General features: G+C 38.3%; 4 protein-coding genes across 4 annotated transcripts; 3 read left to right on the top strand and 1 right to left on the bottom strand.

Annotated features, from left to right (window-relative positions):
* Nucleotides 1-17,946: 17,946 nt before the first annotated feature.
* Nucleotides 17,947-20,498, top strand: mnx2a (motor neuron and pancreas homeobox 2a; the record flags this gene model as incomplete). Its single annotated transcript, XM_081368537.1, has 3 exons — nucleotides 17,947-18,370; nucleotides 19,091-19,251; nucleotides 20,148-20,498. 3 exons carry the CDS (start codon nucleotides 17,947-17,949, stop codon nucleotides 20,496-20,498), a joined length of 936 nt encoding a protein of 311 aa, XP_081224663.1.
* A 2,207-nt stretch (nucleotides 20,499-22,705) lies between these two features.
* On the top strand, nucleotides 22,706-53,726 carry cfap65 (cilia and flagella associated protein 65; the record flags this gene model as incomplete). The annotated part of the gene is made up of 32 exons (XM_081368531.1): nucleotides 22,706-22,780; nucleotides 23,331-23,500; nucleotides 24,956-25,058; nucleotides 25,307-25,473; nucleotides 25,615-25,814; nucleotides 27,261-27,385; nucleotides 27,478-27,700; nucleotides 27,788-28,056; nucleotides 28,329-28,526; nucleotides 28,788-29,177; nucleotides 30,046-30,183; nucleotides 30,744-30,983; nucleotides 31,283-31,507; nucleotides 31,588-31,734; nucleotides 32,382-32,547; nucleotides 33,213-33,341; nucleotides 33,571-33,784; nucleotides 33,881-34,009; nucleotides 34,095-34,271; nucleotides 34,359-34,425; nucleotides 34,509-34,619; nucleotides 35,311-35,502; nucleotides 35,704-35,853; nucleotides 49,137-49,280; nucleotides 49,427-49,543; nucleotides 50,229-50,366; nucleotides 50,463-50,507; nucleotides 50,624-50,847; nucleotides 50,960-51,082; nucleotides 51,986-52,276; nucleotides 53,158-53,292; nucleotides 53,532-53,726. The coding sequence occupies 32 exons, from the start codon at nucleotides 22,706-22,708 to the stop codon at nucleotides 53,662-53,664; spliced, it is 5,355 nt and encodes a 1,784-aa protein (XP_081224657.1). The 3' UTR covers nucleotides 53,665-53,726.
* Nucleotides 36,481-43,598, bottom strand: LOC308692483 (uncharacterized protein). The gene is made up of 2 exons (XM_081368532.1): nucleotides 43,512-43,598; nucleotides 36,481-37,581 (listed from the first exon to the last, which is right to left on the bottom strand). The coding sequence occupies exon 2, from the start codon at nucleotides 37,501-37,503 to the stop codon at nucleotides 36,844-36,846; it is 660 nt and encodes a 219-aa protein (XP_081224658.1). The 5' UTR covers nucleotides 37,504-37,581; nucleotides 43,512-43,598; the 3' UTR covers nucleotides 36,481-36,843.
* A 400-nt stretch (nucleotides 53,727-54,126) lies between the features above and the next one.
* LOC308692153 (melanoregulin) lies at nucleotides 54,127-58,879 on the top strand. Its single transcript, XM_081367916.1, has 5 exons — nucleotides 54,127-54,276; nucleotides 56,436-56,607; nucleotides 57,380-57,470; nucleotides 58,367-58,530; nucleotides 58,685-58,879. The coding sequence occupies exons 1-5, from the start codon at nucleotides 54,209-54,211 to the stop codon at nucleotides 58,754-58,756; spliced, it is 567 nt and encodes a 188-aa protein (XP_081224042.1). The 5' UTR covers nucleotides 54,127-54,208; the 3' UTR covers nucleotides 58,757-58,879.
* The last annotated feature ends 13,210 nt before the right edge of the window (nucleotides 58,880-72,089 follow it).

Here is a 72,089-nt window from a genome sequence, read left to right as displayed (position 1 = left end):
AAGTCTAAACTGAAAGTGCATGACTGCCAGCAGCCCCACATTTATTATGTAAAAAAAAAAGTGTATTAAAACATTTAAACCATAATTATATGGATCTTGGGTTGATGATGAATAAATTTAGCAATATGCACATTCCAATACACAGAAATTAGGATATAGTCTGCTGGGACAAAGCTAAAACAAATGCTAAATAATGTAAAGTTAAAAAGTGGAAACCAGAATTAGTGATTGAAAAATTCATGTCGACTTGTTAAACAAAAAGATTTATGGCATTTCACTTTTATTTGTATAGTAAATATCCTATTATTTGCGAACACACAATCTCGTTTCCAGGTTCGCATTCTGATAGCATGTGAATCAGCTGCATAGCCTACTGTAATATGCAGCTGATGAAATTAGGCAAAGGATCCACTAAGCAGTGGCCAACAGGTCTCAGAACATCACAAAGAAATATGTTGGCCAATAGATTTACAACCATCAAGGTCAGCAAGCTCAAAGTGACGTCGTACCTCTTTCCATGTCTAAATTAATCACTAGAGTGACCTTAACTCTGTAGCTCACACACACACATAGGAATGAATTACACTTTGATTAAGGTTAGCCACAGTTACGTCCTCGTCAACAACCCTGGGCCTCATGCTTACAGTGTATTTGATTGTCTTTCATGCATTACCCTTCCACTTTCTGTTTTTGGTGGCATAAGAGAATATGAAAGGCTGTTTTTGATGGAAAATTTAGAGTAGGATAAACGTCTCTTATTTACAATTCGACGAAGCATGCTGTATGATTAAGAAATTATATTTCTTATGTAATCTAATTAAGAATATTTCCCGTGCTGGATTTAGATGGAGCCCCTGGGAGCAACTAAAACACAAATGGTGTGAAACTGGCAATGGCATTCAGCTGTTAGCTGATTACATTGATTCCATTTATTTGTGACTGTTTTCCAGTCACTTCACTCCTGAAGGTGAGCATTTCATCTCCATATAAACGCTTTGAGCTCGGAGCCCTTCTGTAGACTCTGAATCTCGCCGAGCAGATTGGAAAACGCAAAGCGTTTTGGGATAATCAATACGGACATGGATCAATGCAGATAATTATTGATTTAATTCATTTACACACTCAACTTTCTCCTCATTCACTTATGCAATTCGAAAATGAAACTGCCAACATAGCATATTTACTAAGGTAGCCTTATGGTTTGCACATATCATCATATTTGAGAGTTGAAATTGGGAAATTGTAATAGCATTTCACTGCACTGGTATGTGGGCAGTGATCTTAATCTAAAAACAGCCTAAAAAGACACTAGCTAAGTTTCCATACACGTGTCAATCGAATTATCTGAAGTTCGGCAAAAAAAAAAAAAAAAAAAAAAAAAAACTCATGCGAATAAAGCTGGTGAAAGTGTGTTTCCATCCAACGGCTTTAAAGCGAATAAAAACCTGTGCGTAATGACGTCACATGCTGTTTTGCGATCAAATTGGTATATCGAATTGATTTGAGACATTTTAAGGTGTTTCCATTCATTTTCGCACTGAATCGCACAACATTCAAGACAACATTTGCGAACAAAGTTTTGCTAAACAAAATGGATCGCGGCAAATTAACGTTTCCATCAGCGTTTATCGCATAAGCCGTAGCATATCAATCAAGATGAAAATCCGATGAGACCGAACGTATTTCATTTGAGTCGATATTCATGAAATTCAATCGAATTTTACTGTTTCCATAAGGCATTTTTCATTCGATATCACTTAATTCGGATAAAAACGTGTGGATGGAAACAAGTCCCGTTCACACCAATAACGATAACTATAATGATACCATATTAGTGTCCACACCATCGGAGATACCGTTCTGTTTATTCTAAATGCGTACAGTGCAGTTTTGTCGTTGTATGCTTAAGTGCTTGAGCTCTTTTAAAGGAGAACTCCGGTCAATTTTAACATTGAGCTCATTTTTTTGTAAATTTGGAGTGCTGTCAGTAAAGAGAACAATGACAAAAATCGGTGTTGCCTCCACCATGTTATGCTCTTTTTAAAATTTGCACCCTGTTGACTTCAATGGGGCAAGTTTTAAACCAGCTTTTAGCCTCTTAACATCCTTGATGTGTCATTACAAGTGCACAGGTCATGTGAGTGATTCCTTCAGAGTCATCACGCGGTGAATCTGACTGCAGTAGATGTGAAAGATATTAATAAAAATGATGTTATTTCAGCCAGCGCTCATACCTGTATTTACATCCTGTTTTCGGTCGAAGTCCATAGTAATCGATTGTCGAGTTCACGCGCGTGATCGTAACTAAACCTATGCGTGTGAACTCGACAATCGATTACAATGGACTTCGACCGAAAACAGGAAATAAATACAGGTATGTGCGCTGGCTGAATTATCATTTTTATTCATATCTTTCACATCTACTGCAGTCAGATTCACTCGTGTTCACTCAGAAGGAATCACTCACATTGGCTGTGCACTTATAAAGACACATCAAGGATGTTTAGAGGCTAAAAGCAGGTTTAAAACTTGCCCCATTGAAGTCAACAGGGTGCAAATTTTAAAAACAGGATAACACGGTGTAGGCAACACCGATTTTTGACGTTGTTCTCTGTATTGACAGCACTCCAAATTTACAAAAAAAATAGCTCAATGTTAAAATTGACCAGAGTTCTCCTTTAAGCAGGATAGATTTTGATTGGCTGTCGATGTTTTTATAGTTAATCAGCTAAAAAAAAAAAAAAGTTCTGAAAGTGATTCCAACAATATTGTTTCTCTGTGCTGTTATCGTTACAGTTGTGGTGTAAACTCCTGCTATTCTTCTATAATTTTCAGAGCTTAATATTTATCATTATAGTTGTTGTCCTTGACGTGAACGGGCCTTTAATGTGGAATTCAGATTTGATTCAGTTTTGGCCTGATTTTTCATTTTGAACTTCTTAACCATATCTTAAATAGTCAAAGCTATAACATGCCAGCTGTCATCATGTTGTTTTTAGTTATGCAAGTTTTCAAAGGATAGAGAGCCAAACTCCTTTTAGACTGTTAATCATTACTAGTAGCTGCTTACAAAAAAACGTCCAGTCTTCTCAGCAAAACTTCTCCGACCTTTGACTAAAACATTCTGTAGAGGTTCTCTCAAAACTACAAACGAAATGTTCTTGCAGTAATGCTAATGTTAATTTTAAAGATAAATGTCCTCAAAACATCAGCATGAAAATGCTATTAATACATTGTTAGAGTAACATTCTTTAAATGTTGGTATGAGCAGTTTGACCATTCTTAATTTAAATTTACATTCATGAGTTAATGAATTATCATGTTATTTAATAATTTTACCCACTTATTTTATTGTTCTGAAACCATATTTTAGCACTATAGCTCACTTAGCCTCATTTCTGACAGGATGTTTGCGTAACAAGAAAATGAATGTTCATTTAGCCAGGGAAAATGTTCTTAAAACATTACAAAATGGTAGTTTTGTCTTATTGGCTACATGAGGTATAATCTCAATCTGGGTTGTTAGGCCCAAGACATCTGTTCTTGGTGTGAGTTTTTGTGTGTGTGATTTTAGGCTTATGGTTTTGACCGTTTATACGGTCTCTCAAAGTTCTAATCATGGTTTATTACGAATGGATTTACAGAATTTGTAACAGGGTTTAATCCTGTGACAGTTAAAGCACGCTGGTAATTTATCAGCCATGTCTTAGCGTGAGGTTTGATAGGGTCTAATTGGTGGATTAGGGCCTTGTTAAAACAGATTAAGACTGATGGGATTGAGTGGCTGTGAGAGAGATGAGACAAAACGGGAGACACAGCACGAGTTAGGGGTGTCGCTGGGAATTAGTTGATTAAAGGAGCCTCTACAGTGGCAGGCCCAGGAGGAGGCGTAGGATCGTGATTTATTCCTGCTAGTGGGTGGTGGTGTAACATTTGTGTATTCTTCCACACTGTTGTCAGAGCGAGAGTGAAAAGTCTTCATCGATTTGTACCCATTATCATGTCAATAGACTAAGAGGGGTTGGGCAAAAACGCACATGCACACACACACACACACACACACACACACACACACACACACACACACACACACACACACACACACACGCGCGCACACACTTCTGTTCCCTCCTTCTGTGTGAGTTTTTGAAATAATTCAGTGGAATTCTTTCCCTGGCACACATTCTCTCTCTCACTCGCTGTCACACACACACACACACATACACACCCTCCAGAGTCCTTTTACCGTAAACCTGATTCATTTTCCTGAAACAGTGACATAGACAAGCCTTCATGTTGATTAAATGGATGGGCAGTGTTGAAACACCAGGATATTGCTACACTGTTGCATATTTTATCAGAAAATGTGTAATATTGATATGTAACCGTGTGAGCATGCATCTAAATACACCAAATGCTTTGCAAATGTTTCTACACTTAATCTATTGTTAGTTCTCACACTCAAGGTTACAAATAAAAGCTGAGTTTGGCCTAGCTGGAACCATTGAGAATTAATTTGCTCATTTCAAGGATTTAAAAGAACATTTCCAGAGTAGCCCATGATAACCCTTCTCAAAAAAAAGAAAAAGAAGTATACTTCAAGTTCATTTTATGAAGTTCAAATATATTTTATGTAGTAAGTATACTTTATTTAGTAAGTATACTGATACTAATACTTTATGTAGCAAGTATACTTTATGTAGTAAGTATACTAATATCAATGTACTAGTAGTAAACTTGTAGTGTACTATTTAAATACTGCTTGGGACTAAATTGGCTCACTTTTAATGATATGTTTAAGTGTCCTATAAGTATAACAGTAGTAAAATTTAGTTCACAACGACGTTTCTCATTTGTACTGCATCTGTACTACAAGTGAACTTATAAGTATACTAGTGGTTTGCTATTTTAATACTTGTAATACTTTTTTATTTTATGAAAGTACACTTTGAAGTGTACTCTAGTTAGTAGTTTTATACTGTGAATATTAACTGTACTTTAACTCTTTCTATTTTAAGAACATTTTATTCTAGCTTCATGCATCCTTTTTATCAACACTGGAATGTGGGTAAGTTTCATAAAACATTACACTTGCGTAAGCAATCTTTATTCACTTGTTTGTTTCTGCTTCTTCTTCACCTGTGTTTGAATCCGGAGATTCTTTCAGAAGATGTGTAATAGCGCCCCCTACCGTATAACAGTAAAAAACATGGATTGCTGGAAAATTCTAGCCTAGAAATCTAGACGCATCCTAGCGGCAGCAAAATTTATTTTGCAGCCAGTGTGGTCTAGCAACTCTTCGTTGACTTTCGAGCTGGAAAAACCAAACTCAGGTCAGGCCAATCACATCGTGTATAGAGTAGGAGGGGCGGGCTTAACATAATGACGACAGAGTTGCGACAGTTCCCTGCTACTTGAAAACAAAGAATGGCGGCTGCTGCTGGCGAATCGGCTTTGGCCGCGACTCTGGAGGACTTGGAGTTAAGCTTTTCTTTGAGAAAAGGGCAAAGAACGGCACTTAAGTCATTTTAAAAAAAGCAAGATGTGTTCGGAGTTTTGCCGACTGGATACGACAAAAGTTTAATATACCAACTAGCCTTCTTCGTTTCTCTGATTGGTTGTAGCGCTATCCTATTGCGTGCAGAGGGATTTTGAGAGACAACCGTTTATCCCGCCCCTCAGATTGAGCCCTGCCAATGGTGAGTTGCCAGACCTAACATCTTGATGTAGGTCTGGCTTGCCAGGCTAGGAAAATTCTGTCAATGGCGGGAAAGAGTAAAGTAGATATTAGTAACAAATCTGTTTTCTTTATAAAGCAATATTTTCAAACTATATATATTTATAAAACATTATGTAAAACTATGTGAAAAAGTATTTAATAGGCTACTCAATCAAAAGAGTAAACACGACTACAAGCCAAGTATATTAGAATACTTCATCATACTTTTAAATATAAATATTTATTTATATTTATATTTATACTTATAGCAATTTTAAGTTTATTTCTGAGAATTACATAAAAAGTAGACTGAAAAAATACTTTCTTATTTTTAGTTAACAAGAAGCATACCACCCGTCGAAATTCTTTTTCGTAAGGGTAAGTTTAGTCAAAGAAACAGAAATAGACATTTCTAGATATGCAGAACCGGAAAAGAAAATTTAAAAAGCACCTGAATCCTGAATCAAAGTGCATTGTAGTCCAATTCTGAACTTAATCTCCTGCTCTCTATTATTGACACTTCATATAATAAAAGACAGATTATATATTCTATAACGTTAGCTATGCTGAGAGCCTTTAATACCTCATACGTACTTAAAGTTCTCTGTGATTTGTTTTCATTGACCTGTAAACAATACCAGGTGTTAAAATGTCAACCATTTCCAAAGACAAATGACAATCTGTCCTTTGATGGTTATTAATCGAGGACTTCTGTTCCCATTGAAGAGTCACACTGCAGTATGGCTCTTTACCAATGCAAACAGCAGAAACAAACAAACTCAGAGACACAGGTACGCAAGATTAAATTTGTGGGTGAGGCCATGATTTAATAGAGCATTCATTGTAATTTTATTCTTTATTCAAGAGGCCATTTTAGATGATCTAACTGCTGCTGAATAAACTTGAGTGAATGAATAGAAATTAATCCCCCATTCAAGTTTGCTTTGTCTGTAAGGAAGAAAGAAAAAAACAGTTGATGCTGTGCTTTTATATATAAACTATTATATATACTGTACTATATACTATTATATTCTATTATATTATATTGCATTATTAGACTGAATTAATGCCAAATTATTTTCCTGTTGCACAACTAGTATGGCTAACAATGCCAAGGTCACAGGGTTTGATTCTCACACCAATAAAATGTGTACTTGAAATGTAATGCAAGTCGCTTTGGAGCATCTGTCTCCAAAGTATCTTTAAATCCATGTCTGGCTATTGCAGTTGCATGCGAGTTCCAATTAAATAGTTTTTTTGCATTGTACATTCTTTATGCAAAATGTTTTGTATTAGTAAAAGGCATTAAACTAGGCATTCATCAGTGCTTGCAAAGGACATATTAATCACAGAATAGGGACAGCAGGACATTTAACTAATGCATGACCAGATGTACCATTTAGCAGTGCTGCAGTGTTTTAATTAGTCCAATTGCAGCAAGTGTCCAACCCTTCAACCACACCACCGCATTTAAGGGTTAAGCAGCCTGATAAATGGCTTCTTTCACTGAATACAAGCTTTTGGCTGAGCTGGGGCTCATTTTGTCTGAGTCCCCCCCCCACCACCCATCTCCTCCTCCCTCTTGTCTCTGTGGGGTCAGTCAGTGAGACGATAATTGAGAGATTCCCAAACAGTAATCTTTTATCTGCCTGATTGACCTCAAGTCCTATTCAGTAGAAAGCAACTAAGTGACATCTGTTGACTCTGCTTGAAAAGGACATCGCAGGCTGCATTTGTTTAAGTGGCTGTACACCCTTTGTGATCGCAGTGTCCGCTGCTTTTATTAACACGATGAGCTGTTAAACACTCTAGCTTGTTTTCGGAGGTGACATTAGCTTTTCTTGACGCCAAGTGGACAATTCACAGGAAAACGAATTCAGCTATAGTCACACATTGCACAAAGAAATCTTCTTATTTATCAGGAACTTATGAAAAAACACCAAGATATATTAGTTGTTCATAAGGATTGTGCATGTAATAATGCCAATGTCTAATAATGCCTCTTATTTGGAGAAAAACAGGTGGTGGAAACATGTAGTTTTCCCAGTTAAAGAGGCCCAAAATGAAAATTCTGTCATCATTTACTCACCCTCAAGTTGTTCCAAACCTTTATGGATTCTTAAGCTGAGCACAAAACTAAAGAAGATATTTTGAAGAATATGAGTATGAGGAAAAATACAATGGAAGTCAATGGGGTCCATCAACTGTTAGTTACCGACATACATATCCTCTTGTGTTCAGCAGAAGAAAGAAGTTCATACAGGTTTGGAACAACTTGAGGGCGAGTAAATGATGACAGAATTTTCATTTTTGGGTGAACTATCATTTTAACTTGCAATACATGCACTAAAATAGCGTGTGCTTTTAAAACAGATTCTGCATAAATGTATTTTTTTAATCTTATTAAGGTTGATCTAAGAGTGAATGACAAAATGAAAATGGTTGGAATAGTGTGCTTTAGCATAATGGTCTTATTTTAGAATGCATGTATGCAATGTATGACCTTCCTAGATTTGACTCCAAACATGTTGCGACCGTTCATCAATAAATCATCCGTCTTAATCAAAGTAGAACCCTCCTCCATCACTAAAGCAGTGCAGCGAGTCCAATTCCACTACACAATGCGGCATAATGGAACTATTTATTTCCATAATGCCGCATTGTCACTGTGATGTTGTGCCCTCGGGACGATGACGGAGAGGCGGAAGGATCGAGGAGAGGTGACGAAGTGCTAGAACAGAAAGGGTGGGGGGTTTCTAATTAGCGGATGAAATTTCATGTTGGGCTCCATAGGAGATAAATTAGCTTTTGACAGCTCCTCCCTTTCAGCTTGTCAGAACCTCTGACAGAACGGCCAGTTAACGGATTGCTAATTCCTCTTTTAGGCCTCCCTGGTCCGGACTGCTGGTCCAAGACCATTTCCTAAATGGGCTGAAGCCATATGTAGAGCTGGCAACATGCCACTTTACACAGATGCAGCAATGCAAACCCCATCTCATGCATAAAACGGAACTGTTTTGGTGGTGATTTCATATGAATTCATTCTACTTGATGTAAAAAATCTAAGCATGAAGGTCCACCCTTAAACCTAACCATCAGAGAGGAGTAAGCAGGTCATATGGAAACATAAAAAATGAGATCGTACAAATTCATACGTATTAGTAGCCTGGCTAACGTCAGACCTTGTCTCATTGAGACGTGGTCTGGGAACCACATGTTCGTTTTCTCGTATTTGAGGCGTGGTTTACGAATGCCCAGAGCCGTTTATTGGGCGCTACGAATGTCTATCAAATGCACCTGTACGTAGCTCATAGCCAATCGTTTCAATTATACCAGATGACGTATGTAGAGCGACAGAAATTCGACGAGGAAGAAGACGATGGGTCAGAGATTTATGTTTCAAAATAAACTTGCGTTTTAAACTACTTAGAACACTAAGGCTGCATCGAAAGGTAGCTACACGTCTGCTGCCATGTTGGATCCATAGATATAAACAAACTGCTTCGGTGTGTCGCATAGACGCCGTCATCGTCTTGCTGCTCCCTCCCGCTCTGTGATTGGTTCCCTCTCTGAGGCGAAAATCTGGTCCATGGAATCCAGGCTGCCTAGCAGCGTGAATAAAATCACGCTGCGCGCAAGGCAGCATGGGGAAACCCAGGCTAACGTATTAGCCACCAAGTTACCAAATTGTAAAATTTTCCACGAGTTACACCTAAAGTAAACAATGACTGCACATTGTCAAAACTCGGTATAGACCTTATGTAGCCCCTCCCCTTTTCAGCGCTGCGCTCGTTGTGTTCTGTCTTCCGGTTAGTATTTCCACATCATGAAAGTAAGTTCTTACGGATTTATGAACGAATCGCTCGTTTTAAAACCTTCCTGCTCTACTGACATTAGTTATTACATCCACTTCAGACATTACAGTTGCTAATGATAACTTTCATTAACTCTACAATAAGGAAATCCATATCATCAGCTAATTACTCTGACAACGATGCCATAGAAATATACAAAACTACCGCAAAAACGGAAGTTCGAAGACAAATCTCGATATGGCTGAGCGCTTGTTTCACTGGTGCATAAGGTCTATATAAACCTTCTTCATATATTTCCATCCAAAGTAGCGAATTTAACTTATGCGCAAAATTGTAATATCGCATAAAACTTTTGCGAATTTCTAAGCCGTTTCTTTGGTTCATCTAAGAACCTTTAACATCCATGGAACCTTTTCATTGCTCAAAAGGTTCTTTATAGTGAATTCCACAGGATGAATTTATAGTGAACAAAGGTTCTTCAGATTATTAAATGGTTCTTAACACTACACTTTCTCTCGGGGGTACAGGCTTGTACAGTTCAGCTTATTGCCCACTAAATTATTTTGAGTAGTGATAATGTCAATCTTATTATTATGAAACGTATTATATTGTTATTACATTATTTGACGATTTATTTAAGACAGTCGACATGGAAAAAATAAACCTGTAAATAAGCAGAAAGTTTTGGAGTTCGATTTTTGTAGAATGTACATTTCTTTTGTCTAAAATTCTATATTTTCACATCACTATTCATAAACCCGAATTTGAGATCATTTGAATTTCTTTGTAAAAAAGATCAGATGTTCTTGCTTCCATTGAAACACAATATGTTCATCGGAATATAATTTCATTCTGAAATATACATTTTTCAATTAAACTTTTCACTATTGTTAAGGGGAAAATATTCAATTTGAAAAATGCAGCATTTTCACTAGTGTTCCCAAGACCCAAGTTTCAGTAATGTTCAAGATACTAAATTATTCACAAGTGAGATTTCTTTCTGGATGAGAACATGCTTTTTAGGACCCTTTCTGTGCCCCCTAGACTTGATCCCCTTATAGATCATCACACATTTAAATACACCTCGCAGCCTATGCAGTCACTCTGCAAATTGGCATAGATTTGCAAAGCAAATATGAAATTTTAACGACAACCTTCCAGACAAACACAGAGATTTAATGTGCGCATGTCATTATCTAAGAGAATATTTAATGAATTCCTGATGGAAATCCGATGCTGTAATTTATGAATGACAGGTTTATGATATAAAAGCACAGACATAATCAGTACATAAAGGGATCGCAGGCTGTACACAGATATTTGTTTCACGATGGCTATTCAAATATTGGCTATTCATGGGATATTCAAATGGCTAATGGTGTGTAGCTATACATTTCGATTGGGGTTAAAAGCTAAAGGTTATCGTTTTTTTATTTGTAGTGTTTTTGCTTTTCTGCTTTCTACTTAAGATATGCAAATCTCATTCTTTTCTTTTTAAGAAAGCATTACTTAGTGTGTGAACTATGGGAAGGGTGCACAATTCAGAAAAGTGAGGCGGTTTTGAATTATGGCTGCATGTGGTCCCTTCATTCCTGCCACAGTGAGGACTGTCTGATTAAAAAACATATAGTCTATTGGTGGGTGGGGATGCTTATCCTACAGCAGGATTAGGTGCAACCATTGGGACGAGCAGGGCTAATTGAACTGTCATATTTAATTTGCTCACCTCTGACAGCCACACACACATTCAACCCTGGATGAAACTGTGAGCTGACTAGGATGGTCCTGGAAGATAAACACAGAGCCTGATTAGATGTAGTAGTTATCCATCATACCTGTCCTGTTATATATCTCCAGACTGACCAAACACACACATACCCGTACACAAAGGCCACGGCAATTCAGCCCTGGCTTATGTGCATGTTGTTTGATTTTTGCTTTGCTAATTAAATTTCACCCTGACATATAAAAATACGGCTATACTTTGGAAGTTATTACATTGTGGTTCAGGAATCTGGAATGATATCCCATAAATTATTGTGGCTCAGGAGCAGAAATGACCCCAAAGAAATGTACTGATTAAACTGTTTTAATATTTTATATGTCTGGAAAGAGATTGCATTGCATGCATTTAGTTTATTTATTTACTTTTTTTTTTTTTTTTTGATGTTTCATTAAAATAAAATAAAAATCCACCTATTTTAACTTATAAACTTAAGTTTAGTTGCTGCCTTAAATTTATAAGTATAATCAAATTGGCTGTGCAAGTCATTTCAACTATAGGGCTCATTTACATGACACTGTTTTGCATTTTGGCTGTTCATTTACATGACAATAGCGTTTCAGGGGGCTGAAAACGCAAACTTTTGAAAAAGGGTCTCACAGTAAAATCGGTAGGTTATTGTCTCCGTGTTATCTACAAATACGCAAATTTGTGTAACCAGTGACAGGCGTATTACATGTTGAGTCTATAGGCGTGTAGTGTTTCTTTACAAATTCACAGCGCCAACTACTGGCCTGGCATGAATATTACATTGTGTTAAGTCATTTTTGTGGATCCGTGTTGAACGGGGTCATTTTGACAATGTTGTCGTCTGTACACAAAAAAACGAATGAAAAACTTTTCCATTTTTAGTACATCATTGTCTTGTAAATGTGCCCTTAAACTGACTTGAATCTTGTATAACTTTTAAAAAAAACTTGAAATTGCTTAAAATATTTCGATGAGTTAAAGAAATGTAAAAACATACACTATATTGCCAAAAGTTGTGGGATATCTGCCTTTACATGCACATGAACTTTAATGACATCCAATTCTTAATCCGTAGGGTTTAATATGGAGTCGGCCCACCTTTTGCAGCTACAGTATAACAGCTTCAACTCTTCTGGGAAGGCTTTCCACCAGGTTTAGGAGTGTGTTTATGGGACATTCTTCTAGAAGCACATTTCTGAGGTCAGGCACTGATGTTGGACAAGAAGGCCTGGCTCGCAGTCTCCGCTCTAATTCATCCCAAAGGTGTTCTATCGGGGTTGAGGTCAGGACTCTTTGCAGGCCAGTCAAGTTCTTCCACACCAAACACGCTCATCCATGTCTTAATGGACCTTGCTTTTTGCAATGATGCGTAGTCATGTTGGGACAGGAAGGGGCCATCCCCAAACTGTTCCCACAAACTTGGGAGCATGAAATTGTCCAAAATGTCTTGGTATGCTGAAGTATTAAGAGTTCCTTTCACTGGAACTAAGGGGCCAAGAGCAACCCCTGAAAAACAACCCCACACCATAATCCCTCCTCCACCAAACTTTACACTTGGCACAATGCAGTCAGACAAGTACCGTTCCCCTGGCAACTGCCAAACCCAGACTTGTCCATCGGATTGCCAGATAGAGAAGTGGGATTCGTCACTCCAGAGAATGTGCTTTACATCACTGCATATGACGCTTTGCATTGCATTTGGTGATTTAAGGCTTGGATGCAGCAGCTGCTCGGCCATGGAAACTCATTCCATGAAGCTCTCTACGCACCGTTCTTGAGCTAATCTGAAGGCCACATGAAGTTTGGAGGTCTGTAGCTATTGACTCTGCAGAAAGTTGGCGACTTCTGCGCACTGTTGCCTCAGCATGCGCTGACCCCGCTCTGTGGTTTTACGTGGCCTACCACTTTGTAGCTGAGTTGCTGTTGTTCCCAATTGCTTCCACTTTGTTATAATACCACTAACAGTTGACCGTGGAATATTTAGTAGTGAGGAAATTTCATGAATGGACTTATTGCACAGGTGGCAACCTATCACGGTACCACGCTTGAATTCACTGAGCTCCTGAGAGCGACCCATTCTTTCACAATTGTTTGTAGAAACTGTCTGCATGCGCTTGATTTTATACAACTGTGGCCATGGAAGTGATTGGAACACTTGAATTCAATGATTTGGAGGGGTGTCCCAATACTTTTGGCAATATAGTGTAGTTTGCCATGTTTTACTGATCTTGTAATTTTTTTAGAGTGCAATGATTGGTATAGCATTCTATTTATTTATTTATATGAAATGTATAATGCCATTATTGGTATTGCACATTTATTTATTTATATGAAATGTATAATGTCATGTTTGGTATTGCTCTTTTATTTATTCATTTATTTTATAATGTCATTGATATTGCACTTTATACATTTCATTAAAATAAATAAATAAATAGAGTGCAATACCAATTATGACATTATACATTTCATTAAAATAAATGATAAATTATAAATAAATAATTTCATTATTGGTATGCATTTAATTTTTTTTACTATAATATGTAATGCCATAACTGGTATTGCACATTTGTTTGTTTATTTATTTATTTACTTTACTATGGCATATTTTTTATGAAATGTCTCAATTGGTAACAGAGAATTATATGTATTTGTGTTTTTTTTTTTATCTCAGGAAAAGAACCACCCACGATGCACCACCAGCTCCTGATGTTGCCACCATTTCTTCCGGAGCAACAGATGTTTGTAGCAGCTCTGCGGGACTAATTATCCATCCCAGTCATCCTCTCTGTGTAGTATGTGCACGTGTGTGTTGAACTTTCTGTTATGCTTTAACTCAACAACGGTAGGATTTACCAGTAATTATCCAGAAACACACCCCTCTTGCTTCAGCCATTGTCTTGATGTCTCTGCAACATAGCTGTCATTAATCAAACGATTCAACGCAGGCCTGAACTGGTTAACCTGCACCGCCCAGCCCTGGTTACTGAGGAAGTTTTCAATTCCCTCTGGTCAATCACAAGGACACAAGAGTGCAACAATGGGATGGTTCTGAATGGAAATTAAAATAAGCTGCAACAATTCAGTGGAATCCAGCATGCAATTTTAACATTTGGTAGGTCTGGACAAAGACTTAAATTCGCTGAGTAGGAAGGCTGGAATTGGAAATTAGACAGCACATTAGCTTTAAAGCTGTCACTGAAACCTACACAAGCATAGCACATTGCTATTTTTTTACATCTGACCTAGAGCAAGAGGTCAGACAGTTACGAAAGGGGCAGCCCATGTTGCATTTGTGTATGAATAGCTGTCTATTCAGTGACTCTTTTACAGTCTCTTGAATACAAGTGTTGGCTCCCTTCTGGACAGCCAGAATGCTGAGTGCTTGCACTTTTGGCAGGCTTGTTAGGCATCTGTGGTCTCCTTTTTTAGAAAGAGGACATTTATTTGTAGATCTGTCTTGAAAAAAAGTGTTACCATTTTACTCACTCTTTAAATTTCACAGTATACAAATGTATTAAAATCAAATCATTTTATTTGTTAAAAAAAATAAAAATAAAATAAATCTGTATTTGTATAGTTATTCAGTCCTCACATTTATAAAGCGCTTTTCAGCAATAACCACTTTGGGTCCTTTGTGCTATGAAACATTTCATTCATTTAGATGTGTTTCTGGCCCATTCACTCAGCTGTATGCTTCAGGTTGCTCGGGTAAGCCAATTTTATAGCACAGTTTCTGAATTGTTGGGGATCAGGGCAGAAACCTGCTCAATATTATGCTTTTTGAAAACTCCAGATGAGTTTTCCCATGGAAAAAAAAAGTTGCCTCAAATTTGTAAGTACAATCAACTTGGATTTTTAAGTCATTTCAACTTAAATTACATTAAACACTTAACAATTTGTGTACTTGTGTAACTTGTTAAAAAAAAGTTGAAAATTGCTTAACTTATTTTGATTTGATTTTTTGAGTTAAAGCAAAGTAAAAACATATGTTGTCATAACTTATTGATCATAATAATTTGTACAGTGTGGTTCTGGCTTCTTTTGTGTCTTTTATTTTGTTCTTTGCATTTTTAGGGACCACTAGGCACCTAATTTACTACATTAATGTAGTTATTGATAATATTGTGTACCTTTATTTGTAACAAATTATTTTCAATTGTATTCAAACTGTTCTAATTGATCTTCTTTTAAATAAACTTTAGTTTCATTTTCACAGCTGTCCTACCCCAACCCCAAAGATATAGGCCACTTAATGTGGTACTTATTGTATTTTATTGTTTGCAGGGGTTATGTGTAGAGGTCTGTGCTCCCTTTCCTTTTTAACACAATGTTGCATTTTAAAAAGTTGTATTAATTGAATAATATTTATAGCCTACTGATTAATAATATTAGTATTTGATAACTAATTTGTAAATAAAGGAATCATTATTTGAAACATTTTATTATGACATTTCATTTATTTTCATTTTATTTATATTGATATTGGAGAGAGTAGATTTCAGTCTGGAAAAAAAAATGAAACAATGTTAAAATCGTCATCTAATTATTTTAATTTCCGATTGAATGAAAAGTAAGCCACTGACAGCAAGAATATATTAATTGCAGTGCCTAAAAGTGGGGATTCACACAATTGCAACTTAATACTGAATTACCATCACAGGTTACCTCAAAATATATGCCGGAATGATAAAAATATATCCAGAAATGAAAGAAAATAAAGGCAGATCTTTTTATTATCTGTTCTGCTGTGTAAACTCTACCACTGTTAATGATTGACAGGTAGAAGCCTAATAATTGACCTTTATCTTCCTAATGAACTGAGATTAATTATAACCTCAAGGTCTTGTCTGGGAACTCACTGACAGTGCTGAGAGCATGACCAGACTTCCCATGAGAAAAACGATTCGCAGAAAAACAAATAGGCCTAACTGAGAATTAAATTGTTTAGACGACTTAAAACAGCAGTCTCCAGGTGTGAAAGCCATGACTTCGAGCTAGGCTACTGAATAATATTGGCATCTTTCTCGTTTTTGAATCAATGTTTTTTTTTCTTTCTAATATATAAACGTACTCCACTTTCTAACTTGTTGGCACGCTACCATAGTGTCAGATCGTTATTCTCTCCAAACGTCTCCCAGTTGTGTCGACATTCGTTAGGCTACTGGAAAAACAAGCAGCAAATAACCGGCAGATAATGTCAGAACATCACAACTGCAGCATGTGCGTTTGCGTTTCATGCTTGTCGATTTATTTGTGCATTAGTAGCCTATATGTTTGCACCCGATAAGAAGAAATAGGGGTGAGCGGGTGGTCATGCAAACACGCCGCATTAGCCTACTAGTGTGTGTGTGAGAAAAGTAAGGCGGCATCGCACCTGCGAGCGCGCTAAGTGGAAAAGGTCAACATGTCCGCCATTGTCCCTTTGTCAAGGTTAGAGTGAGTTAGCAATGTATTTGAAGGAAAAACCTGAAACTTAATTTCAGTAAGAGAGCAATTTATGTTGAATTCCTCCTCTGTGCACTATGCAGTCCTCTTCAGTGCACTAAATAAGCTACTTTAGTTAGTCAAGTAGCCTTGTAAAATTTGAATTGCCAATCTGAATGTGACATAACAAGAGCATATAGCCAGATAAACGACTGGCTATTCAGAACCAATATATTTCAGATTACAAGATTTTTGCACGTCATTTGACATTCATCTCTTTATAATTTGCATTTTAAAAAAAACACTTTAGGTTTCGATTCTATTCTTTCAAATATTTTTTTTTAAATGGTTATAGGCCTTTCGTTGCAATTTTAATTAATAATTGGACTCTATTATTAATTATATTCAATAAGGCTTACTTGCACCTAACATATAAATCTTAAACATTTTGTTCCACTAAGAATTAGGCTACTGATGAGGAAATCACGTTTAATAAAAATAAATATTGTCATAACATACCGTGTAAACCCAATCTTTATACAGTGAAATAAGAAACCAGTCGAAATCATATCGATAATGTGAATGAATAAACTATATGTGAGATATTTTGATTGCTATAGGCTATTTGTAAAAATCCCTTTTCTGTACACATTTGCCTAATCGCTTATTGTTGTTTTTTACGTTGCTGTTTTATTAATATTGCCCATTACATAGGCCTAGCCTATTGCAAATAATTCGGTAGACACAAATTATTTTTATAAGACCAATTGTTGTGAACAAAATGTTTGTGTGGCTATAGGCTATATAATATTTCATATTTTTATCAATCGACCGATAATCGTAAGATATGTGAATTTTATGGCTTGATGTTGAAATAAATTCCTGTGTAGTGAATTAATTAGAATGTATGGGAAGATTCTCAACTATAAGGGCATCCAAATGAACCAATCAGAGGGTGTTTAGGAGGAGCGTGCTAGAGCGCGAGACAGTCAAAAACTGATGCCTGCTCGCGCTCCAGGGCATAGCGTTGCGTCACGAGTACAGAGATGAAAACACTCAGTCACAGTAACAAAATATCCACAACTGTCTTAAAGAATTAGACAATATTACCTACGGTCAAAGTAAAAGTTCATTCTAAATGCAGGCTTAGTGTGAAGGGGAAAAAAAGGAACTCTTAAACTCATAACCATATTTTTAGCTCCTACCGTACTTGACACTTAAAGTTCGGCTCCATGGATAAGTCGAAGAACTTTCGAATAGACGCTCTGTTGTCAGAGAGCTCTCAGCGGATAGTTCGCGAGGATTCCCCGGGACTGTGCAATGAAGGCATTGACATCGAGCCCGCAACATGCAAACGGACACAAAACTCTCCTACTCGCGCTTTTCAGCTTCAGACAGGGGTCATCCCCAAACCAGGCATGCTAAACATTTCTCACCCGGGATTTACGTCACTTTCTCAAGGGTCTGTGCAAGGAATGTATCCCTCACCTATGTACTCCATCACGGCATTCGGAGCGCAACATCCCACCTTCGCGTATTCTGGTTTTGCGCATCCGTACCCGGAGCACCTGAAAGCAGCAGCCGTGGCCGGTTCATTTCCGTTAGAACACTGGCTCCGGGCAGGACTCATAATGCCTCGCCTTGCAGACTACAGCGGTATGTGTGTCCCTTCTGCAGAATTTTTATAAGGTTTAGCTACTTTTTAAATAGCCTGTACTTTAGAATTTAAAGTATTGTCAAGCCATTGAAAGTGTCTAAATGATGCCACTATAATGTAATTTTAAAGCATTTTTTTTTCAACTATGCTAATTTCCACTGTTTTTTTTTTTTTTTTTTAGTTTTTTATTTAGTTGTCATAGTAAATAATGTTACAAATAGATTTATAAACCTTTATATATCCAAAAAATATATTCATGTTCTCTCTGCAAAAAGTGCACTCACATGCCATAAATATTCTCTAGCATAATTGAATCAGTATTTACTGCTAACGGAACTATAATGTAAGCTTTTTTTTTACTTTCAGTCTTTTCATAGCATCATAAATGACAACTCCATTAAAACAGCCTTCGTCGAAAGGAAAACTATAAAGAAACACTTAAAACAGCCTGAGCTTCATCAATAAAGTTATCTGGTAGCATTTATTGAATTTTCATTAAGTTAATGGTGCTCTCTGGTGTTTTATTGTCCCGCTAAAGCAATATCTCCCAGCCCTGTCATCAACAATAAACTGAAGTAAAGCTGTTATCATTATCTATTAGGGGGGAGTAACAAGAGGTGAATATGTTGTTTGCTGCGTCTGCTTGGTGTCTTCACTGTATGTCTTTGTTTTTTTGGCACAAGTCTTGCACCTCCTTAATCAACAAACTCTCTTTTCAGGGGCACCTCAATCTGGTTTGATTGGAAAGTGCCGGAGACCACGTACCGCTTTCACCAGCCAGCAACTGCTAGAGCTGGAAAACCAGTTCAAACTCAACAAGTACCTATCACGACCCAAACGCTTCGAAGTGGCCACGTCTCTCATGCTGACCGAGACACAGGTGAGGAGAAAGCAACACGCTCACAATTTTATGTTTTAGTGAATTGATAGCTAATTTATGTGAAATCGCACAATCGCAATTGTATGTTTTCGTACAAGCTTACGCCCCACTGCTGGTTAGACGTAGACCTTCATATACTTTTTTTTTCTAAAAAATCATAAGTTTTAATTCAAATCACATTGTACGGATTCATATGAAATCGGCACTTCGTAAAATAGTTGTCTAATGAAATCGGATTGGGAGAAATAAGGGATTTGTGGCCACGTCTCTCATGCTGACTGATACACAAGTGAGGAGAAAGCAACACACTCTCACACTGAAAAGTTGCTGCCTTAAATTTTTAAGTACAATCAACTTGGATGTTTAAGTAATTTCAACTTAAATGACATTGAACTGACTTAAAAAAATTAGTTGAATCGTGTATAACTTGTAAAAAAAAAAGTTTAAAATTGCTTAACTTATTTTGTTGAGTTAAAGCAATGCAAAAACACGTCATAACTTATTGATCATATAATTTTTTACAGCATGGCAGTTCATAACTATTTTATGTTTTAACGAAATGGTAGCAAATTCGTATGAATTTGAATATCATGTTTCGTACAACATGCCCCATTATGTTTAAGGGTTGGACCTTCATGCTTTTTTTAAAAGAAAAATCATGCATTTCCGTACAAATCACACTGTACGAATCGCCACCTTGTAAAATAGTAACGCTTTCTCATGAAATCAGGTTCTGAGAAAGAAGGGATAAGGTGAAAAAACATATTGCGTACAAAGAAACAACAAAACAATTTTGATAATCATTCAAATAAAAAGCTCTTGAATATTCCCAAAAGCTAATACCAATGGATCACCTTTTATATAAATGATTGTGATGTTTGTTATATGTTTTCCAGGTGAAGATTTGGTTCCAGAACCGACGGATGAAGTGGAAGCGCAGCCGTAAAGCTAAAGAGCAGGCTACGCAGCAGGAAACAGATGGCTGCAAGTCAGGAAAAAGAGGAAACAAGCCCAAAGACCTCAGTCGCTGCAGTGCACACGATGACGATGAGGATCTGGATGCAGAGGAGGAAGATGAAGAAGAAGAGGAAGAGTTCAGAAAATCCATTAACGTCGGTGTGAGCCTACCTCAACCTTCGGACTTCCTGCAGCACAGCTCCGCGCTGAGCTACAGCTCTCATGGCTCTTACTCTGATGACGACCTGGAAGAGATCGGAGGAGACCGAAAGATCAGGCTGGGGTTATGAGGGATTAATGTCAGCTATGCATGTCCATTCATGAATCGGACTGCTAACTACATCAAGGTTTAAAATACCACACCTCGAGACTGAAAGCTGTCGATGTCAAAATTAAGTTCATTGACGTTTGTAGGCGAAAAGTCTTATATAATTCATGAAAATGGTCTTCCAGTTTATTTGCACTTAATATTTTTTCTTGAAGGCTGCTTGTAAACTGCAAATGTACACTATTTCAAACTTGTTTTTCTTATGCGATCAAACTCTTTACTATGTATGTTAATATGGACATTTTGGTTGAAAAAAAAAATAACAAAGCAGCTGTTGAACCAAACGAGGAGGCCTTTCCACTGAAAGTCACAGGCTGACTTGGTCTCTTAAACACATTTCGTTCGAGTGGATGCTGAGGAACAGAAGATTGTCCAGAGGTCATCAGTGTCAGCGTTCTTCCAGTAACCATTGACTAAGAAACACAGAGGAACTGCTAAATCCTCAGCAAATATTGAACAAGGGCAAACTGTGAACGGTTCATTAGTTAGTCCATTAGTTTATGTCATGTTGTTGCTGTTGGTGTCTTTAATGTTATTTAACTGTTATAGATTATATATCTAATTTATTCAACGCGATATCAGGACTCCGTTTGAAGGATTGTGTGACCTTCAAAGATCGCTGGTAAAATATGTACTTGGAGACAAAGGGAAATAAACAAAATTGAAGATGAGTTTCAGGCATTCTCTCTCACTTGCTGTCATTGAACTCTTTTTGTTCTTTGAGGATGTGAAAATGCTGCAGTGCATACAAAAAGAAATGTTTTGGCTATGTTTATGCATCTGGCACATGAGCGAAAGGTTTAAAACTAAATGAATCCTATATTCATCGTCCCACTCTCCTCTCCCTTTTAACCTCTAGCTGACAGAGATGGTGATTAAAGCGCAGATGAATCTACAGTGCATTATAAACAACGAGAGCCCTGATATTTATGGCCACAGCCTCTCAAATATGAATTACTCAGGGGGGTTTACTGATAGGCAAATAATTAAGTTAATGAAGGAAAAGTAAAATAATCTACTCCTTATGCTGATGTCACCGGGCCATTTAATTTGAAAAGATTAATTACCTCAATGACCAAAAGAGCATTTTTACAGGGGTGTGGTGTTAGGCCAACAATTAAATATTAAAGCAGAGAAGGTGCAGTCAAGCTAGAATTGGACATATTTATATGTTGATTAAATGCATTGCAGTGACGGGAATAAATACCCTGCCAAACCAAAGGAAACTCGAGCACTCAAAGTGGCAAACTGTGAACATTTATTATCACGTATTTGGAAAATTGCACCTGCATTTCGCTCTCACCTGAGGCTACTGTTGAAGTCTTTGAGGAACAAAGAAACGTCTCGCTGTATGTAGAATGTCCCTTAGCTGTTTCCGTCGGCGTTGTCATGGAGCTCGAACACAACTGAACTGGGAGTAAAACTTTCAGCATGGCGAAACAAATAAATAGACACATTTCTATTCAGTTTTGGCGTCTTGTTTGATATATAACTGCTTTAAATAAATCTACTGTGGTAAGTTATATTTTAGTAGGCTACAAAATGTAAAAAAACCCCGCGAGTTTTGCGATTGTGTGTGACTGTAATACTCGTAATAGCAATACTCGCAATAATATAAGTTGTTTTTATTGTTTAGCAATCGTTTTTATGATTGATTTTAACAGAATTATAGAATGTATGCAATTTTAACGCCTTGTCAAGTTTTAAAAGAAAAGATGTGAGTAATTTAAATCTATAACATAAAACCCACTGTATCTTTATCAATAACATTTCATTTGATGATCCTCTGAGTCAGTCACCTTTGCTGTCACTGATTTTCATTAAACAAATCACTTAAGCTAATAGAGAGGTAAAAAAATGAGTGACAGGGTCATACATTTACACCAGCCTCGGTTAACCTCAGAGTCAGACAGGCAAATAACGTTAACAGATCCTGCTTTTGCAATACATGTAAATGTATCACTTTAGCATGCAGCTGTTTAAAGTAATACAGATATTTCCTAACGGAATATGGACTTTATAATATCAGTCAAGAAAATAAGGTTAATCTCTCTGATAAAGTCCCAAATCCTTCAAGTACTACAGCCATGTCTGATTAATCTAATTTGATACAAAAGCTGTATGAAGCTGTACAGCACTATTGACCTCTGTTGGTTTGTTTTAGTTGCAATGTTGACGGATAATCCAGTGAATCCTCTGAACTCTGGCATTCCCTTTGGAGGCGCACACAACCCACATAAAAAGGTAAGATGTATAAGGTGTTTTCAAAGTAAAAAAAAAGTCCACTTTAATTGTGCAGAAAAAAGATGTCACATTCTATAGGCTATTAGGTTGTCACCTATTTTTTTACAGTCTATGGTTGTCACACTAATTGGGTTACAGTTTACAATGTAATTTAGACTGTGTGAAACAATTATAATATATATATATATACATATATATATATATATATATATATATATATATATATGTATATATATATATATATATATATATATATATATATACGCATAAAACCATTGTAATTTTCCACAATAAAAATTACCTTTAAAACTTGACAGCTAACTCTTATTTCTTATTCATGCTATCTTCAGTTCTTATTTTTTTGTTAATTATTACTCTTTATGTGAACTATTTCGTATCTTCTGCTATTGTTTGCCACTAGTTTTAATAAGTTGAATGATTTTGCATTGGCTTTTTGCTATCAGTCTGCTAAAATGCTTTGCTGAAATACAATGCCCTCTGCTGGTGTAAAAATACAATAGACCTTATGATGTGCCTACTTTGTTTTCAGAGGGTCTCAAGCCTCAGGTCAGGGGGCCTTCAGAAGAGAACCCAAAACTGCTTCTTTGGGGTGGAGACCTGTGCTGAGCTGGTCTGGGAGGACTGGGAACCGGGGCTTGAGTATACCAAATCTCTGTTCCTTAGAAGCATACATGGAAAACTCCTGAAACTCACTGTCAGGTCAGTCCACTTAAAACATTAGTCTAAATCATGCAAGCATTCAAGGCAAGTACGCTACCTTAATTAGTTTGGGGTAATTTTACGGTTCAGTTTAAAGGCTGCATTTAATATTGTAAAATGTTATTTCACTTTAAAATAACTGTTTTCGATTTGAATATACAGTACCAGTCAAAAGTTTGGAAACATTAGTATCTTTAATGTTTTTTAAATAAGTATTTTATGATCATCTAGCCTGCATGTATTTGATCAAAAATACAGAAAAAATATTTGTGAAATATTTTTTACAATATAAAATAATGGTAAAAAATAATTTATTTCTGTGATTTTTCAGCATCATTACTCCAGTCTTCAGTGTCACATGATCCTTCAGAAATCATCATAATATGCTGATTTGATACTCAGTTATTATCAATGTTGGAAACAGTTGTGCTGCTTAATATGTTTTTGGAACCTGTGATACTTTTTTCAGGATTCAATGATGAATAAAAAGTTAAAAAGAACAGTATTTATTCCAAATAGAAATATTTTCTAAAATAAATCTTTACTATCACTTTTTATAAATGTATGCCTAACATATCCTTGTGAATAAAAGTATTAATTTCTTTTTTTTAAAAGATAGAAAAAAATACTGACACCAAACCTGAACGGTAGTGTGTTTTTACACAAGATTTCTATTTTAAATAAATGCTGTTCTTTTAAAAAAAAAACTTTTTATTCATTAAAGAATCCTGAAAAAAAATATTAAACAGCACAACTGTTTCCAACATTAATAATAAATCAGCATATGATATTAGAATTATTTCTGAAGGATCATGTGACACTGAAGCCTGGAGTAGTGGCTGATGAAAATTCAGCTTTTCATCACAGAAATAAATTATATTTTAAAGCATATTCAAATAGAAAAAACATTATTTAAAATTGTAATAATATTTTACAAAATTGCATTTTTTTCTGTATTTTTGATCAAATACATGTAGGCTTGAAGAGCATAAGAGACTTCTTTCAAAAACATAAAAAAAAAATAGTCATTTTAAACTTTTTACTGTATTTTAAAATATAATTTATTCCTGTGATGCAAAGCTGAATTTTCAGCATCATTATTCCAGTCTTCAGTGTCACATGATCCTTCAGAAATCATTCTAATATGATGATTTAATCCTCAAGAAACATTTCTTATTATTATCAATGTAGAAAACTGTTGTGCTGCTTAATATTGTTATGGGAACCGTAATACATTTTCATACAGGATTCTTTGATGAATAGTAAGTTCAAATTAACAGCTTTTATTAGAAACAGGAATTTATATTATAAATATCTTTCCTGTCACTTTTGACCAATTTAATGCATCCTTGCTAAATAAAAGTATTACATTTAACTTAATCTTTACGAAAATATTTCTGACCCCAAATTGGTCAGGATTATACTGACGGATTTGTTTTATTTTGTCAATTTCAGACCTCCTGAGTCCAAGTTCTTCAACACACCATATCATCAGACCATCCGTCTGAGCCCAGGAACATCTTTTTCACTCCCAGTTACTTTTCAGCCTCTTGAGAAAGTAAAGTTTAATTCGCTTGTCTTATCTGTTATATCATTTTAAACTTGTTATATCAATAATCCTGTGATTATAATGAATTAAAATTCATTTTATAATCAATATTCATTATTCACAGCAAGTAATGACAGATCTTATTTAGATAACTAGAAGACCTGTAATGTATTGACTTTAATATGCACATCAATTGATTATGCAAAAATATATTTTGGATTTGTGTATAGACTTCTTTCTTGCCCTGCTCTTTCCAGTGCGAGTATGTGGACACTATAGAGTTTCAGGGTAAGGAAGGCACGTTCCAGGTGTCTCTGCGAGCTGTGATTCCTCATCATGACCTGAAGGTTCCAGACACGGTGATCCTGCCACCCTGTGCTGCCCGCCACAGCTCCCAAACCAGCTTCCTCTTTCGTAATTCTAGGTAAAGATGTGTTTGCATGGCTAAAGAGCTGCCACCTAAAGAATATTTCAACTGTGGGGAACTAGGTTGTCACAAAGGCAACTGAGAATTGTGTAGAAAATGCAGAATTTTAAAATGTTCGAATGCACATTTTCCCACTAGTAAGCTGCAGACAGGATTCAGGTGGTTTGTGGATCCTCCGTTCCATCTGTCCCCTGAGACTGGACAGTTAAAGCCTGGAGAAGAATGCAGGGTTACAGTAGAGTTCAAGCCCCAGCAGGCTGTAGTGTGCCAGGCTGAGGCCTGCTGTGCTTTCGGAGACGATGGGGAGAGGAGCTGTACTGTACTTCTGCGTGGGCTGTGTGAGTACACTAAGCTTTTGTTGGACTCTAAATGTCAATTAAATGTCAAAGAAGACAAAGATGCTTAAAATTTGTTTGTGCAACATTTTAAGAATTTCAAAACGCACATTTAGGGTGTTTACAGTTTACACATGTAGATTTGTTCTCTCGGTTTTTTTGGTCCGGACCAACAAAGAAAATGATACATTTTGTCCTCGTTCACTTAGCGTTCACACTGTCATTTTTAACAGCGAATCTAAAGATACAAAACAGCTTTACATTACACATATTTAGGGACAGATGTTACTGGCCAATGCTGTATGCTGTGCTAAATGCGTTTGATGGATGTGCGTACATATGGTGGTATTTTTACCAGCTAAGAACTCGCAAAGAGCTCATAAAATGTGTAAAGGAGTGTATATATATATATATATATATATATATATATATATTATATGATCAATAAGTTATGACAACATGTGTTTTTATCAATTTAATGTAATTTAAGTTGAAATGACTTAAATATCCAACTTGATTGTACTTAAAAATTTAAGGCAGCAACTTTTTTGTTTTTACAGTGCAGAGCAATCGCACCAAAATTGGTTTTAATCGAACCAAACCTGCCAACCTAGGGTATACATATTGTGATCTTTTCTGACATTTCTCAGTAGTAAAATCATTCATTTTCTACATATATAATATTTAACAATTCTTTATAACCCTTTAAAGACAGACCTACCATGAGCTCAGAAGTTGTTTTTTCAAACAAGTTGTTAGAAATTTCAACTTTATTAAAAATTTTAGTTTTTAAAAGCCAAATTCCAGAAAAGTGTCCTTACCCATAAGCCCACAGCAAACAAAACAGGACAAAAGAGTGTACTCCCATAAAGCATTGTGAATGACTAACTGAGTTAGTTTTTCTACACTACTAAAAATAATATATATTTGTGAAAATTTATATTTTGCATACATTTAAAATAAATAGTTTTTTTTTATATACTTGTAACCATTTATTATAATCAAAAGTTTTAAATTTGACCATTCTTCTTTATTCAGTTATGTAATTTCAAGTGCTTCATGGGATTTATAGTTTTATCGTGAACAAATTTAAAATACATTTTTTCTTCAAATAATAGTTTACATAGCTATGCTTCATATCAGAGGTTGGTCTGGTTCATGGTGTAGAAATTCTTGTAATTTTTGAAAATATTTGTAAACAAAAAAATAGTTTAATCAAGGCCGCTAAAATGTGGGTGTCACTGTTATTACAAAAATAATGACTATTCATTGGTTAGACAAATAATCCTACTCCAAATTCATTGCATTGGTTGAGTCATTGTTGCTATGCAGGAGGAATGTTAGTACTGCAGAGCCATAGTGTTGCATTGTTGTCGCTGTATGTTAAACTGGGAATAAGTATTTTAATATCAAAACTATCTCAAATCCCATTTAACTTCCTTTCCACAGCCAAGTACCCCCGCCTCCAAATCAGCTGCATGGGACAGGAGGAAGGATGTAAGGTGCTTGAGTTTGGCTGTGTGGCAGTAGGAGACTCTCATGAAAAGCACTTTGAGATCCACAACCTGTCCACTGTATGTTTCCCTCCACCCTGCTTTCTTTGCTCATTGAATATTTAGACATTACTCAGATATTTCTCTCTCAGAGCACTCTCTTTCTCCGTTAGGTCAGCACAACATTCAGTCTGTCCTGGCTGAGACGACCCCCTCTCATGGAGTCTGTGTTCAGCTGTGAGGTGCATGAGGGGAAGATTGCCCCACATTCAGTGTTGAAAGTCCCTGTCTGCTTCTCCCCACTCACAGTGGACACCATAAGTGTGGACTACCTCTGTCTTACCTGTTCTGGGGCTGTAAGCGAAGAACTGCTCAAAGTGTCAGGCGCCAGCATAGGTACAATACATAGCCCTAAGAGCTTTACAAACATCTGCTAATAAACATATCAAACGTGGTTTGATCGTCTTCTTCTGTCCACTATAGGTCCAATAGTTTATCTAAGTACCTCTGTACTAGACTTTGGCTGTATTGAGGAGGGCACAGAGGTCACACACAATGTAAAGATCATCAACTCCTCTGCAGTATTGGCTCATTACCAGTTTGATGTGGACACTGGCAGCCATAGTGTGTTCAGTGTTGATAAGCCTTGTGGCTCTCTGCCAGGCGGCAGCAAACTCACCCTGCGTGTGAAGTTCCGACCACAAAACCCTATAGCCTATCACAAGGCAATGATCTGTTTGCTGCTGCACAGGGTAGGTCTATCTATCTATCTATCTATCTATCTATCTATCTATCTATCTATCTATCTATCTATCTATCTATCTATCTATCTATCTATCTATCTATCTATCTATCTATCTATCTATCTATCTATCTATCTATCTATCTATCTATCTATCTATCTATCTATCTATCTATCTATCTATATATCTCAGTCTGTTTTTCAGCATCTTGGTTGAATATCTACTGTTTCTTAACTTGTTTTCATTTGATTGATAGTGTAGTTCTGGTTTTCTTATTAAAGGAGCCACTGTTTCTGGATTTGATTGGCACCTGTCACTCAGAGCAATTGAAGCCAGCCATTTTAAAGCCCAGACACCTGAGTGCCTACAGATTAAATCTGCTACGAGGGCTCACCTGTTACCCTCCTGACTTAATGAATGCCTTGCTGGAAGAACACCGATTAAAACTGGATGATAGCGGAGCATTGCAAATGCAGGAGGTGTGTGTTTGTCCATCTGCACTGTGGTGTAACATACAAATGCTTTGACATCTAAGAGTTAAGTCAGATTTCCTTCCATTTCTTTTAAATTCTTTGGCCAAAATCCAATCCTCATACTCAAAATCATATTTAAAATCATAACTCAACCCACAAAAAATAGGGTGTACCACAGCTAAAAAAACAACAACAAAAAGTAGAAATCTTCCTGGAAAATAAAACATGGATGTTACATCACATAACCTTGCATCTAACTTTTATTAGATTCCAGCAGAGGACACTGGCAACTCCACACCTCCCTTCAACCCACGCAGTCCCTTGGAGGAGTATTTCCATGTCAATTCCGCACCTGAAGCAGAAACAGAACTTTACAACACCTCAAACTCCACCCGATTCCCCGTCCCCCATGTTACAGTTCAGCCCTCTGAGCTCATTTTTTATGACGGCCCAGCATCTAAGTCAGTCTCTATCACCAACCACACCAAGGGCAAGATCTGTCTGACGTGGTCCAATGAAGCCGAGTCCCCTTTCTCCATCTCTCCTCTCTCCTGTGAGCTGGGCCCTCTAAAGACCACAGCCTTTAGAGTGACGTACAGTCCCAACCAGCAGAACATCTTCCATGCAGCACAGCTTGAGTGTTTCACTTTTTACAAGGTAATGTGAGACTAAAGAGACGTTCACACCGATAGTGATCCACAGTGACAGAGGGACCTGAAGTCATTAATTTTCAACTAGCGGAAAGATAAAATGTCTTGAAACTCAAACAAGTTCAGAGAAGTTTAACTATATGCAATTAAGATGTGGCGCCTAACAATAGACAATGTAGACAATGAGAAATGTCATGGTTCTATATAAATGTTCTCTGTCCACATACAGTGATATAATTTAAAAATTGTGCGTAGAAGTTTTCAGCATTCTGAGTCAATCTGATTCATGATAGAAGTTCTTCTTGTGAATGATATGATGCATTATGTTTGACTGCAATTTATATACGAATGTTTTCCCCTCATCTTAACCAGCAAGAAAACTGATTTCTGTTCAAAGTAGAACAACATCTTATTTTTACCATCAATATCAGTAATAATAAGGAATATTAGTTTGTGATCAGATTTTCAAAAGCCATGATCAGTTGCACAACACATCATTAATGTTAAAGTATTTGCAACCAACAGCTGTTGAAAAATCCAGCATAAACCAGCATGAATTCCATGTTAGTCTAGACTGGTTTATATGGTTAGAGCTGGTGTAGTGCTGATCTAGCTGGTGGACTAGCATGGTCATGCTGTTTTCAAGCAAAACTGATGTAGCTGGTCCACCAGCACTCCTGTTTCCCATGCTGGGGACATCATGCAAAAATACCTTATGCTGGTGACCAGCAATGCTGGATTTTACAGCAGGGTAGTATATATATTTGGTGACCTCCAGCAATTAAATTGCAGTCAGTGTAAATGGGACATAACGTGAACATGAGTTCTGAGCATGAAGGTTTCATTTACTTGAATTATGTTTTTGTCATCCCCAGGTTCTGAGGGATCAGAGAAATGTGGAGGATCAGACTTTGTGTCCACCCTGGTGCCTTACAGTCAGGGTGAGCGGCCACTCGTTTCAGCCTGGAAAAGAGCACTTCATCCCCAAGATCTCTCTTCAACACCCTCAAGTAGTAAGTCTGACAATGGTGACATCTTTCAAAATAATGGCTGCGTCCAAAATCTGAAAAACACTGCATACTAATGTAGAAAGGCACATCTGAATCCAATGCTCACACCATATCCTGATTACTGACATTTCTTCATCTGATTGATTTCAGAAGGCAGCACAGATGTATCATTTGCTGCCTATGATATCCCACAGTTCTGTGCTTTCAATCCCGAGAAAATTGTGCTAAAAAATAAATACGATTGTGCTAAATGTACATTTTGTGACCAACTTTTTCCAGTTTTGATGTCATTTCTAGCGAGAAGTTACTATTGTACTAATTAAATATTTGCTTAGCTATCACCAAAGCTCTCTTTATTTTGTTGAAGGCTATTAAATCGTTATGCTGTCTCAGAAGCCTGCTTGCACAAAGGCTGCTTGCAGAGTCATTGCCTGATAGGGCAGTGAGGCAACAAGTCACTGCCTAAGCTTTCGCACACGACCAATATGTAGTGAGAGAGCATAAATGGAAAGAGACTGTGTAAATATACTTAAAAGTTTTTTACACCATCCATCTCCCTGCAGGTATTCCCTGCCCTGAAACAGTTAGCATACCGCAGTATTCTCCTGCAGAATACAGGAGACCTGCCAGTGATCTTCAGACTGGACCCAGACGAGTGTCCATCAGTATGTGTGCTGCCATCCAGTGGTCTGGTGCCACCTGGAAGCCACCAGATCCTCACATTCAGATGCACTCCATCTCTGGATCACTCTTCCAGTATCCCTTTGACATTACAGCTGAATGCCAGCCCCAATCACGCACAGGTTAACACTATAATGTTTACAAAAAATAACATAATGTAGTGAATTGCCGGAGTGAGTGGTTAAAGCCAAGTGGATGAGTGATGAAATGTTTTGAGCGACAGAGAAGCACGTTCAGTTGACTAGAATAATCTAGAATCATGAAAACAAGAATCTTCACATAATTATTCTGTGGTGTTTCAGTCACTCATTTGCCAAATGGAAGTTTCTAAATATCATTAAAAAGCAGGAGGAATTTCTGAAACTGAAAACTGGAAAGTGGTTTCATGGTCCATTTTAGCCTTCAAATGAATCTTTTGTAGGTACTGAATGTGGTTGCTGTAGCAGAGAAGCTTTCCATGAGCGTGGAGGAGGGTGGCAGTCTGTTCTTTCAGCCCACAGCAGTGGGTTCCTGCTCTGAGCGAACGCTGCGGGTGAAGAATCTGAGCAGGGTGCCAGTGGAGTTCAAGTGGAGGCTTTGTGGATCTAACCAAAGGGTTCTGACTGTACTGCCAAACACAGACATTCTCCAGCCCAATGAATCCAAGGTAAGGCTGCAGCATGAGTGTGGTGTTTTGGGGCATAGTAGTTTCGATCTTATTGATTGAAAGCATTTGTTTGTTTTCAGGTACAGAAGTGGTCCTTTGCTCCAAAGGAGGAGATGATGTACAACATGAAGCCTAGTCTCACGTTCTGGCCTGTCCAAACACCACAATGCAAGAAATCCCGCCTTACCATTGAAGCTGTTGGATTGGCATCCAAAGGTTCTCTCCAGGTGTGTTACATTAGATTATATTCGCACAAATCATCATACATCTCTAAACGTAGGGACACACCAAACCGACACCAAAGAACTAGCGCTGATGAAAGCCGACTGCGTTGTCGCCTTAGTCGGGGGGAAAAGCTGCACTTAAACACACGAGAGAACTACAGCCGACTGTCAGCTAGAATGTGTGTTCTGCGCCTGCGTGTAAATGAGACAGCGGTCTATTTCTGCAGATATAATCATCCATATTCGTCATTCAAAAAGGGAAACCGACGCTGCAGGCTGCAGATACACAAACCATAAACAAAGCAGTGCGTGGCTACCGTTTTGAATATCAGTCCTACTGTTCACTTTCTTTATTCCAATCTGCTCTTGTTAATATTGAAATATTCGCCAAGGAACACTCAGGTAAGATGACGTAACATTAGAACAGCTTTCAATCTGTACCGGTTTGACTTCTTTGCTCGCTGTTTTGCTATTCGTGCACTGACTCGTTCACTAAGCTGAACAGCCAATCAGAGTTCCCTCTTTCACCGACGGCCCGACACATGTCCAACATGTTGACTTTGGGTTTGAATGGGTTGGACATGCACACTTTTCTATAAGAAAATGATTGTCATAACTGTTGTAACTTTGTAAAATGATTTTCTTCCCAGACAGAGCATCCTGTTATAGATCTGGGTGAGGTGTTGGTGGAAAGCTGTAAGTCATTTGAAGTTTCTCTACTGAACGACAGCCCTTGTGCCGTCAGCTACTCTCTGACCACACAGCAAAGTGTCACTGATACAGGCCTCCTTGAAGACATGACTCAAGATCCTTTGGGTAGGACTCAGTAACTCACTATTGTTATCCAAAAAAAATGTTTACTGCCATTTCAAGGACTCTGTGTCTCACTTTAAATGATTCACTGTCTACAGTATATTCAGCTATATACAAATGATGTGGGGGTTTTTGGGGGATTTTTTTGTAGGAAATTTATACTTTTATTCATCAAGGATGTTAAATTGAATAAGTTACAGTAAAGACTTACAATGTCAACAAAACAATCTATTTAAATAAATGCTGTTCTTTTGAACTTTCTATGCATCAAATAATCCTGAAAAAAATGTATCACGGTTTCCACAAAAATGTTAAGAAGCAAAAATTTTCTGGAATTGTTTTCAACAAATTAGAAAGATTTCTGAAGGATCATGTGACACTGAAGACTGAATTAATGGCTGCTGAAAATTCAGCTTTGCCATCACAGAGATGAATTACATTTTAAAATAGAATAGAAAACTGTTATATTTAAATAATAATAATATCCCACAATATTACTGTTTTTACTGTATTATTGATCAAATAAATGCAGCCTTGGTGAGAGACTTCTTTCAAAAACATTAAAAAAATTTACAGACCCCAAACTTTTGAAAGGTAGTGTAGATGTTTTATGTTGTACATATTATTAATGTTCGGTCTGTCAAGTCAATTAAGCTTTAATTTTTCAGTTCTGGAGGTGGAGAATGTAAAGGGAACCATACCTGCCGACTGCAGGCTGCCGATCCGCTGCACAGTGAGACCGGCTCGCAGAGCTCGTTACTGCTGGACAATCAGTTACCATATCCTCAATGCCTCTGGTAGCGTACTAAAAAAAGAATCGCTTCAAACTGCAATTCCTGTGTGTGTATTAGACAATATTGAAACACCTTGCATACTACAACCTTCCAAACGTTAGTCCAGTATTGGCCACCACTAACCAGCATAAACCAAACTGGACCATGCTGGTATTTTCAAATATGCCATTTTGCACATTTGAGAGAATGTGAAATTTTATCACAATGTAAAATTTGTTTTTCTGGTGGCCAGGCTCTGTGGAAGGAGAGCCCCAGTCTATATGCCATGTACAGGCTGAGGGAGTGTATCCCACCATGGAGGTGATGGATGTCCGTAGCTGTGGCAATGTGGAGCGGCTGAGTAAACTTCAGCTCTGGAGCCTCTTCAATCTGGATGCACTTAACGCTTATCTACGCAGAGATCCCAGCCCATCTGAGCTCACCTTCAGGGTGCCCACTAGACACAGGTAATACTTTAAACAGAGTATTGTTTTTTTTGTTTTTTTGCTTCAATTAAAACAGTTATAAAACTTTCTTTTGATATCTATTGAAACCTTCTGCAGTTTTCGACATCGCCCCTCTATCTTCACCTCAGCCATGATGGATTTTAGCTTCAGCGCTGCTCCCCTGGGCTCAGACCCCACCAGTATTCTGCTTCTGTTTAAAAACCCAGGAAGCATTCCTGTAGAGTGGTGAGCATCCGTAACTTGGTCTGCCGATAGTTTACGGTAGTCACACCGGCAATATAAAGAAGTTATCAAAATGGTCTCCCTTTAGGTCATTCTTGTTCCCAGAGGACCAACAGATTGAGTTGGAGTACTGGGCTGAGACTGGAGATTTCAGTCCGTCTGAGCTCCACCTGATGAAGATTCAAGAGCACAGGCTTTTCTCCATCTTCCCACGCTCTGGTAAACTCCAACCCGGCCAACAGAGGACAGTGCAATTCACATACAGGTCAGGAAAAAAGCACTGTAATGATTCTGCTCTGAAGTGTTGTTTTATGATGCACAGAAAACTATAAGGCATATGCTTCTCTCCCAGACACGAATTTGTGGGGACAGATCGTCTTCCTGTTTTGTTGAAACTTTCACATGGAAGAGAGATACTGGTGAGACAAATTATTCTTTTCATTACAGCACATGAATAATTTTTTAGCAAACAATGTATGCTGATAATTCTCGAATATTTTAGCTGAATTTTACTGGAACAACTGTGGAAAGAGATAGACGCTACATTCACCTTTCCTCAAATCGGCACATCTTTGCCCCGATGGCAATTGGTGGGTTCAGCCCCCCTAAACAGGTTGGTATATAGGTTACCTGAATTGACGTTTCTTCCTGAAAGCTATTTTTTTATACACAAGAAAGTCTATATAATAAACTTTTTTCTTTTTATAATAAAATCTTACAAATAAGCATTTATATTATATTATATTATATTATATTATATTATATTATATTATATTATATTATATTATATTATATTATATTATATTATATATTTGGTATGTTTTTGAAGTATCTACCAACAGGGGCTAACAGGGTCAAGCTAACCAGCCAATAGGGCCTCAAGATTATTTACAATTATTTAAAATAAGACAAAACAGGTATTATAGTAAGCTAAACAACTAAAAATCAAGAAATTATAGTAAAAAAAAAAGGTCCAGTAAATCACAAACAACTGGAAAAGACATGCGAGTTTATTGGTTAAAAAGAGTGGGATCCCTGAAGAACATTTAACGCTTAAACCGTCAGGAATCCTGAAATTTAATGTATATAAACTGTTGCATAGATTAAGGGGGTCTCCAAATATATTGTTGTGGACAATGGGGGCCTTGAAGTCAAAAAGGTTGAAAACCTTTGTGGATAAAGTGAGTAAAAAACAACAAAAATGATTCATTGTTTAATTATTAGCAGATTCTTACAGTCATCTGCTAGATACCATCTGTTTATATTTAATAGTCACAAATATGCTAAATGTTTCATCTGCACAGGTGTATGAACTGTATAATGCAGGCACTCTCTCACTGAGGTACCACTTCGACACCACTCCACTGGAGGAGCTGATGGAGGAGAACTTCAGTCACCCGATCTTCCAGTGTATGAACCCTGGTGGAGAGATCGAGCCAGGCCACACCGCCCTTGTGGAGTGGATCTTCTCCCCACTGGAGGCTAAAACATACAGTGTTAGTTACTTCACTTCAAAAAAATTTTCTTCTCTATTGTGACATATATAAGTGAAACGGCTTCTGGACTTGATTTTGTTCATCAGGAATTGATTAGATTGTAGTCAGTTGTGGTTTGCCAGGTTGTAAACTTGGCAACTTTAATATGTACAATATTAAGTGTTTTGTCCTGAGTTTGGTACACAACTCCATGTTTTACAGGTGGACATTCCAATTCATGTGGTGGAGGGGGACAGCATGTTTGTAACATTTGAGGGCCAAGGCTTTGATGAAAGAGAGTCAGAACCCATTCAAGTACAGGATGGACATATTACTGTGCCTTGCACTCAAAGAATCCTAGTACCTGGACAAGTAAGAGTGCTTGATAATACACACTGTTAAAAAAAACCTGTCAAATTTACGGTAAAAAAACGGCAGCTGTGGTTGCCAGTATTTTACCTTAAAAAATATGGTGGCAACCTTTTATGTTTTACGGGACTTAAATTTACGGGCAAAAAAGAACCACAATGTAAAAAAAACTATGATATTTGTGGTAAAAAATCATCAGCTTGGTTGCCAGTATTTTAACGTAAAGAATATGGTAGCAACCTTACTTTGGACTTAAATTTACGCCAAAAAAAAAAAAAAAAAAAAAAAAAACATCAGAAGGACTTAAATGTGTAGTTAAAAAACATCAGCTGTGGTTCCCAGTACTTTACCATAAAGAATACAGTAGTAACCTTTTAGATTTCACGGGACAACCCTTACTGGTATATTTCATTAACCGATAAACGTTATCATTTATTTTCACTAAAATATAAAAATCTGCTTTATACCGTTGTAAAATTATAAAAAAAAAAAAAAAAAAAGAGTAATTTATTTTGGGTGAACTATCCAAGATACATAGTTGCATTTATGTATTTTGTATTTATTGTGACACAATATATTGTTACACCCCTAGTGTTTAATAAATAAGTAAAATAAGACAGTATTGCTTTTCATGTGGAATGATTTCAGCAAAAAATTATTTTTTATTAATGCAGTGACAGTCTTCAATACAGTGACAGTCTCCAGATGCAGTGACTGTCTCTGGGTCAGTGACAGTCTCTAATGCAGTGACAGTGACAGTCTCTAATGCAGTGACAGTGACAGTCTCCAATGCAGTGGCAGTCTCTGGGTCAGTGACAGTCTCTAATGCAGTGACAGTGACACTCTCCAAAGCAGTGACAGTCTCTAATGCAGTCAGAGTCAGTCGGAGAGGCACTGTCAGTCTTAAAGAGACTGTCAGTCTCAGTGGCAGTGTCGTTCTCAGAGGCAGTGTCAGTCGTAGAGGCACTGTCAGTCTCAGAGGCAGTGTTGTTTCTAAGACAGCATCAGTCTCAGAGGCAGGGTCGTTTTCAGAGGCAGGGTCGTTCCCAGAGGCAGGGTCGTTTTCAGAGGCAGGGTCGTTTTCAGAGGCAGGGTCGTTCCCAGAGGCAGGGTCGTTCCCAGAGGCAGGGTCGTCCCCAGAGGCAGGGTCGTTCTCAGAGACAGCGTCGTTCTCAGAGGCAGCGTCGTTCTCAGAGGCAGGGTCGTTCCCAGAGGCAGGGTCGTTCTCAGAGACAGCGTCGTTCTCAGAGGCAGCGTCGTTCTCAGAGGCAGCGTCGTTCTCAGAGGCAGGGTCGTTCCCAGAGGCAGGGTCGTTCTCAGAGACAGCGTCGTTCTCAGAGGCAGCGTCGTTCTCAGAGGCAGCGTCGTTCCCAGAGGCAGCGTCGTTCCCAGAGGCAGGGTCGTTCCCAGAGGCAGGGTCGTTCCCAGAGACAGTGTCGTTCTCAGAGGCAGGGTCGTTCCCAGAGACAGTGTCGTTCTCAGAGGCAGGGTCATTCTCAGAGGCAGGGTCGTTCCCAGAGGCAGGGTCGTTCCCAGAGGCAGGGTCGTTCCCAGAGGCAGGGTCGTTCCCAGAGGCAGGGTCGTTCCCAGAGGCAGGGTCGTTCCCAGAGGCAGGGTCGTTCCCAGAGGCAGTGTCGTTCTCAGAGACAGCATCAGTCTCAGAGGCAGGATCGTTCTTAGAGACAGTGTCAATCTGAGATGTAGTGTCGTTCTCAGTAGGAGTCTCAGACACTGTGGCAAAAGAAGAAAACAGAAACTATTATATTTTTAAATTTACTTCATTTTTATCAGTATAATAAAAAAACAGTCAGTGCAGATCTAGTTTTCTAAAGCTACTCATTTTCGAACGTGCCTGACAGTCGCTCCGACTCGAAATAAACAATAACCCAGAGTATATGTTACTCGATAGTTAACCGATGGAACTGATGAGCACGAGCAGCTGACACTGAGCATGTGTTTACTGCCGAACGTACAGTCAGGTACAGCCACAGTATCTTTGGCCAGGTGCAAACGCTGTGGGAAAACTCCTTTTCTCGAGAATATTGAAGCCTTTATTTTAAAACGCATTGCTGCAGCACAGGCGAGAGCACCAGGCTCGCACGAGCGAGCTGATAGGCTGTGCTGAGGGCAACTGCACGAACCAATGGCGGATCGGCAGAGGCGCGCGAACCAATCAGGGCGCTTGGCACACTGCCAGTGTCAAGCGCGCAAAACTGCACGTGACCGTAGAATATAAATATAGAGAATAATCCGCCATTTGACAGGTATAATCGACTGAAGCGAAAAACACCTGACATAAGAGAAATAGCACGGCAAGGCAACGCAGTACTCGTTCCCTTATCTCTATGGGAACCGAGGTTACGTAAGTAACCAAGTACGTTCCCTTACGAGAACGTTCTCTCGTACTGCGTTGCAAACGCTGTGGGAACGCTATTTAAAACGCCGTGCTATTAATCTTTTGGCCGCTCTGACTCACCAGAAGTTCCGGGAAGTTACAGAATAGCCAGGATAAACGAGACCGAACATCGGGCCCAGAGATTATCCAATAATTGAGATCTGGGCCAAGGGCCAGATTAACTTAACCACAATTCAAGTGACAGCCGTGTGTCCAATTTCAAAACTAGTCTGGGTCCACAGAGCCAGGGTCTAGATGGAAAAAAACTTGTGTCTGCAAAGCAGAGTCATTTAAGTTGTAAAAACTCACAAATGTGGACGGAGCGGACCAGCCGGCCGCCACACAATTGTCCTGGATAGGAACACTCACGTGTTCAGGTCTAAAGTCAGACTGGGTCCGCAGAGCCAGGGTCTAAACAGAAAGAACTCGTGCCTGCAGAGCAGGAATATACAAGCTGTAGAATCTAACAAATGTGGACGGAACGGCCCAACCGGCCGCCGCACAAATGTCTTAGATAGGAAAACCCATGTGTCCGAGTCCTACAGTCAGTCTGGGCCCGCAAAGCCAGGGTCTAGACTGAAGGAAGTCGTGCCTGCAGGGCAGGAACATCTAGGTTGTAGAATCTCACAAATGTGGACGGAACAGACCAGCCGGCCGCCGCACAAATGTCCTCAATAGGAACACCACTCGACCAAGCCCACGAAGAGGCGACACCTCTCGTGGAGTGAGCTCTAACACCTATGGGACAAGAGAGGCCCAGTGAGGTGTAAGCCAGAGCAATGGCGTCAACTATCCATCTGGACAGCGTGAGCTTAGTAACAGGAAGGCCCTTGGTTCGGCCCCCGAAACAAACGAAGAGCTGTTCAGACTGTCTGAAAGAGGCCGAACGCTCCAGATAAATTCTCAAAGCTCTGACGGGGCAAAGCGTGAGAGAATCACTGTCCTCTTCAGAGGCGGGAAGAGCTGACAGAGAGATAACCTGGGCTCTGAACGGAGTTGAGAGCACCTTAGGCACATATCCATGTCTTGGCCTAAGAATGACCTTGGAGTCATTAGGGCCAAACTCCAGACAGGAAGCGCTAGTAGAAAGCGCCTGCAAGTCCCCTACTCTTTTAACTGACGCCAGTGCTAGAAGCAGGGCGGTTTTCAGAGAGAGGGGCTTGAGATCTGCCGACTGAAGTGGTTCAAAGGGAGGTCCCCTAAGAGCCCGCAGGACCAGAGAAAGGTCCCAGGCCGGTACAGACGGTGGCCAAGGCGGGTTAAGCCTTCTGGCGCCCTTAAGGAAACAAACTATAAGGTCGCTTTTACCCAAGGAGGCTCCGGCTTCCAATACGTGAAAAGCAGCAATGGCTGCCACGTACACTTTGAGAGTGGAGGGGGAGCGACCCGCATCCAACAGCACCAAAGCACTTTTGGCACATCACAAGTGTGTGGGTCGAGGTTTCGAGCTAAACACCAGCTGGAGAACACTGACCATTTAAGGTGATAGAGGCGTCTAGTAGACGGAGCTCTAGCCTCCATAATAGTGTTCAGGACACCCTCTGGGAGATCCTGGGGTACCCGTTGAGTGGCCATACATGTAGGGCCCACAAGTCGGGACGGGGATGCCAGATTGTCCTGTTGGCCTGAGCCAGAAGGTCGCACCTCAGTGGAATTGGCCACGGGTCTGTTACAGACAGTTGCATCAACTCTGGGAACCAAATCTGGGTCCGCCAGAGAGGAGCCACCAAGAGAACCGCGCTTTTGGTGTTCCTGATCCGTTCGATGACCTGAGGGAGCATCGAGACCGGAGGAAACGCATAGAGAGGAAGGTTGGGCCAGTCGTGGGCCAACGCATCCCTGTTCTTTGAAAAGAAGATTGGGCAGTGACAGTTGTCTTCTGAGGCAAAAAGATCTACTTCTGCCTTCCCGAAGACCTCCCAAAGCAGGAGAACTGTCTGAGGGTGGAGAGACCATTCCTCTGGGGGAACTCTGCCCCGAGAGAGCATGTCTGCTCCTGTGTTCAATGTGCCTGGCACGTGAGCTGCCCTGAGCGAGCGCAGGTTGGTGTGAGCCCATAGTAGGAGCTGCGTGGCTATGGCAAACAGGTTGCGGGACCTGAGGCCGCCCTGGCGATTTATGTAAGAGACCACCGACATATTGTCCGTTCGGACCAGCACGTGGTGTCCAGCCAGGTGTGGGAGGAAGGTTTTTAGGGCTAGAAAAACTGCTCTCATTTCGAGGCAGTTGATGTGTAGGCGTTTCTCCGAGCTCGACCAGAGGCCGGAGGCAGGCCTGCCCTCGTACAGAGCTCCCCAACCCGAGTTGGAAGCGTCTGTTGAAATCACCCTCCTCTCTGAGACCACCCCCATGCTTACGCCCTGCTGGTACCAGCTGGCGTCTTTCCAAGGGGCCAGGGCTTGAACACAGCGCTGGTCCACCTTGATAATCAAGTGGCCTGAGTGCCAGGCGTGGGGTGGCACCAGAGGTGCTAGCCACAGCTGAAGAGGACGCATACGCAGTAGGCCGAGTTGGAGTACTGATGATGCAGAGGCCATCAGGCCAAGGATCCTCTGAAACGTTCTGAGGGGTACATAAGAGCCCTCTGTGAACAATGCTGCGAGCTGCTGAATCGTTAGAGCACGGGCCGGTGTGGGCCATGCTCTCATAAGTACGGAGTCGAGAACTGTTCCCAGGAACGTGATACATTGGCTGGGCAACAGAATACTCTTGGCAAAATTGACCCTGAGCCCTAGACATTCCAGATGTCTGAGGAGCCAGGCTCTGTGAGTATGTGACTCCGCCTCTGACTGAGTCAATATGAGCCAGTCGTCGAGGTAGTTCAGGATGCGCATGCCCCGCTGTCTCAGGGGGGAGAGAGCTGCATCCATGCACTTCGTGAATGTACGAAGTGCCAGTGCCAGCCCAAATGGTAGGACTGTGTACTGGTATGTCTGCCCCTCGAAGGCGAATCTCAAGAATGGCCTGTGGTGGGGGTTCACTTGAATGTGAAAGTAAGCGTCTTTTAGATCTATTGAGAAAAACCAGTCGCCTTGGCGAATTTGCGCCAGGATGTGTCTGGTCGTGAGCATTCTGAACGGCCGTGACATGAGAGCCTTGTTCAGATGTCTGAGATCTAAAATGGGTCTCAGGCCGCTGTCTTTCTTTGGAACAAGAAAGTAACGGCTGTAAAAACCTGACTCGCTCTGAGAAGGGGGGATCTTCTCGATGGCCCCTTTGGCCAGCAGACTTAACACTTCGGTGCGGAGGACATGACTCAGTGTGCTCCTTACCGTGGTTTGTATAACCGCGCGAAAACGCGGTGGTCTGCGGGCGAACTGAAGCGAGTAACCGCGCTTTATGATGTTCATTACCCATTCTGAAACTCCGGGGATAGCTTGCCAAGCTAGAGCCCGCAGAGCCAGAGGCATTATCATATCTGGAACGCCCGGAGTTGGGGGTTCGAACTGACATGCATGTAAGGGAGAAATTTTGCTCGATTTGTGCTTTTTGTGGGTCGCTGTTAAAACAGCGTTTGTGTGCAGGGGTGCGTGACAGGTGACGGGCCCATGTACTGCATTTAAAACTGCTCCAACCGCCTGAACTGAAGATGGGGCTGAGAGTAGCACTCGAGCGATCTTCGGGGCTGGTCCGGCCGCGGCGGGACAATGACCCCTCTTTATGCCGGTTAGGACGGCTTCTTGGGCTCGTGATCGAGCGTGAGCTTCGGCCGCGGGCCCTGGCGCTTAGGGAATGGGAACCGCTTTGCATGCTTCAGGCGCTGGCTGGTCTCAGTCACTGGGCGGGGCTGGAGGACCTGTGAAGCTACTCTCTCAGGTCGCGGCGTGCTCTTGGGGCGCCGTTGGACCGAACTGGAGCGTTTTGGTAGAAAATGCTTCATAGCGCTGGAAGCTTTCTGAGCCTCAGTGAAGCGTTCTGCGAAGCCGCTGACAGATGGGCCGAATAGACCAGATGCTGTGACTGGAGAATCGAGGAAGGCGGTCTTGTCTGCGTCCCTGATTTCAGTCAAAGTCAGCCACAGGTGGCGCTCTAAAACAACCAGGCTGGCCATGTTGCGGCCCAGGGCTTGAGCGGTGGTCTTTGTGGCCTGTAGCGCCAAATCCGTCGCACTTCTGAGGTCCTTAAAAGTGTCTGGGTCAGGGCCTGACTCATCCATGGAGCGGAGGAGCTTCGCCTGAAACACTTGAAGGGTCGCCATGGCGTGAAGAGCAGAGGCGGCTTGACCGGCGGCAGCATAAGCGCGGCTGGCAATGGCCGAAGTGGTTCTGCACGGCTTGGATGGGTGCACAGTCTTAGACCTCCAACTTCCTGCAGTGGGAGGGCATAAGTGTGCAGCGACCGCTTCCTCCAGTGGGGGGAGACACACATAACCTTTTTCGTCAGCGCCGTCAACAGTGGAGAGCGTTGAAGAAGCAGATGAGCGCGTTCGCGCTGAAAAGGACGCGCGCCAGCTTTTAGTGAGCTCCTCGTGGACCTCAGGCAGAAATGGAGCGGCGCGCTGACGAGGGGCCTGTTGGCGCCCCGGCAGGTACCACTCGTCGAGGCGGCTTCTGGCAGGCTCGGCTGGGGAAAGCCAGTCGAGTCCCAACTCGTTGACAGCGCGAGACAAGATACAGAAGAGTTCGGCGTCGATGTTCGCTCGAGTGTCAGAAGGATCTAACTGAGGGGGGGGGGGGGGCGGGGTCCGCGGAGCCCGACCAATCCTCACTCTCAGATGCCGCCACAGAAACTGCGTCGTCCATATCTTCAGCAGATCCGCCAAAAGAGACGAGTCCCGCCGCTTCAGACGAGGGGCGTTGGTCGCTCTGAGAGAACAGAACTGGAGAAGAGGGCGTGGGCGAAGCACGTGGAGAAAGGCCCGGCGTGCATTCGCTAAACTCACCGCGTTCAGGACGCCTCTGATCGCGCCGCTTCTTCCTACGGGGCTTGCGGGGCGCCGAAGATGGAAGATGGGCGGAATCACTCACCGACGAAGCGAGCGCGAGTCTCGAGCGGAGAGTAGAAACAGGCATCCCGTCGCAGAAAAGGCAGCCGCCTTTAGTGAGCGCTGACTCGGCGTGCTCAGGGCCGAGACAGGCAGCACACTGTGTGTGTCTATCAGACACATGCAGGGGAACCCCGCAGGATTCGCAGATAGAGAGCGGCATTTGCAACAACGCCGCGCGCTGTGAAAACAGCGATTTAGCTCTTTTAGAAAGAGAGAGAAAAAGGATACTCGTCGGATGCGACAGGGAAACGCTCAGCTGGCAGATGCCGGGATGCGAACCTGTTCCGCTGGACGGCTGTTCGACGACGTTGGCTTCTTTATCCGGAGAAGATCAGCGACGAGGTGAGTCGAGAGCTGAAGGAGATTAAATCTGTAAAATGGCGGATTATTCTCTATATTTATATTCTACGGTCACGTGCAGTTTCGCGCGCTTGACACTGGCAGTGTGCCAAGCGCCCTGATTGGTTCGCGCGCCTCTGCCGATCCGCCATTGGTTCGTGCAGTTGCCCACAGCACAGCCTATCAGCTCGCTCGTGCGAGCCTGGTGCTCTCGCCTGTGCTGCAGCAATGCGTTTTAAAATAAAGGCTTCAATATTCTCGAGAAAAGTAGTTTTCCCACAGCGTTTGCAACGCAGTACGAGAGAACGTTCTCGTAAGGGAACTTACAATATTGCTCTGAGCTTGTGCGTGTGACAGTGATTCATGCTCATACATGTCAGTCAGCGCGCCATCGCATGTCAAGTTCGTACAGAGCTTTATTCATATTCAGTCCACTCAAATAGGTTAAACCATAGATATTGCCTAAGAAGTTCAAGTAAATGCACTAGAAATCCACACTTATTCAAGGGTGTGCATCTATTGCATGGACGGAGAGAAAGCACTGACACTTGCAGGATTTCATCAGACGGTACTTTTTATTTAACACTAAAAAGTTAAATAAGCATATATAGTCTATCTATTCCGTGAGAGCAACGGTACCGCAGAACGAGTGTAGTCTCTATGTCTATAAACGTTTAATTAACTTGCGTGTAGGTTTCAAGCATTGGCGGCTCCTGGATTTTTTTCTTGGGGGTGCTAAGGGGGGCTTAACAGTTTAAAGGGGTGCTAAGGATAAATAATCCCTAATGAAAAAAGTATACTTTATTGTATTTAAAATATATTCCTTTTTTCAATAGTAACGTTACATTGCAAATGCAATAACGTACATTGAAGAGATGCAATAACGGTCAACTACGCTTGTTTAACGCATTAATCTTTGTGTTTAGATCTAAAACAACGTTTTCTCTTTATTTTTTCATCACCATGCCAGCTAGGGCGAACAAAGTGCAAGAATTTATATTAAAATCTGTATTATTTGGCGTTTAGTGAATGTGAGTGAGTGAGTGAGATTCATAAGGATCAGGGTAACGTTAGCCTACGTTAGATACTCACCAATAGCAGATTACAAGAGGACAATTTGTCTGTTATTTTCTTAACTATTCCGAGATGTGTCAAAAGTCCGCAGTCTTTTTCTCATATTTAATAACAGTTAACGTTAGCTCTCCAATCTGATCGTTGTTGATGAGGAGCTTGTGGTCACCATTCGCTAAAGCGCGCCACACCTGCGCGTGCAATTGACTCCTCTCCCCTTTTTTTTGTTTGTGTTTTTGAAACATCGTTGAATAAACATGAGCACTGCACGTTTCAAAGTCAAAACGCGGCGTGTTTTTTTATGTGAATGTATCTTTGAAGGGAACTGACTGTCTTTAGAAAAGTTTCGATGTTATTTTCATTGAATATTTCTTTATTGTTCCTGATAAAGCAGCGTTTATGAGCGTTGCGCTGCTTTGTGTACAGCCGTTACCATGGAAACCGCTGTTTCTGCCGCTCCTAAAGATACAACTAACTGGTTGTACTGTCTGACATAAAAAAAATTACACATTGAAATGTTATTTAACAACAGAAACTTGTTTAAACACATTGTTCATGACTCAAAAATATGCATTATCAGTTTTGAAAGATTTTTTAAAAACAATGACCCTATTTGTTTGATTGCACTGTTAATTCAAAAATAATTCTGCTATCTTTAAATGTCAAGATCACCCTTTTATAATTATACAACATATACCAGAAGTTAAAGGATTTTGAAGAAGTGTATCACCTTTTAAAGCTGGGCTCGCCCTGAACAAAGTATCTTCCTCCTCCTTATCAAGAATGGCATTAAGGCCTAGCCCTAGAGCAGCAAATAAAACAAAACATAACATTTCAATTGTGCAATTTACTGCATAAATGATAATTTACTTGATTTACTTGAATATATGCTCAGATGGAGATGGTACAATGACAATGAGCTTACTTTGATATTTTGTGAAATGCCATTTTTGTTGTCCCTTCGTTGTCTTTGCGATCGGTTTTTCTTGTGTGGTTCGTTCTGACTGCATTGCATTAGTTGCATGTTGCATTGCATGTTTGTTCACCTTGGTGAAGAAGTACCGCACCAGCACCAGACTCGCAGTGATCAGCATGGCTTCTTTGAGAGCCAGCTCAATCTTCCAGACAACAGTTCAAACTTGGTCTTGCAGATTGAATATATCAACTGAATTGTATGCAACCGAGCAGAATGAAACTTGCAGAATAAATATTCATTTTCAAACAGAGCAAATCTTGCAATAAAGCAAACAAACTAGTAAAGTAAGCAGTACAGATTAATGCAGATAGTCAAACAGACTGTGTTCGCTATAGCGATTGTCAACATTCTAAATTTTCTTAGCTGTGATGTCACTAGTGATCTCACCTAGGCCTGTATTTCTCGAATCTCTTTTATAAAATGCCCTCTCTCATTGCCAGTCTGATCTGCTTTTGAACCAGTATACAAACTAATATAAATTAAAGGATCGTTAAATTTTAAATCAGACATTTTATGAGACTGCTGATGTATGTTTGCACATGATGGGACCCTAGTGAAAAAATAAATATACTAAAATGTATTTGAAATACATAACAGTATACTACAAATACATTTACATATTTATGTACTTAGTATAAATACCCTAAATTGGAACAACTAATGTTGTACTTAATGCACTTTAGTTATCCAGAAATAGTGCTGAAGTCCAACTAAAGGTATACTTAAGTATATTTGATTGTGCTGAAGTGGAAATATTGCAAGTATACAGTACTTTAGGTACACTTTAAATATCTTGCATTTAAAGACTGATATTATACTGAGATTACATACTATCCTTACTAATAGTGATATTAAAACACATTTTAGGCTTAATATTAAGAAATGTGCATTGTGTAATGAAGAAGTACTCCAAATAAAGTTTAATTATAATATTTATACCAGTAAGTCTTAAATGCATTACTACTTTAAATGCATTTTGATATAGTTTTAGTTTTAAGTGACTAAAAATGACTAAGGTTTCCCTGATATCTTTTTTGTTGTTGAAAACAAACACTTTCCCCTGAAAAATGTCTTTACTTTTGTCAATTTGTTTGCATTTTGCACCTGTCATTAGATGCATTTTTGTTTTCTTTTTGGTGAACAGTGTTAGGTGACTAACATCATCAGAGATGCAAACATTTCAAATGTGCAAGAATGCATTGACAGGTTTTGTTTGCACAAAATCTCATCACAAATGCTCTGTATTTGCAGTAAATTCTGCAAAGATGACAAAATTTGCAGTCTAATGATGGTGTTTATTATTGCTGCAAAATTAATAAAAATCGTGATGCGATTCAGTGAGATTATCACATCGTAGAAAGGTGATTTAATTAAATGTGTTTTGAAGTGAAGTGCTGCATTGTTCTTTTACACTCATGGAGCTCATGATACTGTGTTTTAAGCTGCTCGTTTACAGCAAATGCTGCTCCACACAAGTACCGAGGCCAGAAATCTCCAAGTGGGTGGACCTCTAGTTTTTGTGTCGTATGTATGTATATACATATATGTGTATATATCTTACATATATATATATATATATAAATATATATATATATATATATATATATATATATATATATATATATATATATATATATATATATATATATATATATATATATATATATATATATATATATCTTTTTCAGATCTTTTGATCTAATGGACGAAATACAATGCAATGCATGCAAAAGTAGGTGTGGTTTTCATTTTGATTTCCGCGCTTGTTTGGATACCCTGTTTTTATTGGCCGCGTGGTCAATAACTGATAACAAAAACTAAGAAGAAACATAATTATTTAAATGAAATAACATCAAATGTGAAGTGTCACACAGGGAATTCTGGAAATGTCGGTTTAGAGAAACAACAAGAACAGAAAAAAGAGAAGCGACGAGCAGAAACAAAACAACTACAGCCTTAGATGAAATCAACTGAAGATAAAATAAGACATTAAATCTCTCAAGATCTCAGCAGAGGACGATTAAACAACTCCACAAACAGCATTACCAGCTTCACTTATTAACCAGATTGTCTTTATTTCTTTCATACAGTTCTGTTTGAGAATTAACAGATGTTTAGATTGTTTCATTTGAAACAATTCATTTGTTTGCTTTATTTGGGCTCTTGACCCTTGACTTTCTAAGATTAGTTTATCTCTGGCTGCTGTAACTCTGTGTTTATAAGAAAATCAGAGAGATAATGAGTCAGGTGATATTGGCTATCTATTGATGATGACATAATCATCATGTAGAGGACTGACTCACTGAGAGTCTTACCTTTGATTATATGGTTCATTAATTTTACATTATGGATTGTAGTAGCCCTATGATTCTACAGCATGTGATCCAACAGTGTTGTGATAATCTGAAGAATTAAAAAAATATATATTGTGCACAATAAAGGTTTGAACTACTGTATCTTTCAGACACACACAGACATCAAGAATCAGCATATGAATCTCAACAACGATGATGATAAAAGTGCAGTGCAGGATGGGAGCCATCATTCAAAACTCATCAATATCTCCCAGCATGCATTGCAGCATGAATAAATTATGCTGAATTGCCTTAGTATTTTCTTTTAATTATTATGATCTGCTTTTATTTTTACTGTTGTTTTTGTTGAGATTCATACACTGATTCTTGATGTCTGTGTTGGTCTAAATCGTACAGTAGTTCAAAACCTTTTTTGTACACCATGTGTTTTTAAAGTTCTTCAGATTATGTCACTGCTGACTCGCATGCGTTAGGGTCACAGAGCTATTACACTCAAAAACATGAAATATATTAGTATTAAACATTCGTCATACAATAAAAGATAAGACTCTTTATGAGATCAGTGAATCAGGCCACTACATGACGATTATGTTATCATCAATAAATAGCCAACAACACCTGATTAAATATTTTTCTCTGATTTTCATGCCATAACGAATGTGTTTTATAAACACAGTTAATGCAGTCAGAGAAAATCTAAGGTTAGAAAGTCAAGGGTCAAGAGCCCAACTAAAGCAAACACTCATCTCCATAATGGTGACTTTAAACTTTATTAATTTCAATAAACCATCAACGTCTGAACCTCTGGTAATTCTCAGTAATAACTTTTATGACAAATTGGTTTGTAATACAATATTTTTAAATTACAGGCAACCACAGCTGGCATGTTTTTTATTTATATTCATATTTTTTACGGTAAATTGCTTGCAACCAGCTGCCAGTTTTTTACCGTAAACTTTAGTTCAATGCCGTAAAACATAAATATTTGTATCGTATTTTTTTTACGGTAAAGTACTGCCAACCACAGCTGCCAGTTTTTTACCATAAATTTGAGTTCAATGATGTAAAATATAAAAATTGCTACTGTATATTTCTACGATAAGGTACGGTAAATGCAACAGTATTTTACTGTAAAATTACATGAACGTTCACAATAATTTCAGAATTTTTTTTTTCTCGCTCGCTCTCTCTCTCTCTCTGTAGGTGGTGTTCCTGTCTGAAGATAGAGTGTGTTTTGGTGATATCCCAGTGTGCTCTCGAAGCACACACATTCTTTTTTTGACCAATGTCTCATACACAGACCAAGTGTTGTATAAGTGGAATGTAACAAGCACAGAATCCCAGCAGGTGTGTATATTTTAGGTATTAGATCAGGCAAAAATGAAAATTGTGATTACATTCCAAAAAATGTGTACTGATCAGATAACATGACCAGTCTACTCAGTATATATTGACTATTGGTCGCATGTGTTTGTTTGTAATGTTGACCATAGACTGTAAGGATCTGTCCTATGAGTGGTCGTCTTGCACCAGGGGAAAGTGTTCTCTGCATCGTGACAATACAGGCCTCAGCCAGCCCCGCTTTCTACCAACAAGACCTCCTCTGCGAGGTGACAAATACAAAGATACACCAGTGAACACATTCACGTATAGACACATACAGTATGCTTATTTGATAAGGTTCCGTTCAAAAGTTTGGGGTCGGTATGATTTTTATTTTAAAATGTTTATGAAAGAAAGTATTTTATGTTTACCAGGGCTGCATTTATTTAATCATAAATACAGTAAAAAAAACAGTGATATTGTGAAATATTTTTGCAATTTAAAATAACCGTTTTGTATTGTAATACATTTTGAAATGTAATTTATTCCTGGAGGACAAAGCTGAATTTCCAGCATCATTACTCCAGTCTTCAGTGTCACATGATCCATCAGAAATCATTCAAATAAGATGATTTGGTGCTCAAGAAACATGATTTATTAATATCATTGTTGAAAACAATTGCGCTGCTTAATATTTTTGTGGTACTGTACATCAGTATTCTTTAATGAATAGAAAGTTTAAAAGAACAGGATTTATTTGTAATATAACTCTTTTGTAACAATGTAGTCTTTAATGTTACTTTTTATTAGTTTAATGCATCCTTGCTGAATAAAAGTATTAATATCTTTTAAAAAATCAAGGCCACTTGTTTAAACTTGAGGAGAACTGACTTCATATAATATCCACATACATTATTTTGGGGCCACTGTATACTGGAAACACATCTAAATGTTTGTGGCTCTCTTTGACAGATAACACTTGTGAATATGCTAGCACAGTATCACAAAGACCTGCAACACTGGGAGGAGGAGACAGAGAGACAGAAATATGAGTTTACACTCACTGAGAAAGACCTGCTACAGGCAAAGCAACTGGATAAATGCAATCAGGTCAGAAATCACACATCTTTAACGCTGACAAGTAGCCTTTCACATCCCATTCACCATATCAAACCATCATGTTAAAAAACGAATTATCCTCCTCAGGAAGGTGCAGTGCTTGAACAGAAAACTGGCACAAGAAAATATAAGGTAAACCAAGAAGTCAAGACAATTCATTTATGTGATTCACCCAAATTTTGAATTTAATTTACATGGTACATTTTGTTTCTAAATGAGAGACTAATGATTTGTTCCCCATATGGCAGGCCCTTCCGCCCATCAGTAGCAGTGATCACGCTGTGGGCGGTCCCTCAGCGAGACCCAGTCGGGCTGAACAGCGGGTCCCGCAGCAGACAGGCCAGGAAAGGAGGAGACGCCCCGAGCCTCCCTGTCCTACACTGCTCCACTTGGTTGTTACGGCACGCTCTCACAGCCTCATGGAGTACCAGACACATTTCCCCACTCAGTTCAACACTCATTACATCAACAGGTACAATGGGGTGCAAAAGTCAGCATTGATCTGGAATTTATTTCATTGAAACCTGGAGGATTTAGTTTGAGGATTAAAAGTAAACAAATGTCTATTATTCTATTTCTTTCAGATCTACGCAGCCCAAGCATTCTCAGTCTGGCACAGGCGAGAGCTGCCATCTTCCGGCAAACCTGCCCCCTCTCACTGTTCTCGAGAGAGACGTCATCACACACATGCTCAATTCTTTACTACAGTATGTCTTACATTGTCTAATTTATAGACTACCAATCAAACTTATTTTTTTTTTAAAGAAGTCAGTACTGTTATTAATCAAAAATGACACTCTTAATTGATCAAAAGTAGACATGTTTTATAATTATGTAACAGATTTTGTTTTTAAAAATGCTGTTCTTTTGAAGAATCCTGAAAAGAATGTATCACGGTTTCCACAAAAACATTAAAGGTAGGGTAGGCAATTTCAGAGAGGCTAGCAATAGCAAGCTAGCATTGAAAGCATGCCATTCAGTGCGCTCTCCAAAACCACGCCTCCTTCAAAAGTCTGCAAAGTAGAATTACATTGTGTCTCAAAGCATGTAACATTACAATAATAATGAACAAACAAGTTTATAGTGTTGCCAGAGAAACGCATAAATCAGAGTCCGAGGACCGAATGCAATGATTGGATGAAAATGTTTTGTCCTGAGACTTTCACAGAAGATGTAAGTTTTAATATTTAGACCACTTATATTATAGATTGCTATCAAGATGTGAAGAGAGTTCCAACCAGTATTGCAAAAAGTGTTTATAAAATGAATTGCCTACCCTACCTTTAAGCAGTACAACTGTTTTCAACATTGATGATAATAATAAGAAATGTTTGTTGAGCATCAAATCATTAGAATGCTGAAAATTCAGCTTTGCTATCACAGGTATAAATTATATTTTAAAATAGAAATATTTTACTAATGTTACGCAATTTTACTGTGATCAAAAAAATATAGCCTCATGAGCATGTGACTTTTTTCAAAAACACAAAAGTAACCTGATCCCGATTTTTTGAACGGTAATGCACATTCTCTTCTGTCGTTTTAAATGGAATAATTGTCATTCCTAGTCTTCCTCAATGCGAGGTCACACCGTTCACTGTCTTCTACAGGAGTCTTTTAGATGAGCCTCAGTTCCAGCAGTCTCTGGTAGAGGGCGACACTGAGCAGGTGCCGTACTTCACACAGCTGCGACCCGCTCCTGCACCTGCCCTCCCCGCACAAACTCAACCCCGCTCTGCTGCAGGCTGCCAGGACCCTGTAGAAATGTCCAGTGCCGCTCCAGCAAAGACTTACACCAGAAACTGTAGCACTGCAGACAGACCCTGGAGTGAGTGTGACCGGGAGTCTCTGAAAGAACTACAGGAGGAGACACAGATGAAGGTCCAGGAGTCCATTCGCAGGTGTGCTGTTCTAAAGCAGTCAACATTAGTTTTGCAATTCGAGTCTGCAGTGGTTCACTGCATGGCCCCCTACTGTCGAAGACTATATTTGATGTGTATATTTCTGCTGTGCTACTGACAAAGCTGCTTGTTTTTAAACTTATGTATGGCAGTATAGTAAAATTATTAAATTGAATTATTATAAATTTTGTCGTTCAAAGTTGTCATTCAACCATGTTGGTTAATGATGTCACACAGGTGGTGGACATCTATTAATTAAACAAAATGTTTGAGATCGAATTAATGCATTTTTTTGTTTGCTATGAATTACGGACATGAAATCTAAAGATTGCTTTTCTTTTTTGTCAGCTTTCTTATTTTACTCAAGATAGGGATTGATTAAGTCCACATGTCATACAACCAAGAAACTATACTTCCAACCATACAACTTTGCAATGCTATTTGCTAATGTTCGTTAGAACTATTAGGAAACACCGACTCGTTGAATTATGTTGATTATGATGCAACCATAGTTGGCTAAGGATGTTTTGGGGAAAAGCTCTCCTGATAAACTTCTTTATCTAGTTAAAATGATCAGTATCAGTTCATTTCCATACTTACAGGCGTTATGGCCAATTAACTTGATTACAGTATTGAGTACAATAGCCAAATACAAATTTTCAGAGCTAGACAACAAAAAACTAATTTCCATGACTATTCCATGTATGGGAATCACACTTTTAAAAATGCCCTCATATACTGTACAGTAACCAGATTTCCCAAGACAGTGGGTTTAAGTTCTTAAATAAAAAATGACAGTTCTTGAAAGAACTAATAAGAACACCTTGGAAGTGTGCTGTGCCAGATGCCTAATAAGTGAGTTCTCTCTTTGTTTTCTGCAGGTTTCCTGAGTTTTGTGACCTGCTGGAGGACATTTTGCTCAACACCTTGCAGAACTTAATGATGGAGGCTTTCTTGGGTGAGCTGGTGCTGACGACACGACCGCGAATCATCGCTCTTCCTCCTTCCTCTTCCAGGTTACTGGCATCTACATTATATTTTAATCTCACTTTATCTGGATCAGATAAAAAAATATATATATATATTCAAACAAGAGTCAATGCCACTTGAGTGCATTTCTTATTATATATATATACATATATATATAATATATATATAATAAGAAATGCACTCAAGTGGCATTGACTCTTGTTTGAATAACCTAAGAGATATTGGCCAAGACTTTACTTCCTCATTTTATGTATGTGTACTGTAGGAAAAACAGCCTTGGCTCCAACAGACAGTCCAGTGCTGAATCTAATAAGAGAAAGGAGCTGCGCCCAAGCCTGTACATGTCGACAGGCCAAAGTCTCAAACCTGAAGCCAGAGCAGTAATGAGCCGTACTTAACACTCAGTATCACTGTATGACATGCATGAGACTGATTCGTATTAAACTGTATTCAAAAGGACAATCCTGGTGTAATTTCTCAGAGTCTCTCCCACAACCAACAACTGTCTCTTTTAAACTAATGCTGACTGTTGTTGCGCAATGTGAGTCCATTGAATTCTGAAGCAATTTGGTTAGAAAGAAAGTCCAGAGATGTGGCTCACATGAAGTACAGAATGTCATTTAAACATATACTGAATATATATATACAGTATATATAGACATAAATGTATACATTTAAAATAAGCCGCAGATGTTTGCATTTTTTTTTTTTTTTTTATATCTGTGCTAGACCTGACTACCTTGCCTGTTGTTAGTCCCAAGGGCATTTAAACAGTGCAGTCACATGGCCAGAGTCGCCCATTATCAAGTTAAGGAGAAATAACTTCAGCAGCACACATTTCTGTCCTGGTGCATGGAGGATGTCGGCTCTACTATAACTATGAGTATTATGATGCACTGAATTTTAGCTCATTTTAGGTGGAACATTTTTTTGTTGCTCTAAATGGGCGCCTTTTATTCTGGCTGCTGTCCTATTCATGGAAATACTGAGGAGAAAAATTGCATTTTAAGGTAAGTGACCAAATGTTGGTGTTTTCTGTTTTGTATAGAGTGTACATAATTAAAGAATAATTTGTTATGAAAAATAATAGAAATTAATACAAGCAGAGAGTGATTTTTTTTTTTTTTTTTGAAAAAAGAAATAAATACTTGATTATTATTATGGTTGAATATTTTAACTATATTTAATAATACAAGAATACATATTTTTATTAATATACAAATAAATATCGGTAAAAATGACAAATATACAGTAAATGTGTTATTATATAGCAGTTTTTTCTGGTATAGAGTACATAATTAAAAAATAATTTATTGTCAATTAAAAAAATAAATGAAAACTAAGCAGTGAGTAATTTTTTATTATAGAAATGGTTAATATTGGTTTTGAATATTTACAAAGGAAAAATAAATATAAAAATAATTATTATGGTTGAATATTTTAATTATATTTAAGAATTATTGTTATATATTTGTAAAAATTACAACTATAAAATGTGATATTATATAGGTGTTTTTCCTTGTAGGTACATTAAAGAATAATTTATCAAGGGAAAACAATTTAATTAATTTCCACAAGCAGTGAGTGATTAAAAAAATGTTATGAGGAATTATTATTGTTGAATATTTTAATTATTTAATAATTTTAAGAATAATTATTGTTTTATATTTGTAAAAATGACAAATATAAAATTGGTCTATTTCTTGTATAGGGTATAAACAATTGAAGATAATTTATAATGACAAAAATAAGAAATTAAATAATTTATTGTTGAATATCTTAATTATATTTAATAATTATAAGAATAATTATATATATACACTCACCTAAAGGATTATTAGGAACACCATACTAATACTGTGTTTGACCCCCTTTCGCCTTCAGAACTGCCTTAATTCTACGTGGCATTGATTCAACAAGGTGCTGAAAGCATTCTTTAGAAATGTTGGCCCATATTGATAAGATAGCATCTTGCAGTTGATGGAGATTTGTGGGATGCACATCCAGGGCACGAAGCTCCCGTTCCACCACATCCCAAAGATGCTCTATTGGGTTGAGATCTGGTGACTGTGGGGGCCATTTTAGTACAGTGAACTCATTGTCATGTTCAAGAAACCAATTTGAAATGATTCGAGCTTTGTGACATGGTGCATTATCCTGCTGGAAGTAGCCATCAGAGGATGGGTACATGGTGGTCATAAAGGGATGGACATGGTCAGAAACAATGCTCAGGTAGGCCGTGGCATTTAACGATGCCCAATTGGCACTAAGGGGCCTAAAGTGTGCCAAGAAAACATCCCCCACACCATTACACCACCACCACCAGCCTGCACAGTGGTAACAAGGCATGATGGATCCATGTTCTCATTCTGTTTACGCCAAATTCTGACTCTACCATCTGAATGTATCAACAGAAATCGAGACTCATCAGACCAGGCAACATTTTTCCAGTCTTCAACTGTCCAATTTTGGTGAGCTCGTGCAAATTGTAGCCTCTTTTTCCTATTTGTAGCCTCTTTTTTCTATTTGTAGTGGAGATGAGTGGTACCCGGTGGGGTCTTCTGCTGTTGTAGCTCATCCGCCTCAAGGTTGTGCGTGTTGTGGCTTCACAAATGCTTTGCTGCATACCTCGATTGTAACGAGTGGTTATTTCAGTCAAAGTTGCTCTTCTATCAGCTTGAATCAGTCGGCCCATTCTCCTCTGACCTCTAGCATCAACAAGGCATTTTCGCCCACAGGACTGCCGCATACTGGATGTTTTTCCCTTTTCACACCATTCTTTGTAAACCCTAGAAATGGTTGTGTGTGAAAATCCCAGTAACTGAGCAGATTGTGAAATACTCAGACTCAGTCTGGCACCAACAACCATGTTACGCTCAAAATTGCTTAAATCACCTTTCTTTCCCATTCTGACATTCAGTTTGGAGTTCAGGAGATTGTCTTGACCCCTAAATGCATTGAAGCAACTGCCATGTGATTGGTTGATTAGATAATTGCATTAATGAGAAATTGAACAGGTGTTCCTAATAATCCTTTAGGTGAGTGTATATTATAATAATTATATATAGTTATATATTTGTAGAAATTACAAATTCATGAATATCATTTTTAACAGAAATTTATCCAGATGTGTTTGTACAGTGTAGTTTAATAAAGTCTTTTAATGCAGGCCCAGTATGTCCAGGGACAGTGAGACAGCAGTGGGTCGTGAGTTTCAGGACAGCAGATGTGGAGCAGAGAAGGAGAGCACTCAAACCTCCATCTCCATTACTGAGGGGGAATCAGATGCTGAATTAAACACGTTCATCAAGATGAGGAACAAAGCGGACAAAGATACTGAGGTGAGGAACAAATACACATGCACTATGAGATGTGCGAACACAAATACAGAACTAAGCAAGCAAATATATTTTACTGCAGTTATTCAAGTTAATTCTGAGTTGCACTTAAATATGGTCATATGAATGACAGCTTACACAATTCTTGAAAATTAATTCTGGGAAATATCAAGTGTGACAATAATCTGTGTGTCAATGAGCCCACAGCTGCCTCATATATTCAGACAGGATCCCTCTACCCATTACATGTCATATTTACAACACTCAAATGCATGCATTCAAACATCAGCTCACACATTTTCAGATTATCTTATATTTATGCATGAACCAATTCAAAACCAATTACGGCTTCGTGTTTTAGAGAAGATGCGATTTTTACTTTTTTTGCATTAGAGTTTGGCTACAAGTAAATACATTGGAATTTAGGCCGATGTAATTTGCCAATTTTCTCAAATTGAATTCGGCTCACTCAACTGTGCCAGAAAGACAAGTGATGAAGAGTTCACTTCAGACACAGTGCTATAAGGTGAGGTGAGGACAGCAGGACACTGATCTGGCCTCGCTACATTTTAATCATTTTAACTGTAAACCAAAATCACATGAGCACAGCAGACATTCTTACTCAGTCGGAAGTGTGTGTGTGTGTGTGTGTGTGTGTGTGTGTGTGTGTGTGTGTGTGTGTGTGTGTGTGTGTGTGTGTGTGTGTGTGTGTGTGTGTGTGTGTGTGTGTGTGTGTGTGTGTGTGTGTGTGTGTGTGTGTGTGTGTGTGTGTTAGGAATGGGAGAAGCTGAACTATGATATCCACAGTCTGAGATGTGCTCGTAAAGAAGTCGGGACACGTTGGAAGAAGATCTTGCTTCAGCTGGGTGAGGTGGACTATATATTTATATTTTGTTTTCATTTTTTTCTTTATTTTTTTCAAAATGTATTTAATATATTTATATTATCTTTATATGTTTTGTTTTATATACAGTATGTTCAAAAGTTTGAGCTCAGTAAGATTTGTTTTATGAAGAAATTCATACTTTTTTTCAGGAATGACATCAAATTGATCTAAAGTGACAGTCAAGGCATTGTTACAAAATATTTATCTTTCAGATAAATGCTTTTCTTTTGAAGTTTCTGCTCATAGAACCCTGAAAAAATTTATTACAGTAGCTACAAAAATATTAAGCAGCACAACTGTTTTCAACATTGATAATAATAAGGAAATGTTTCTTGAGCAGCAAATCAGCATATTAGAATGATTTCTGAAGGATCATGTGACACTGAAGAGAGTAATGATGCTGAAAATTCAGCTTTGCATCATAGGAATAAAGTACATTTTAAAATATATTAAAAAAGAAAATAGATATTTTTACAATATTACAGTTTTTACTGTATTTTTGATCATATAAATGCAGCCTGGGCGAGCATAAGAGATTCAGACTTACTGACCTCAAACCATTGGGTGGTAGTGTATGTATTTTTATCTATATTTTTTTGTTTTATTTATATTATATTTATTCTTTATTTTCAAATTTCTCTGTCTTATTAAATTCTCCATCTCTTGTCACAGCGAGAACAATGTTCATTTTGTGCTTAAAACGGTTGATTATTTAAGCTTAAATGTACAATGCACAATGCCAGCGGATAATAGCAATAGAATACCAAGTCAAACGTGACCCTTATTTGCCCATGTAATGGCTGTGTGGAGCGTAAGCATGCCGTGGTGTCTGAAGACGTGCATTCATGTAAATGTATCTGTATGCTGTTGATCCAGGTTACCAGAGGGAGGTGGACTCCTTACTGACAGTGAACAGACAAACCATTCGGAGTGACTGGGAGAATGTGGAGAAGGCCAGAGAACTGCTGCACATAGTGTCAAAGGAGACAAGCCTCTTCCCCTGTGGGCTCAGCAACAGCGAAAGATACGTCTTCGTCATGGTAAATTGTCCTAATCTCGTATGTGTACATTACATGGACGAGCTATCTACAGTATTGTTATATTTTGCTTGATCAAGGTTGTCCCAGTTTTACAAGCGGTTCAGTCAGTTTGAAGGATAAATGAAACATTTTAATTGTAATGATCATTTTCTAGGATCGCCTGGTGTCTTTGGACAGTGCTGAAGACTTTGTGCGGTTGGCCAAAAAGAAATATCCAAAAATGTAGTCTTGAGATGGAAAGGAAGTTTTGCGTTTGGACTCATTTGCTACTCATTAACTATGTCAATCAATAAACTCACTGATGTTTTAAATGAATGAATTAAGAGTGAATGACATTAAAGTCGACATGAAACATAACCTGTGATTGTTTTTTCTTTCCTTTTGTGACAAATATCTGAGTGAAACGTGATAACATTTACTTATAACATTAATAATGAAAATAAATGAATAAAATAAACATAAAAAAGTAATAAAAAAAATTAAATACAAAATTAAAAAGTCATGAAACGGCTTTTTGAACTAGAATTTTTTCTTCTTTGAATTCTTCAAATAAATAATATAAAATTGCATAAATTGTTCTTGAACTGAACAATGTATTTAAAGGCAAAAGGTTATATTAAAAACATACATTTTATAATTAGATGCTTGGATGTTAAATCCAGCATATTTTTATTTAGAATTGTTATATAGATTATTTAACACTCTATACTCTTTAAATTTTCTTCTATACAGTGTTTAATCCATTTACATCAGAAGTAACAATAATTAAATTACAGAAAAAGTAAGAGTAATCCCTTACTTGACATTTTTTCAAGGGAAAAGTAATTAAATTGTAGTAATTAATTACTTAGTAATGCATTACACCCAACAGTGGGCGGGGCTAGATTTTGTCCATCAGGAATCGATTGGATGGTTGTTGTTGCTGTGATCTCATGTGAAGTATGGTAACCCATTCTCGGAATTTGTTCTCTGCATTTAACCCAATGCAAGTACACACATTAGGAGCAGTGAGTAGTGAACACACACTTGAATTTCCCCCTTTTGTGATTTTATGTACTTCATCAGATTTGCCTGCAGAGGTCAGTCTAACCTATTTATTTGAAAATACTTTCTTTTCAATCAGCAGTAGTCCAGCATGATCTCACCAATCATTTGAAGACATGAGAAACCTCATGATGAAGATTGACTACAGCGTGTTTCGTAACCCTCTGCTTGACGCAACGCATGTCTGTTTAATGTCCTTCTATCAGATAATAAGCGAGTGCGGTCATACTTTCAGCTGTGCACGTTGACCTATATATTGTTGTCTCTTGGGCCTGATGTGAGGGGCCAAAAAACAGATGTGGTGCAGAGAAAGAGAGATTGAGAAAGCAGTGTAAGGAGGAGGAGGAGGGGTTTTATTATAAATCTTCTGAGTCTTCAAGCTTGGCTTTCTCGCAGTGCTGAAGGCCAGCAGAAACACCTTGTTCTGATTATGTGTTTGTGTGTGCGTCTGCTCATGTCAGTGTATGTATGTGCATGAGTGTGATAGTCCTGGCTTTGTTGTCCCGTCCCTCTAGCAATTGCTGGAAATGTTCATCCATGACCAAAGGACAGGTTCCAACTCTCCACAGCTTACATCATCTCATGATCTGTCTGTGAAAAATGATCTGCCCCCATTCACCTCCTCTCAGACAGAAAAAAAATGAGCATTTTATCCCTATGAAGGATATGTGATTGTATTTCATAATGACTGAGTCCAACTTCATATCAGCTTTACAACTGGGTCAAAGTAGAGTACTATAGTAAACTTTTTTCTTTTGTCTCTTTTTCCACTCTTTTCTCACTTCTCACCTCTTTCTAAACTTTATTTCTTTTCAAACCCTGCCATTCTTCCATTTCAGTACTTTCATCTTCTATTCACACAATTCTACAGCTGAGTTGCTCAAGCTTATTATAATATTTTTTTTTAAAGTTGTAAATAAAACAGATTATTGGAGTATGTTTTAAAAGAAAATACTATTTCAGCTACTTCAAATTTCCCATTGATTCAGTGTGTTACTTTCTGTTTCTTTGTAATTGATTGGGAAATTTACTGAGAGTTACTACTGAGTACTGAATTTCTGAGTGATTTTTTTGTTTCCGTGTATCACAGTTGTACAATAAATCTTTTTCAAGTTGCCCAAATTAGAAGATCTGCTATACATGCTGCTGCTGCAGAGTATATGTGTATTTGCCACTGCCATCAGATACACAGACAAGCTGCTGTGAGCATATGCTGATGATGCATAAATAGACATTATTCCCGTAGCAGATCTAGGCAGGTGGAGCTGGGGGAGGTAGAGGGTTTCAGAGGAACTCACACAGCGCCTGCGGAATCAGCATATTGAACCTAAAATTGTTATACAGCAATCATCCAGTCTCATTGGAATTATGGTGAATTATTACAGAAATTATAGCTTAATTTTCAGACCATTTAAAAGGTGAATGCGGTAAGTTGGTTGCTGGCTTTTATTCGTCCTGAACTCAAGCAAGCTAAATAATGGAATATACGCAGTGTACCATCTGGCCTCAAATTTTGACATTACCCTGCATATCACACACCACAACACAGGACATGACTTACATGTGTAATATGCTGAAGTATGACTAACTCTGGAAACTTTATTTTCTTACAGGAAAACAAAATATTAAATTACTAACAGAGTTTACCATTATCTCAACACTCCTTATGATGTCCAGCACCAAAACCAGTGCCTGATTGATCAAATAATAGTGCTGCAGTTCTGTAATTTTACTCTCCCAATAATGGCCATCAACAACAAATGGTGCCACTGTATATGTGTGTAATACCATCATATGCCTATGTACAGTAAGTGCGTTTAACAGACTATGGGGGATGTGAGAATGGTTTTCTCATCATAAGAACACTTGGCAAAGAGAGCAGCCAGACCTGTCTCTCTCTCGCTGCTCTGCTGCCCTATGAGGTAAATAGACGTGGAGCCAGAGGAGCCTTTTCCTTATAAAAGGGATGTGAGGGATCATGTGAGTGGCATAATGTGTTAGTGTAAAGGGGTCCTATTATGCTTTATCAACTTTAGTTAGTGTGTAAAGTTGCTGTTTGAGCATAAAAAACATCTGTAAGGTGAAGGCGGCGGATTCGATCACAATAGCCGAATCATTATCATTGGCAGCACATTAATTTTCATAAGCTGCATGGAAACATTCAACCTATTAGGGGTTTCCACAAAATTTCTGTTTAACTTGAGTCACACTTGTCCAGGGAAATGATCCCCAACCCATAATTAATCATTGTAAGCAATACAAGGCTAAAAATTTGAACTTTGTTTGTAGCCAGTCAAGTTGTGGTTAAATTTTCTCGGGATCGTTCCTGATGCATCCCTGGCAAACATGCCCATTTCTAATATTTTTATTTAGCTCATCTAATACCTAAATCCCCACCTGCCTAAATCAATACGTTCGGGGTGGAATGGGAGAGGAATTGAGAGTCAGGTTCGCGACTTTACACTTGAGAATCATCCAAATGTCTTTACACTGCACAATGATGCATACACCACCCAGCCTTTCCCCGGAAGCCGGTCTTCTTTTACTGAAGACAGTTTGCAGTTTCATCAGGCAGAAGTCAGCTTCAAGACTCACAAGGAGTTTGTTGGCCACTCCGCTTACATTTACAAAGATCACAGCAGTTACAGTATACCCTTCACCAAGGTCTAAGCTACGTCATTGCTTCAGGTTGAATGATTCTGATTGGCTAAGAAATAGATAAGCATAGTAATTTTCCACACATATACAGATAGACTGAAGCATATCTCCATCGATTATGCGGCTGACACTCGGACCCTGAATTTAGGCACATAGTAACCTTCCAGGTCGCAGATCTGGGTTGCTGGGCGCCAACATGTCGAAGAAAACAACTCAATCCGTCTCCAAAAATGCCACTTGTTCCGGGCTCTAACGATAAAAAGGAGACTCTTCCATAACTTTCTCTCAATGAGAAGACATTTTAATCTAACAGTAAAGTAAATACTTTAACTAAGAAATATATCTATCTATCTATCTATTTTTTTTTTCATTCAACTCAGTCATTCAACTCATGTGATATTTAGAAGGAAAAATATTGATTAATTCCTTGATTATTATTATAATAACTCATTAGATACACATTGAAGCAGCAGTGGATTCCAGAATCCGCCCCCTTCAAAGGTTACAAAGCTCAAAGTCCGCTCCAAAGGGAGATATTTCATTTATATATAGGCTAACAGAATCCACTTTTCAAGAACTACAACGAATGGCTCGTTTGGACAACAATGCACTTTTTCCCGATCTTATGAAGTCATAATGTTCCTCATTTAAATAATCCCCGCCCACTGAATATACAAAAAAGTTGGCGAGGCCTGGTTAAAGGGATACTCCACCGTTTTTTCATATTAAACTATGTTATTCCCTTAACTAAGACGAGTTGATACATACCTCTCTCGTCTCAGTACGTGCACTAAATCGCTCTGTCTTGCGGCGAAACTTTGTTAGCACTTAGCTTAGCCCAGTTCATTCAATATGGGCCAAGCAGAGAAGCTACCAAACACCTCCACGTTTTCCCTATTTAAATACAGTTACTAGCGTAGTGTAACTCGACCTAGGACGGTGACACAAAACAAAACATTGCGCTTTTCTAAGCGTGTAAAATGGATAACTATATTGTATGGCGGAATACCATAGCAAGTGCTTGGAAGCACTTCGACTTCGGCGCAGTAATATCTTCACTAGAGGGAGCGGGGGCCGGTGAGAGGATTTTTCACGAGTGAAGATATTACTTTGTTTTGTTCACTGCCCCTTAGGAAAATTATCCATGATTTTGTGATGGATTACTGTTTGTATTACCATAGTTTTCCGACATATATGATTAAATGGTGGATAACATCGTATCTATAAGAAAATTACAAAAACAACATACCACGAAACGTCCTGTGAAATCCGTTCTTGCAAATCTGTGCTTGAAATCCATTCAGCACAATCCACTTGTTCGGTAACATTGTCAGGGTCTGAATCGGGCTCGAATTGGTTTGAAATGGATGCCATCGTTAATATTTACATCTGAGTAGAGCTGGCGGATATGAAGGATAGGGACATTTCCCGAACATGCGCTATGCCCTGCCAATCACAACACACTGGGCCAGTTAACCAATCACAGCACATTACGTATTCGGAAACCTTCATTGATATCGATGCGTTCAACCCAGACTGGGCAGAGAGGAGCTGTAATAATGTAAAATATGTGAAAAATAATGAATTTTTTGAATAATCGAGCATGTAAACATATTCTAGTACACCCCAAAAACAAAATCATGACTTTGTAAAAGAACATAATAGGACCCTTTAAGAAAGCAAGTAGAAAATACAAAATTTTCAGATGAACAGACAGACCAGGAGCAAGACAGCAGCTGAACCTTTATTTTAAACCTTTAACTTTTAAAGTAATTGTGTCACTAGTAACTTTTTGCATCTAAAATGTCTGATGGCTTGATAAATTATTTTTGTAAATTAATGAACGTGAGCTTCTTTTTCCTCTTGCACGTCATTTCAATACAGATTTTGTTTAATTTAAGAAGTTGACTTAGCATAGTAATAGTACTGAACTGAATTAGCTAAATAGAAAAATGATCGTCAAAAATAGTTGTAATATTTGGTAGGGGGAAAAAAAATCACAGTTCACACTGTGCCAACATTCCTATCTTATTCTTCGGCACAGTCATGTTAGTTTTCGTTTAGAATACCAAATCTTGTTCTGTACAATATGTTGATGAAGAGACAGGTATCAAGTTGATATCAGTGCATATATAAAATCAGGTTTATTATCTTTTAAACGTATTGTTATCTTTTTGTAAGCACAACCAATAAAATCTTAAACAAGTAATAAAAACTCAGTGAGTGTTTTAGCGCAATTTTGGTGCGCACAGACAGAACAGAAATCATGAGTTAACAATCGCAATTTTGTCCGGTGGAAAATTGCGCTAAAAAACACAACAGTAAAGTATGGAGTCCCTCAAGGCCCTGTTTTAGGATCAGTGCCATTTTGTTTTCATTAAGAACTCTATACAGATGTGACTGAAAACCTAAGTAGATAATTGAACCATTGCAATCAAAGGTCTCTTGATTAACTTTTGATAAACACAGCCCAGAGGTTTATGTAGTTCATCGTATATATGCTTTTTTCCATCATTTTCTTTATTGAGAAAGGAGTGGGGGATTTCTAGGCAGGAGCAAGGAACAGTTTTTTTTTATTGTTAAATTTGTTTCTGAGAGGAGAAAAGGAATCTAATATGATCCTTGCTTGTGCTCTGAGGGGGCCATACAGTGTTTCCTTATTGAGGGAATGCGGTCTGTGGCTTAAAGCCATCAATGATTGGACACTGGCCTCTTATTGGCTTATTTGGTGCAGTGAAATAAATAGATGTAAGTCTTTCTGAATGAAAATAAGTTTCTTTAATGTCCTCCTCATGAGGCCCCAGCATGTTGGGGGGATATCTCTCTATTCTCATAAAATATCAGAAAAATGTAAGTTAAAGGTTTTGCGTCACAGTGAAAGAGAGGAACTTGTAGCCCCAGGCATGTTGGATAACATACAGATTTATTACTTCAGAGGGCAAAAGGTGAAAGGTCACTGTAGGTAAGTAAAAATGCTACTTATCACATGTGCAAATCATTCCAAATACTGCTTATTTCCTCCGGCCTGCTGTCTTTAATGAACTCTTTACTTCATCATACGAAAATTCTGACTTTGATTTATTTTTTTTATTTTTATTTTTAATGGAAAAAGAAAAATGGGAAAAACTTTTAATAATGGCCATAACTTATCAAATCAGGAGTAGAATAATCACAATGACCATTGAGAATGTTTACAAACCTGACCATCATGAAATCTAATGTAAATTCCCTTCTGTAAAAGAAGTGTACTTTAGCATTTAGCTATACTTTAGCAATACAAAGAGAGATTATTACGTATTTATCACATATTAGAATATTAAAAAAATAATAAACTTAAGTACGAACTGGATGGAATGTTTTTGAAGTTATATTTCCAATTTGTTAATTGCAATTAAATGTATTATATCATATTAAATGGAATTATCTCAGCATAAGAGTATTTTTTGGGACATAAATACATTTTTATATCTATGTAAATAATTGCTGAATGTACTAAGAAGCATTTATAGTAAACTACAATATACTTTAATATGATTTTCGTTAAAAAAAAATGTTTTGTGTTTATAATTACACATTTGTAATGATGAATTTGCAATTTAGTACTTTACATGTGCTTTAGTATGTTAGTCAATACATCAAAATTAGTGTAGGCATGACAAAAGATTATTAAAACAATGATTTAAAATGTACTTTAAAATAAATTTTTTTTTTTGACAATATTACAAAGTGTGTTTAAAAACATTTAAGAAAGTGTACTCTCTTTAAATACACTCAAGTGGCCTTTTACTTAAGTAATATCTGCAAGTACAGGTTTTAAAAAAGTATACTTTCAAAATATGAAGTGCACTCACTACAAGTGCATGTCTTTTTCACATGGGTTTACATCTGAATGGTACGAAATGTATGTCAATGCATTTTAACAGCCCAGTCCAGTGCCATTGCACACATTTGGTTTAAGGTATTTTGTCTGAGGACATAAATCATGTTAAATCTACAATCAACTTTGCTGTTTCCTTCCTAAACAACACAAGGGTCAGGTCACCAGACTGAGGTAGGATAACCAGCTTTAAATCAATCCAGTTGACTCATGTGCTGTGTCCTTATCTACAGCCTTGCTCTACTCTGCTTTATCTCACCATAAGACACTCCACAACCTAAACTGACCCCTTTGGCCAAGCTCACACTACCCCCTCATGAAACATTAGACTTATTTGGGTCAGTTGACGTAGCCCACAAATGAAAGCCATTATGCTCTGTTCCCGTGAGACTGGACCATACTGAATCTGAAATTTTGCACGTAAGCATACTGGCATTGACTCGTCCAGTGTTTTTCATTTCTGATGCTATTCACTGATTTAAACAGTTTGGTTTAAGCTGATTTGAGGAGTGAAACGGTCTTTTTTGGAGCAGAGCAGAAATCCAGATGTGCTTAGAGGGTGAAATGTGCAGTTATTTCACAAGCGCTCAGGGAGAGAGAGGTGAGCAGAGAGATTTGTTCAAGAGAGAGGCCCTCTGAATGGAGATACACATTCAGAAGAGAAAGCTTTACTGCCGTTTGCATCCACATGGTATGTGCTTGAGATATATGTCAGGTTTGAGTTTTAATGTGTCTGTGGACCCCCAAAGTTCGGTCTTAAACAGGCAAATGGTAAACAAAATCTCATTGCAAAACTGTGACAAGCAGTAAAACAGTAATCTTTATGTTTCCAGTAGCCGTTTCTAGGATCTTTTAGTAGTTTTTACTGTATTTTTGAGCAAATAAATGCAGCCTTGATGAGCAAAAAATATTTATTTTTCAAAAACACACACAAAAAAACTTACCAACCCCAAACTTTTTAACAGTAGTGTATTTTTTTCTCATTAATTGTAATTTTTTTTTTTACCAAACCAATTCCAATCAGCTCTGATATAAATCACAGCATTTTGTAAAGACAAAAACAGCAAAATGCAATCTATTATAATTCTAGTATATGACATGTTAGAGGTTATTTCCAAATATTCAAACAGAAAACTTTGCAAAGATGGAGACATACAGATTCTGTTATGTAATTCACAATGCTTTATTAAGGTGAGGGGATTGATGAACAGTTCCGAGTTATGAAAGGAGTCCTTGGTTCAAAAACGTTTGATAAATCCTGATGCTATGTTAATCTGACTGTGTCAGTTGCCCTGCAAAACTAATGCTCAATTGATTGTGTGTATGTTCCCATGGAAAACTGGCTCTCACCAAACCTGACTCTGTGACCTTGAAATACCAAACCGTCCCATATAACAATAACATCATGCTGACAGCAGTAAGAAAAAGTGTTGGAAAGAAAGGGAGAAATTCAGACTGCCACGTAACAGGAAAAAAAGAAGAGCGCTTTCAAAAACGTCTAATTACCTACGAATGTAGGCACACACAAAACAAAACAAACATTTAACTTTGTGACATTTAAGAAGTTTTTTTTTTTTTAAATCCAGTTTTCATACAATGATGATATTTTATTTATTTATTTATTTTAAGGAAATTATTGTGACGTTCCGTTTCTCCTGATTTCCCTTTTCCTGTTTAGTTTCTGTTTCTTTGGCTGTCAGGGGCTGGATCCAAAATTGCCTCCTATACCCTCAAATAGGGAAATGTTTGAGGGTACAGCCATTTATAGTAGTGTCCGAAAACATAGTGGACTTTATTGAGTGCACTCATTCAATCCCACATTGCACCACAATAACGAGTGTTCAGACGATGTACGCTCAACAGCTGTCCGAATTCGCTCACTCATTTTCATTCATTCCTTCAAGCGAGCAGTATTAGTGGACTAACGTGGGGAATAGTGATTTAGGGTTTAAGAGGCGATTTCGGATTCAGCCATGGTTTCTAAGTATGTTTTCATTTGTTCCCTTAGTTACTGATTATGTTCACCACCTGTTTCTTGTTCATTATCTTGTGTATTTCAATCCTCAGCTCGGTTCTCTCTTTGTTCGGTGTTGTCTTTGTATTACAAAGCTGTCATGGTTTCAAGTAAGGATAATCTTGTTTTTGATTATATTTGATTCAAAAAATGTATTGCTGCAAATAGATCCCCTGCTCTTCATCTTGTCTGACATGTTGTGACAAACTTAATAACATTTTGGACTTTTGGAATCTATTTGCCATATTATAATGAATGAATGAATAACACAGTTACACTCACTGGCCCCTTTATTAGATACACCAGTTCAATTGATCGTCAACGCAAATATCTAATCAGCCAATCAACAACTCAATTTATTTAAGCATGTAAACATGGTCAAGACGATCTGCTGAAGTTCAAACTGAGCATTAGAATAGAGAAGAAAGGTTCTTAAAGTGACTATGAACGTGTCGTGATTGTTGGTGCCAGATGATGGGCTGATCTGAGTATTTCAGAAACTGGGATTTTCACACACAAACATCTCTAGGGTTGATGCCATGTCATATCAATATGGACCAAAATCTGAGGAATGTGTCAAGCACCTATGCTAACCCTAACCCTAACCCTAACACAGTTCAGAAGGCAAAAGTGGTCCAACACTACTAGCAAGGTGCACCTAATTAAGTGGCTGGTGAGTGTAGCAATGGATATTCATTCCAAAAGTCCAAAATCTGATTTATGTCACCATTTCCATTTAAATGAATGAATTACATTTAATTAAATAAATAATAAATAACCAAATCAACAGCAAAAACTATAACTACATTATAACAATGACAAAATAGTTTAAATAGTTTAAACTATATTTTCAATATAGTTTAAATGTCATCTTTCTATAACAATGAAAGTAAAGTTTGAATCAAAAAATGTAACTGTTTTAATAAAAATCTAACTTTGAGAACATAAAAGTGGCCCAATTTGAAGAAACACCAAGATATCACAGACATATACACAGCTGAATTCACTTATGAGTGAACGCCCAGGGCTGGCAGGCTGGTAGAGGTCGACCGTAGAGGAGCCCAGTGTGGTGGATATAAGGCTATAATTGAAGAGGAATCTTCCTTTTTATGGTATGATTTATTTGTACACATTAAAACATCTACAAAGTACAGTCAGATAATTACTGCACTCAGATACTTTAGTGCATCCTTTATAGGAACGCCCCGCACATTACTACTGCAGTCAAAGATAAAACTAATTTCTTATAAGTTTTATTATGAAGTTCAATTCACATTTATTTGTATAGCACTTTTCACAATACATATTGTTTCAAAGCAGTTTTACAGAAAATGCATGTTTCTACATTACAATTTAGTGTAATGTGTTATCAGAAGTGACTGTGTCAAAGTAATGTCAGAAATGTACAGTTCTAAGACAATACAGATCATGCCGTTAGATAACATCATGTATTCATTTAAACAGAAACAATGAGCTCATTAAAGCAATTATAACAAGTTGGGATCATAATGATATAAAAAATTTGGCAGTTGTGTATGTTGATTCAGAGTTGGCATCATCTATAGTCCTGGCATTGGTTGTGTTATCTAAAATTATCGTATAGAGGCAGGATCCAAACTGGAGCTGGCATAGCCTAAATAGTTAAAGGGGTCATCGGATCCCCATTTTCCACAAGTTGGTATGATTCTTTAGGGTCTTTGTGTAAAGTTTGTAATATACTTTGGTTAAAATTCCTCAATGGTTGTGTAAAACAACAGCCTTTTTACCTCCTCAAAAACAGCTCTGTTCACAGTGACACGTTTCGGTGAAAGTCTCTTTAAATGATAATGAACAACTGCTCATTATAGATGCTCTCAGCTGTTGGTGGTCCTGAAGTCTGACCACTCTGACTAGCAGGGGCGTAGCACCAAATTTTGGGCCCTGGGTACAAACCATCTGGCTGGGCCCCCGTACCATAATACCATAGTGATACCAATGCATTTAGATACGTATTGCATTTTTATCATAAAAACACTTAAAATGTAAACAAAATAAGCCACACTCTGATTAATATATTTTTGTTTTATTGTCAAAAGTACAAGTTAATTGATGATTATTTGTCTGTTTAGAAATAAATGCAGACTATTGAATTACAGGGTACACTAACCGCCAAACTAGACATTCAGTCTTTGAATTACGTTTTTAAAATAAGTCATTTTCAATCATTAAGATGTGCATTAAACTGAGAACAATTCTGTACTTAATGTAAGAGCGTGCGTGAGCTAATTTGCATAGCAATGCGGTAAAATAGGCGCTAATGTTTTTGCGGGTGTTAGATTTTGACAATGGAGGGAAATATACAGTGTTTTCATGTAAACATCTGATTTTTGCAGTGTAAGATTACAGTTAACGCCTTTAAATATTACATAAATGTATTATGTATTTTTATTAAACTTATTGAGTGTAGGCCTATAAATCAGCAGCAAAAAGTAATTCTTGAAAAAATCTGCACAGTAATTTTATCAAATCTACACGTTAATAAAAACAAATTGTTATTAGTACTCTTATAAAATTCAATCAGGCAATCATAGGCTACATTTCTCAATTTTATATTTATATATTAATGTCAAGAATTTAGAAGTGTGTTTATATAGCCCACGCTACACTACACAGAAATAATACACAATTAAATTATGCTTATTTTAGATGCATTGAGCAGGCTAGGTATAAAAAATATAGGCTTTTAATAATCTTTCAGTGCGCAAAACCATGATAATATAAAACGCTTCAAAACAGAGCGCGTATGCGCATCGCGGGTGCAGAATGATGTGCTCAAAGCGACATGGAGTCACAGCAAGTGTGCATTTAAAAGTTCACGGCACAAAGCGAAGACATGTCGAGCGCACAAATCTTAGTGTATATCTTTCCAACAGTTTATTGATCATTTGTTTCTTCAGTTTTAAATTCCAGTTATTGTGCGTTTGATGCCGATTCATAGTCCTTGTGCTGTTTGTGATCTAACAGGCACATGGTAGCGAGTCGTTTAAAAACAGCAACAAACTCCAACAAAATAAAGTCATTTTATGCCAATCCACAGCCTTTTCTCTACAGATCAAGCATTATAATGTATCATATTGGAGAGTTTTACCGTGCATCCTGCTGTAACCGGCAGAGGCGCGCGCGCTGTTTGAATAACGTTAGTTAGCTGTTACTGAATGGAGATTGACAGCCGCAGAGGAGGGAAAACGAGTTTCCGTAAACTTTAATGATGTAATACGACATCTGTCCCTCACATTAGGCTATGGAATGGCCTCAGATGACTTTGTCACCCAAACTGAAGTGAAAAAAGCGCGAGGTGCCGAAAAGCGCGCTGTTTGCATCCCTGTATGTAGGGTGTGATACTATAAAGTATTGGTATATTATTCAAACAGAGTACGAAGATAAATGTATGCTATTCTACCTGGAGTAGATATTTATGTTAAAACAATGTCAATGCTCGATGATGCATTTGGAGCTCACCTTTCTTTTCAAAAAACTGAGTGAGCAACTGCTTGCCCTCATTTGCCTTTCTCTCTTTAATCTTCTTTTCTTTTCGTTTTTGAGCCCCTTATTTTCCTTCCTTAAGGAAAGACATGACTCTTCCCCTGTCTTCCTAATTCCTATCACAGCTCACTCCAGCTCCTCCTGTCTCTCATCAACTGATTCACCGCGGGTCCGTAGCAGAAGCACCTGACCTGCGGGTCGTACCATTTACATTGATTCGAGAGGGGTGGTGGGGCCCTGCACAGCATGAAAATGACTTTTTTATACCAAACCAGTGCCTAACTACAAGTTTAGTTTTGCACAGGAACTTTTTTATTTGTACATAAATGCTATACAAATGTTAGTGCATGTATATGTATGGGAACCCTGGGAACTCGGTACCCTTTATCCCCCCTGCTGACTAGCCTCAGGTAGGGATCTGCTCTGGGGTCCAGTGGTGATGCA

The sequence above is a fragment of the Scardinius erythrophthalmus genome, assembly GCF_964197995.2.
Source record: "Scardinius erythrophthalmus genome assembly, chromosome: 6".
Lineage (NCBI taxonomy): Eukaryota > Metazoa > Chordata > Actinopteri > Cypriniformes > Leuciscidae > Scardinius > Scardinius erythrophthalmus.
This window is presented reverse-complemented; position numbering and strand designations above follow the sequence as displayed.

Coding starts and splice junctions, on each gene's coding strand:
- LOC308692153 (XM_081367916.1), top strand. CDS start 54,209: ATGGGCGCCTTTTATTCTGGCTGCTGTCCTATTCATGGAAATACTGAG. Junction 56,608..57,379: donor AAGCGGACAAAGATACTGAG/GTGAGGAACAAA, acceptor TGTGTGTGTTAG/GAATGGGAGAAGCTGAACTA. Junction 58,531..58,684: donor AAAGATACGTCTTCGTCATG/GTAAATTGTCCT, acceptor ATCATTTTCTAG/GATCGCCTGGTGTCTTTGGA.
- LOC308692483 (XM_081368532.1), bottom strand. CDS start 37,503: ATGCTGTCTCTGAGAACGACACTGCCTCTGGGAACGACCCTGCCTCTG.